The sequence below is a fragment of the Crinia signifera genome, chromosome 9, assembly GCF_055691185.1.
Source record: "Crinia signifera chromosome 9, ASM5569118v1, whole genome shotgun sequence".
In the NCBI taxonomy this organism is placed as follows: domain Eukaryota; kingdom Metazoa; phylum Chordata; class Amphibia; order Anura; family Myobatrachidae; genus Crinia; species Crinia signifera.
The window spans coordinates 38,347,114-38,419,202 of record NC_139225.1 but is presented as its reverse complement, the minus strand read 5'-3'; the positions used below and the strand labels follow the sequence as shown (position 1 = coordinate 38,419,202).

General features: G+C 45.3%; 3 protein-coding genes across 3 annotated transcripts in view; all 3 read left to right on the top strand.

Annotated features, from left to right (window-relative positions):
• The window catches only part of LOC146035437 (red-sensitive opsin), a 13,253-nt gene extending 3,816 nt beyond the window's left edge, over positions 1 to 9,437 (top strand). Inside the window, exons 3-6 of the mRNA XM_083158871.1 lie at positions 2,897 to 3,065; positions 5,040 to 5,205; positions 7,476 to 7,715; positions 8,276 to 9,437. Coding sequence (XP_083014997.1) covers positions 2,897 to 3,065; positions 5,040 to 5,205; positions 7,476 to 7,715; positions 8,276 to 8,392 — 692 coding nt within the window. The 3' untranslated portion in view covers positions 8,393 to 9,437. The remainder of the gene's footprint in view (positions 1 to 2,896; positions 3,066 to 5,039; positions 5,206 to 7,475; positions 7,716 to 8,275) is intronic.
• Positions 9,438 to 26,864: 17,427 nt separating this feature from the next.
• LOC146035436 (uncharacterized) lies at positions 26,865 to 37,571 on the top strand. The gene is made up of 3 exons (XM_083158870.1): positions 26,865 to 27,067; positions 33,976 to 34,124; positions 35,394 to 37,571. Exons 2-3 carry the CDS (start codon positions 33,986 to 33,988, stop codon positions 35,855 to 35,857), a joined length of 603 nt encoding a protein of 200 aa, XP_083014996.1. The 5' UTR covers positions 26,865 to 27,067; positions 33,976 to 33,985; the 3' UTR covers positions 35,858 to 37,571.
• Positions 37,572 to 44,124: 6,553 nt separating this feature from the next.
• On the top strand, positions 44,125 to 55,970 carry TKTL1 (transketolase like 1). The gene is made up of 14 exons (XM_083158869.1): positions 44,125 to 44,356; positions 46,545 to 46,662; positions 47,598 to 47,711; positions 48,116 to 48,213; positions 49,761 to 49,952; positions 51,241 to 51,368; positions 51,451 to 51,644; positions 51,763 to 51,927; positions 52,691 to 52,847; positions 53,618 to 53,748; positions 53,856 to 53,939; positions 54,131 to 54,227; positions 54,747 to 54,866; positions 55,573 to 55,970. Exons 1-14 carry the CDS (start codon positions 44,250 to 44,252, stop codon positions 55,743 to 55,745), a joined length of 1,878 nt encoding a protein of 625 aa, XP_083014995.1. The 5' UTR covers positions 44,125 to 44,249; the 3' UTR covers positions 55,746 to 55,970.
• Positions 55,971 to 72,089: the final 16,119 nt, after the last annotated feature.

The following is a 72,089-nucleotide window of genomic DNA, read 5'->3' as shown; positions in this document are numbered from 1 at the left end:
ATTCAAGCGCAGTTTGACACACATTTTTTACATTATTAACCCTTTGAGTGACAACAACTCTGTGAGAGATGTTCAAAATATCCACTTAAAATGCCAGCGTTGCTCACGTTTGTTATATAAATTCAAATAAAAAATTTGTGTAAAAAAAAAGATATTTAATATTTAAAAAATGTCATTATGATGAATAAAAATGTTTGCTTGGCATTTTTCACACCTATTTTGATAATTTCACTTGGCAGCCATACCGCAGATGATGGATGATACTGTAGAAGAATTTCATGTGCCCAGGAAAAAAAATGGCACCAGTACTGCTACTGTTTTATACCTTCCGACAAAAACACTGGTGATCACTAGTAGCCAATAGAGGTGTAATTTGGTTCCAGGGGGTTTCAACAGGTGACCAAATCTTACAGCAAATCCGGAAGGTCAGGACCTAAAATGAAAAGGAAGAACCCATATGTTGCGCAACATCCAATACTACAATGCCGATGTGCGGCCTGGTGGCATCAAAATCCAATAGAAAAATAGAATGTGTAGGCGGAACTATGGGGGTGTGTTCAGTGCGGGGGATTTTATGGAGAGGATGGCTTGTTTTCAGTGAGGATTGCCGAAAACAAGCCATCCTCGCCGTTTAACCCCCTCTATGTTCCAGAGGAACGGCATACGGAGGACGGCAAGAATTCCCCTGAAGGACGGCGAGGATTCCCCCGAACGGGGAGGTTTGTGGCTAATGTACCGAGCCTTCTGCTAATAGCCACAAACCTCCCTGTTTTGGTGGCTGCACTCGCCGATTCCCCCTCGTTTTTTAGATATAGCAAAGAGGAAACGATGAGTGCGTGAGTGTCGGCTCGCAATAGGCACTGTTTGTTGTCATAGCTCACCTAATTGGCATTGAATATACCCCTATACAGTACAGATCTGTACTATTTAGTCCAAATCTAATGTGTTTGCCTTGCCATGCGATTCGATACAGATGGAATCGGGATCGATTACCAATGCAATCACACAGTTGTGTCCACACCTTTAGGAGGTTGTCATGATGGTGTTTAAAAAAAAATTACAGTTACATAAAATAAGAAAAATGCAGCAATAAGTGAACCCTAAACACATTTTACTTCCAAACCAACCCCAATGTTAAATCAATACCCATGTTTAAAAAAAAATAGGCCTATATATCTACATCCATAACATACATTACATTAATAGTTTTGTCCTATTTCCCCCCAACCTGCCCTGGCATTAGATTAATGGTATTCCTGTTTAATAAATAAACATTTTTATTATCTACCGCTCACATTTAAAAGACCAGCCCTCACCCTTATCATTAAATGAATAACCCATGCAGGCGCTCAAATATTACATAGCATTACCTATTTTTTTGCACCACTACTCATCTGCTGTAAGTAATATAAAGATGTAATAAATGAATAAATTAAGCAAATGGAGTGTTCTCTGGTTTTGATTATTCAAAGCCCTCATTTAAATATGATTTGCACATTTTGTTCTGTGTTTGACACTTACAATGCAAGACATCACAGAGCGCTTGGCTATTACATGTAGGGGTTTATTTAATAAGATGCAAGTTCTATTGAAGATGGGATGTCGCTATGGGCAACCAATCTCAGAGTTTATCTATTATCTTCTAGAAGGTGCTAAATAAATATTAAGTACATTCTGATTGGTTGCTATGGGCAACATCCCATCTTCAATAAAACTCCCATATTAGTAAATACACCCCCTAGTGTCCGGTAAATGCACAAGAAATGTTGGCCATTGAATAGTTCTGCCATTGATGGGGAGAACCAAATGGTTTCCCACCATCAATGTCGTTTTTTTTCCCCTAAGGTGCCGGGACACGGACCATAGCTTCACCCAAGACACCCGATAAGCCCCGCATCCAGGCTCTGATTGGCCAAGAGGGCAGTCAGTCAGAGAAAATAGATGACCATTCATAGTTTGAAACATCGATGGTCATCTATTACATGTTATGCTACAACAATGACCATATGTAATTTTACCAACAATGCTAACCATAGATAGCGAACACAATGATGGCCATCCCTAGTTGGCAGTGCAGAAAACAACCCCTTCCACCCAGTGCAAAATTCTCTGCTCTTGGACTTCCCACTTTATTTAAGATTACAGTCATACCTTTTTCAACAATTATTTCAAAAGAGGTGACTGCAATAATTAAATAAGGGGCCATGTTGAGGAGTCTGCCATTTTATTTACATGTTCCGGCTTATACCTGTGTGTTTCCAAGAAGAAGATCATAGAGAGATGCTTGGTTGTCAACGTTTTCTATTAATCCTAGTCTCTATTTTAGTCCATAACAGATCCAATAAAGACTAATAATATTGGTTACATACAATTTATATATCTCCTATGTATCTATAAAACCATGGTGTTCTATCTGCAGAGATCAGCCCATGGCACCAGACCCTATGATTGGACCCTAAAGGCCCCCACACACTATAAGATTTTTTGGCCGATTGTCCGATTTCCGCTAATCGGCAATTATCGTCCGATTGTTGCCGATTATCGGTAAAAATCTGCCAATATTTCGGACGATCAGTCGGAAATCGGACAATCGACCAAAAAATTCGTTCTAGTGTGTGGGGGCCTTCAGGTTATCATTGATATACTGTGTCTTGCCACCGTATTTACATTGCTGTTTTAGAAAGTATGCACTGGAACTGCAATTCCAGAGATCATTTTCAATCTCAAGAAAAATATATACATCATTTCATATTGTCACAGGAAGGCTGTAGTGATTGGCTGGCCTAGGGACCCCGTCAAATTTCACATGTGCTCCAACACAAGTCTGTATGGAGTTTACATTCTAGTGTAGGTCCTTCTTAATACATTTTTTTTATTAAATGTGTCCTTTTTCCAGGAATCACTGGACTCTGGTCTTTAACAGTTATTGCCTGGGAACGATGGTTTGTGGTGTGCAAACCTTTTGGAAACATAAAATTTGATGGGAAACTGGCTGCTGGTGGCATAATATTCTCCTGGACCTGGGCAGCAGTTTGGTGTGCACCTCCAATGTTTGGCTGGAGCAGGTAAATTCAGCATCTGTTATTTTGCACCATGGAATTAAAAAGTATCTCGGTTAAATGCAATAAAGGCCTGTTGGAGTTTACCATGCAAAGGCTGGTTGTGCAATGTATGTAATGTATATAATGCAATGAATATAGCAATGCAGCATTGAAAAACATATTCTGTGAATTTACATTTTTTATTATAACCATAGCAAACCATATTGATATATACAGCAAGCCAACTTTTCCTAATTGAATGCAATAAATATAAACAGTAGAAGGCTTGATACATCTCCCTCCAGGCATGTCCAACGTTGGCCCTCCAGATGTTTTGAAACTACACATCCCAGCATGCTTTGCAGTAGTTTTAGCATTCTCTAATAGCAAAACTGTGGCAAAGCATGCTGGGATGTGTAGTTTCACAACATCTGGAGGGCCAACGTTGGACATGCCTGCTTGAACCAGTGGTTCCCGAACATTTTTGAATGATGGCTCCCCCGAGTATCAGAATTTTTTTTGACGGCACCATAGGCCAGAAGCTTCTAGGAAGGAAGTTGTGTTTATAGCTCATCCTTATGGGCAGTTACAGTATGTGGCAATGGACAGGATTCACTTTTGTTTGTCCACAATATTACATTGTTCATACAGTACATCATTGTGAATTGGTCATGGACCACCAATCCAGGGCACTCCTGCAAGTCCCCCAAGTGCCACGGCATGCCGGGTATGGGTCATAGGGTCGACAAAATTTAGGTCAACCACTAATGGTCAACAAGCCATAGGTCTACACCTGGAAAAGGTCTACATGCTTAAGGTTGACAGGAGCAAAAGGTCGACACAAGCAAATGGTCGACATTGGAAAGGTTGACATGATAAAGGTCAACAAGATTTTGACTTTTTTTTTTTTAATAATGCATTGATCGCGAGGCGAATTTGTTCTCGAAATGGACAAAACCATGCTGCACTGTAGCATGTTACATCTGCCCCACCTGCAGTGCAGCATGGTTTTGTGCATTTTGAGAACAAATTTGTCCTGCGATCAGGTCTGAATTAGGCCTAATATCGCTAGCGATGCACGCTTCTTCGGGTCACTGGTGACGTCCTCTGTACATACAGCACAATCTGAGGATATCGCCGATGACAGCTATACTCCTGAATGTGGCCAATGATGATATCTTTTGCAAGATTGCACAGTGTGTACGCACTATATCATTTGTCCGCTACTTCCAGTGTGTTCAAGGGAAACCGTGAGCGACACTGTATCATTTGCATGTTGTCTAGTGTGTAGGCACTGGACACAGTTTTGCATCATAGATATTTTCATGATAATGGAGCTGAGGGCCATCAAGGGTTCTGTCTATTGACTAAGCCTTTGAGAGTGATATAGTGGAGAGAGATAAAGCACCGACCAATCAGCTCCTAGCTGCCATGTTACACACTGTCTTGGAAAAATTATAGTTGGGAGCTGGTTGGTTGTTTGTTTATCTCTTTCCATTTCACGTCTCTTCAAGGAATAGTACATACAGAGGCATAACTCCCAGAGACAATGGAGTCACCTGCCTCTGGGCTCCAAGCCCTAAAGGGGCACCTGCTGGATCACAGCAGGATCCAAGTATGACTGCAGCTCTTCCAATGGAGATTTGTGGCCCACCTGCTGCTGCTGCTGCTGCAGCAGAGATAATTGTCTCTTTCCCAGGAGCCCTACAGTTGGGGACAAGTGGACTCCTGCCTGGTACAGCTCAGCTTGTGCTGCAGCAAGTGACATTGCACCCACCGCTTCTGCTGGACTGTGAGATGGGATTCTGATTCATGCAGGAGGCCGTTGAATCTTGAGAGTCTGACCCAGACCTACCCGCCATTGTAACACCTTTTTTAAGGGGAGGGTACACCAAACTTGCCTTCGGGCGACTGGGATGAACTCACACTTCTGAGTACATAGACCCCCTAAGTATTGGTTTAACAAACTCACACAAATATTCTAATGTCTACCTGCAGGTACTGGCCCCATGGCCTGAAGACCTCTTGTGGTCCAGATGTATTCAGCGGTAACACTGACCCTGGAATTCAGTCTTACATGATAGTGCTCATGACTACATGTTGCATTCTTCCTCTGTCCGTCATCATCCTTTGTTACATTGCCGTTTGGTTGGCCATTCGTAAGGTGAGTGTGTGATTTGATGAACAATCTGTTTTCATACTCACAGACAAAAAAAAGTTTAAAATCTAGAACAGGGTCCTCAACTTCATTCCACAAGTGCCGCCAACATGTCATGCACAGGTGGGGTCAATTTATTTTGTTGCCTCAGTAATTATCCCACCTGCTTCTGCAGATAGAAATCCACAAAACATGACCTGCTGGGAAAACGTGACGGTGGAGGTTGAAAACCACTGATTTAGAGTATATGTATACTGGGCGATTTTATCCAGCATGTATGGACAGCGATGATGAAAACATTTTCTGGAGTGAAAATTGCTCAGTGCATACACAATAAGCGATTTTCACGGGGGTGGACGACTTTCCATAGCAGGGTTGGTGCTGTAAGGGTCAGGATAGGGTGACCAACTCATCCCTTTAATACAGGACACATATTAATTACACAGGTTCTGTGGTTGGCTTTCACCTGGTTTTAAACTGCCACAGAACCTGTGTAATTAATATGTGTCCCGGATTAAAGGGATGAGTTGGTCACCCTAGGTTAGGATCATTTGGTCTACAGCATGTTGGTCGACAAGCAGTAGGTCGACACCATTAGGTCGACATGGGGAAAGGTTGATATGGTTCTAGGTCGACAGTTCATTAGGTCGACACAAGCATTAGTTCGACATGGTCTGGGTTGACAGTCAAAAGGTTGACATGGGTTTTTTCAGTGTTTTTTGACCCGAATGTTGACACAGTCGACATGTACACAGTTTCAAGTGCACCGCATCCCCTCGTATCGCTCGCTGTGCTCGGCACACTATTCTATTCTCCCACCACGCTCTAGTGGATAGTAGGGCATGAAATACCACCTGTCGGCACATATCGGCTAAAAAAACAGTGAAAAACCCCATGTGGATCTTTTGACTGTTGACCTAGACCATGTTGAACTAGTGACCTGTCAACCTAAAGCCATGTTGACCTAGAACCATGTCGACCTTAACCCATGTTGACCTAGAACCATTTTGACCTATCTCCATGTCGACCTAATGGTGTCGACCCAATGCTTGTCGACCAATATGCTGTAGACCAAATGACCATATCCCTGATGTAATACCCCAAGATTTATGGACATTTTGACTATGTATCTATGAGATTGTGATTCTTTTTAAAGCAAAATCATGTTGGGTAAGCCTTAAAACAAATTGTCAATTTAGATCCAGCATCGGTATTGTCTAAATCAAGGATGGCCAAACCGGTCCTCGAGATCTACCAACGTCCACGTTTTCCAAATCCCCTAGCTGGTGCACAGCTGTAGTCATTACTAACTGTCACATTTTCATCAATGCTGCATTCATTACTACTATAGATCCACAGGTTGCCTGACAAAACATGAACTGGTGGTACTGTAGATCTTGAGGACAGGTTTGGCCAACGCTGGTCTAAATCACACCAGTGGCTGCAACAAGTCATTGTCTTTTAAATTTGTATCTATAGACTATATCACTAAAATAATTTTGTCCATCCCCAGAACTCCAGTGGGGTTGCTAGTTTGGGGCATTAGATTTCATTTAACAGTGTAAAAAAAATTAATGGTATACTGCTCTAAGGACTTTATCAAATATATTACATGAGGTGGCAATGTAAGATTATACCATATCTAACTATAACATCTCCTACACAAATTATTTTATACAGTAGTGGCATATTGGGCTGCTCCCTCCCCATTCTGTCTGCCCTCACCCTCCTATTCCCATGAAACTAAACACCCCCCCCCCCCCCCCCGATAGTGCTTGAGTTGCTTATCCTATCCTCTGAAGCTGGCTACCAATTAGCTTCTACTACCTATAATTTTAGATACTTGATACATAGTCGCCAAAGGCTGAATGGTTTCTATGGGTAAAGGTATTTGTCCTTTTCTTCTTATACCTCCCAACATGACACATTCCAGGAGGGTCAAAATGCTCTGCTCCTGGATTTCCTTGCCAGTAGCAGTTGTAGAGTTGGGACTGCACCACTGTCCAAAATTCATATAGGCGAGTCACTCCTGCCAGTGAGTCCCGGACTGTGGTGTTTGGGATGGCAGTTGGTGGGGCTCCCCAATCTGAATTTTGGACTGCTGCAGCCCCACATCTGCAACTGCCAATTGCATGGAAGTCCAAGAACAGAGCATCTTGCCCCTCCTGGAATGGGTCATGTTGAGAGGTATGTTTTTATGAAGTTTTATAAAACTCCTTTGCATTGGTGGTGAGCATTTCTGTTTAACAATTTTTTTTACCTATCCAACCCAACAGGTTGCTCAGCAACAGAAAGAGTCAGAATCCACTCAGAAAGCCGAGAGGGAGGTCTCCCGGATGGTGGTGGTCATGATCATGGCTTATTGCTTTTGCTGGGGACCGTATACAATTTTTGCTTGCTTTGCTGCTGCTAACCCAGGCTACAGTTTCCACCCTTTGGCTGCCTCGATGCCTGCATACTTTGCCAAGAGTGCCACCATTTACAACCCTGTTATCTATGTCTTCATGAACAGACAGGTTGGTGTAGCTTTAAACTAACTGCAAATACATGTGTTCCAAGCATAGTTTGTTTGTCACTACAGAGAATATTTATCTTACTTCCTGGATCTTTATCCTCCTCATTCTGGATGTACAGCTCTAACGCGTACAATATGGGAGTGGTCTATGAAAAACTGGGTGTGGCTTTATGGGAAAGGTCATACAATAAACTGGGTTGGGTTTCAGGAGGAATCGAGAGTTTAGATTGGCGTGTTATGAGTGGGCATTATTTTGTTCTAACTTTGCTTCCTAAAATATTAGGGGTTTATTCATGAAGCAAAGAAAAGAGTGGAGAAATGTGTCAATGGAGAAGTTGCCTATGGCAACCACAGTCAGATGCCACATGCAATTGTATAGAATTGTATAGAAATTTTCCTTCAACTCTGATTGGTTGTTATGGCCAAATTCTGCAGGAGATTACTTAGGTGAAGATACAACTCTGTGGATCAAATATTTGGAAAAAAGAAAGTATTCTATAGATCCAGAAAAGTTTGCGTAAATGGTTCATGTGCTTTGACATTTTATTTTCCTTTTTCTAGTTCCGGAACTGCATTTACCAGCTATTTGGCAAAAAGGTTGAGGATGGGTCCGAACTGTCCACTTCTTCTCGGACAGAAGTTTCATCGGTCTCCAACTCCTCGGTGTCACCTTCATAGATATCCTGGGACAACTCTCCCACATTCCTTCCCATCCTCTGCACATTTTGTATATACTTGGTTGCAGGAGCAGCTTATGCTTTTCTTCTTCTATATACAAATGCTTTATTCTTTGCATTGGTACACCCATGTTAATTGTGTATTGTCACAGTATATCGGGACTCCATTACTTTTGCATTTTAAACACATTAAATCTCATAAAATGTTGTAACTGGCCTGTATGTTATCAATGAAAAGATAAGATGCGGACAGCAGGACTGTCCAGCTGTAATAAGTATAATGTTAGTCCACCCAGGGCTGTCCAGCAATAGATCATGTTCCTCGTTCTCCTGTAGCACAACTATGCAATTAGGGTAGGGAAGGGGATACCGTGAGAAAATGCTTGCCGAAATGTCAGTAGAGAGGTTTATTCAAGTATGCAGGGGTGAAACTAGATATACAGGGTATTGGAGGGCCATAGCAATATTTTGTTAGTACCCTGAAAAGAAGACCCCACAGGTACATATGGAGTTATTACCAGGGAGACCGGGATCACTAGTAGTAGTTACACCTCATACTAGCAGGGCCCATATCAGGGACGAACTGATGGGACTCCAGTCCTGGGCCCAGACAGTCAGGGGTCCTGGTCATGGAGTGGTACTGGGCTGACAGCTGATTGCAGTCTGCATTTTTAAACTGGTACCAGCCACAAGCCAATTGAGGCTTGCTGACTGGCAGCCAATCAGGAGCCGCCATGACAGGTGTGTAAGGGACCCACGATTTCCGATGGCAGCCCTGCCTGCAAGTATGATGTTTTTGGATTACTTAAAAAAAATACTGAGTGCATGATGCTTTTTTTTCGCATAAAATACATATTCCTGCACTGCAAATGCTCATGTAAATATGAATACAAATATGGCGACTTCTTTTGATTGAAAGGGCGATACAGGAGGAGGGAATGGTCAGGTAATACGAAAATGATGCAATTGCTATACAGTTGGGATCAATCAGTGTCGGCTCCAGAGGTGTGCACTGGTTGCGGCAGAGTTCAGAGTTCAAAATTCAAATAGGGGAGGAATACCAACTGCCAGTGAGTCAGTTTGGCGGCAGTGGGTGTGGCTCCCCTAGTTGAACTTTGAACTGCGCTGCAGCCCCACCTCTAGAGCCTCCCCTGAGGGCAGTACAAGGTGGTTGTGGCTTTGGCAGGCTATGATACACTGGGCTGGTGACACATTAATGGTAATCCGCAGTGTGGGGTTCCACTATCATACTAATGTGACACAGCTTTAGCCTGTGCAGCATTGGGCTGAATTCCAAGCACAAAGAGAAAAGACTTAAGCCCCATACACATATGGGGCAGCCTCTCTTGCTGAGCGATGTGCTGTCTATCTAGTGGTGCATGGGACTACACATCGCCTGGGGTTATACATACATGGAGTGATCTGTGCTTAATATCTAAGCGATCTAATAAAAATTCTTAGAAATGGGTTGAAAATCGCCCTGAGGAGGTGCTCCATCTAATGCAAGCATCTCATACACATGGGCGTCCCAATCAGCACGGTGGCGGGGAGCAGTTTCCCTGCCTGTCTCCAGTTCAGGGAGACAGCCAGGGAGTGCTCCTTTATAAAGGGCACGCTGATTTATTTATTTGTTTTATTTTTTAAAAATGTTATATCTAAATTGAAATATTATGATAAAAGTTATCCCTTGGTGTTCTGCAGCATTGTAATACAATTACAGGATATCACACACTTTGAACATTCTGCGCTGAGTTGCATATACCTTAAAGACCATGGGGCAAATGTATTAAGCCTTAACGAGTGATAATGTGGAGATTGATAAAGAGTTATATAGTACCAGGCGGGTGGGCGACACATGACGTGGGTGCTGGCGTCACATGACAACAGTGCCCACCCCCCCTTCGGCGAACTTTGATGGAAATAAAAGTTGGGGGATGTGAGGGGATGTGTTTGTGTACATCCCCTCGCATGGTATCAAGGGGATGGGTGTGTTCGGCCGGGAGGCGTTTATTGGCTCGCTAAGCAGCAAATGACCACTGCTTAGCAAGCCTTTCTGAATCGGGCCCTATATGTGGACCCATAACCAGGACCCAGGACCTCTGCAGCTTTACTAGACAACTAACTAGACAATAGATTGGACTATTTACAGTATGTAAGTATATCTCATTGGGGACAATCCCTGTGTGTTTGAAGTTAAGATTTAATATGAAAATGTTTTACTTTACAGACAGTTATTATCACTTCTGCAGTCTCAATGCTGGCTATGGACATCAAAGGCTCCTTAGTATGTTAATTATAATTGTAAATTAAATTGTATTCACATATGTATCTATAATCTACAATTAATGTATTTCAAGATACTAATTCAATGGATCAACTTTCTGTAATCTTTGAATGCCGCCTGGGTAATAATAATTAAAATTGCACTGCTGACAGCATAAAGGGATCCATTGCTTACTGTGCTGTGATACCATATCCGGCCCTTTGAGGACTTCTGGCTATGTTCTGCCGCAGAATGTTAAACTTTTAGAACCAATACTTCTGATGTAATATATAGCTGTAGTCCATGGAAACAGTCCAGGTCTAACAATACTTTCTAATACTTTTAGTGCCAACATCTCTGTGAGAGATGGGCAAAATATCCGCTATAAATGCCAGCATCGCTCACATTTGTTATATAAATTCAAATAAAAAAATGTTGTGAAAAAAAAAAACATTATGGGAGAAATGTAATTGGATGAGAGATTGAGAAAGTGAGAGATTTGGTAAGAAATCTCCAGTTTTTTTAAAGCGGCAATCATTTACAATTTAAAATCAAACTGGTTTTGCAGTGTAAATGATTGCCGTTTTAAAAAAAAACGGAAGATTTCTTACCAAATCTCTCACTTTCTGAATCTCTCATCCAATTACTATTACAGGTCATTATGATGAATAAAAAATATTTGCTTGGCAATTTTCACAACACTTTTGACAAATTCACTTGGCAATCAAAGGGTTAATATACTTTTGTATAATACATTGCTGTAATACGTAACCCTCAGTCTGTGTATAGTTCTAAACTAAAGGGCTGACAGTATTTTTTAGACTAAAGACATGTTGGTGTGCAGGTCACATCAGATCAACAGGTAACTGACAGTACTGTTTGTCCTCCATTCCTTCATCACACTATACTGTAGCTGAGATTTGTTCCTGTCCTTTATGTTCTTTTGTGAGTTATATCAGTATGTAGCAACTGTGTGACCTGGAATTCTGGTAGCTAGTTGAGGCTTAAATCAGCAACTAAAATAAAGTGATTTCACAACTGTCTTAAAAAAACCGTAAATATGTAATCGGCTGTGCGATTTTTTGTGTGTGTGTGAGAGCAATTACTCCGCAATGACACTGATGTTGATGGTTCGGAAGTCATTCTATAAAGTGTGTGATGTAGATGTAAAATAAAGCCGAATTCTGGTAAGGGGTCAGGCTGTTGAGGAATAACGCCTCAAAGTTGTGATAGAAGTTTCATAGAAAAAGCATTGAGTGGGGGTGACCAATTTTTCCCATTGGCTTGTCAATTTTTTTTTCTGACCGAAATTCAGGTGATATAATGAGCTCTTTCTAAGTCTGGGTACACACAGCGATATGACGTCTGATCTGCTGGATCAGAGGAGCATTTCGCTCAACTTGGAGCATATCGGTCCAAATATGCCCATTTTTCGGGTGCCCATGATCACTAGCGATGTGCTGCACACATAGGGCCTTATTCAGATCTGATTGCAGTACACATTTGTTCTCAAAATTGGCAAAACCATGCTGCACTGCATGTGGGGCAGATGTAACATGTGCAGAGAGAGTTAAATTTGGGTGGGGTGTGTTAAAACTGAAATCTAAATTGCAGTGTAAAAATAATGAAGCCAGTATTTACCCTGCACAGAAACAAACTAACTCACACAAATCTAACTCTCTCTGCACATGTTACATCTGCCCCATCTGCAGTGCACATGGTTTTGCCCATTTTAAGAACAAATTTTTACTGCGATCAGATCTAAATAAGGGTCATAGTCAGATTAAGGTGGTGGTGGTGGTGAAAGGGGAACACAAGGGAATATTGTACCCTGGCCCTGCCTCTGTTAGGCGGCCCCTGGCTGGAGCACACTGACTTTACTAGCACTCCCTTTTCTGCAGCAGATACAGCCAGCTAGAGTGCGAGAAGGACAATATGCAGTGCTGGCTTAGGCACAGGTGTATCAGGCCCTCCTGTCCAATTTTACATAAGGTTGTGTGTAGGTCCTCTTCTATCCTTTGACAAGGGTGTGACGTTAGGTGAGGGTGGAAGTTGTAGTTTCCGTCGGTCTCGTTTATTTCATTTTATTGCAGCTAGATTGTACGCTTGCCAAGCTACAGACATGGTAGCTTACACTTTTATATTCCCCCTCAAGGGGATACGTGGACCCAGGGCATGATGGGAAATGTCAGAAGACAGAAGAGGTTCTAGCGGCAACCATTTACATACCTCCTGACTGTCCTGCAGTTCTGTTTATCTAGGACAGCTTTTCTAGGACATATGCAGTTTTTGTGTGCTGGTGTACTTCTAGTAATATATGCCCAACTCCCTGCATCAGCCCCTGTACGTGTAGCTGGGGGAGCTGCAACGTTTTCTGCAGCCATGCTGCACAACCATAATGTGTATCAGAAGTTTGATGATTGATTATTTGTGCGACCGATGCTTTTTGGTACCATATGTGTGAACAGGTGGCGGTGGTATGGCAGAGTGAGTGCACACATCAGCAGATGCCCTGAGACAAGGTACAGCCCGATACTTAACCAGTGGAGCGATTTATTCAGTAGCAATGTGATTGCACAGGTGCACTCACACTTATTCCTACACAGACTTGTTACATGGAGCTGTGTTTGCCCGGAGCACACAGGTCACCAGCCGGTGACTGTACCTGGGTATAAGTGCAGGATGCAGGCAGTCCAGGCTCGCTAGCACCAGTAGCAGCTCTCTGGCATTGTGGAATGGTGGCAATCGTAGGTTTCTCTACAGTTGGAACACATAATAAGATGGTGCTGTGTCAAAAGGGTCAGTAGCCATCTTGGAAATGGATTTGAAGCCTCCCTTGAAATTCCTAAGTATGGAGTATGCACAGTAGCACTCTCCAAATCCCACAGTTGCCCCAGGGATTTGCAAAGCTACCGGCGAATGGCTCATTACAAATCCTGGTGACTACAGCATTTGCATATCTTTGCACAGTCACGTAAACATTTGCACTGGTGACAGCATTAGCGTACATCTTTGGACCAGTCCTTATATCAGTGGTGTAACCCCTAGAGGCAATGGAGCCGCCGGTCTTCATGCTCCAAGCCCTAGAGGGGCACCTGCATGTATAGCAGCACCTTTGAGGTTCTTAGAGGGATCCAAGTGTGTGTGCTGATCTTCCAGCAGAAACCTGATGCTGTTGCAGTTCCACCGAGCGTATAATCCCCTGGCAACAAGCATGCAACCCCCTGGCAATGAGCAATAAATCCCTGGCAATGAGCATGTTACCCCTGGCAACAAGCAAAAAACACCTGGCAGTAATCAATTAACCCCTGGAAACAAGCAAAAAACACCCTGCAACAAGCATGTAACTGTGGCAACGAGCATGAAAACCCTGGCTATGAACACGTAGGTAAAACTAATGTATGGGGAAGTGGGAGGGGGGGGGCTAGAAGTTTTTTTTGGGATGGGGGCCCGGGGGCTTAAAATTTCTATTAAGGCCACAGCTGAGAGTGCTATGTAATTCTGTAAGTTGTGTATGTGTTTTATATCACTCCTCCGGGCAAACGCGAGATCTATTCTGGAGAGATCTTCTGTGCAGCCTGGAGCCAACAGGTTCCACAGCTGTGGACAGAACTTTCCCTGCTGTGGTGAATGGGCACACCTGTCAAAACAGATAGCTGCAGGTGTCAGATCCGTCAGTGCCACTGACCATTCATACATTGTCCTGAATAACGGCATACCATCATATAGATAGCAGCACCAATATAGACAGGGGGGTGAAACGCCCAAGTCACACTCATGCATTGGAGAAAAATATCAGCGCTGACACCACTTTTACCCCATGACAACTAATATTACATCTACCCTATTGTTATTGACACCCAGGCCATGGGGCCAGGTTCCCAATTATAATTATATTGTGCCCTCTTATTCCATTCCTAGGGGTAGATGCACCAAGTAGTGAAGAGAGTGGAGAAGCCGGCAGTAGTAAACACTACACTTCAACCTATCAATATGTAGAATGTATGTGATAAAAGGGTCCGGATTAAAGGGTCGACAGTGCTAAGATAGAGAGTCAATAGGTCAACATGAACAGTGACAAAAGGTCAACACAAGCAAAATACATGAAATGCTTGCCATGAGTTTGTCATGTTTTTTGGTGTCAATGCCGACACCTGAGAACGTGGAGCCACATTTAGTGTAGCATGTACCCCTGCGTAGCTTGCTTCATTTACCATGCTTGGGGCCAGGTGATGAGCTACCGCTGCACGTGGAAACATTTTTAAATATTAAGAAAAAAAATCATAAAAATCTGATGTCGACTCCCCCCCACGTGTTGACCATTGTCATGTTAACATTTGCCATGTCAGCATTTTGTTTGGGTCAACCTTTTTGTTAATTTCAACCTAGTGCAAGTTGCCTTTTGTTAATGTTGACCTATTGACTGTTTATCTAGACACTGTCTACCTATCATTTGGATACCGATAAAGGCTACTGTACCTAAAAGCTGGTCGAGTGCCATGGGCCACTTCTCTACTGGGCCACTTCTCTACAGTTTTCACTGATTAGAAATAAACCCCCAAATTCCTGTAGCACTTGGGTAACAGACAAGTGAATACAGATATGTATGGTACCAAACTGTATTCATATATCCAGTTACATAGTCAAACGCAGGGGGGTTCTGGTTGCCTGGAAACCCCCCTCCTCTTGGCAAGTGCCTTAAATTTTGTCAACAATAGCACTGGTATATAATATGATCAACAGAGCTGCAGCCACATCATGCAGTGTAAGGGACAGAGCAGAGCTGCTGCACATGCCCAGTGTACCAGCTTCTTCTACCACATTTACTGTATGTGTGGATCTGAGCCCTTAAATATCACAATGGACCAGAGAGCAGCTACCAGGAGGAATAGACAGGAGCCTTAGCATGCTGGGATGCGTAGTTTCACAACATCTGGAGGGCCAACGTTGGACATGCATGCTATAGACCATCTGTACTGTTACATATTAATATGGTTTTCCATACAGAATCCTCTGTATAAAAAGACCAATTTTCAGGGCTGTTACCAATCCCCCAGACGATTGTACTTACTCCAATGCGCTGGAGAGTGGAAGATTTTGGATTACATTTGGAAACCCCCCTCTAAAAATCCTACGATTGCCACTGCAGGGCCGTAACTAGGGGGGGGGGGGGGGGCTAGGGGGTCACGCGCACCGGGCGCTGGAGGGTGGGGGCGCTAGTTTGGTGTCCCGCAGCGTGGTCCCTGGGATGAGCAGCGGGGGTCCAGGGACTGGTGGGTTAACGCCAGGTCCGGGCGGGGTCCCTGGGACTGGTGGGTTAACTGCGGCTCCTAGCGCTGCCGGACGGTGGGCGGGAGGCAGGTTTTGAAAATACTTGCCGGACGCTGATTGGCTGAATTCTTTTCAAAGTCATCAGCGCTTCCCGCCGCCAGGCAGATAGCGCTAGGAGACGGAGTGAGTGAAGGCTGCCGCTACACTAGTCCCTGGACCCCTGGACGCTACACACAGGTATGTTGGCAGCTGGGGTCCAGGGACTGGTGTAGCGGCAGCTTTCACATACACAGCCGCTCGCTATTTGCCTGGCGGTGGGAAGTGCTGATGATTTTGAAAAGACTTGCCGGACGCTGCTTGGCTGAATTCAGCCAATCAGCGTCCGGCAAGTCTTTTCAAAATCTGCCTCCCGCCCACCGCCCGGAAGCGCTAGGAGCCGGAGTTAACCTTCTCCAGTCCCCGGACCCCCGCTGCCTGACCCCAAGGCAGTGATTTTTTTTGGGGGGGGGGGCGTCCAAATGACTGCCGACTCGGGCGCCGAAACACCTAGTTTCGGCCCTGGCCACTGAGTTATAGTACTTAAGTTCCCAAAACTTCTATACAGTTTGGCAAAACAGCAACATTGTAACATGCAATCCTAAAGGTTCCCAGGAGTCCACGCATTTCCGTGCACTTGTCTAGTTGAGACAATTCTCCTGTAGATGCTTCAATGGCTGGATAAAGAAGAGTGTCAGGTGAAATGATCTACAGTGATAATTCCCCTGCCATGATCCTCCTCAAATCCCACTTGTCTAAACCAATAATACATATCTCTTTCCATCAACAGTGATGCTACTGCAGAGTCATCCAGCTACCAAATAAAACTCCTTTCAGACAACGTCTTCAGACAGAGGAAGTCAACGAGAAGCTACAAAGAGTCCACGAGAAGAAGACACTGCTGTCGCCAATACATAAGGTACTATATACCATACAATTGTATTTCAAATTCAGTGCATTATGGAATCACAATCAATAATCAATCAATAAGGGTTCTCCAATTTAAATCAAGCTTTCTTTATAAGATAATGGGGAAAATACATTTGAACTGTGCTGGGATATTGGTTTGTTATAAGAGGAACGGGAACAACGTCTTTAATGCTTTTAATTGCAATTAGGTTTTATAATTAAATCTTGGGGCTGATTCGGATGTACAAGCATGAGATGATCTAATAAATATGAATGGATACAATTCTGGGGCATATTTTCTACATATGTTCTGAAGTTTTAATTATGAATAAATTATTCAGACAAAAAATGAAAGAGCTGTTATCTGCAAAAAGTGTCACATTTAGGAATTGAAAGAGAAAGAAAAATAAATCACTTTTTAACACCTGTGAGAAAAAGTCACAATTATCAATTTGACAAAATTGAGTATTTTCTGACAATAATACAACATTCCAATGTACAGTATTAGCATCACTGATAGTAATGAATTGAATGAATGAATTTATTGACTTACGGACTATTTGTTATATAATCTTTATTATAGACTTAATTATATATTTTTAGTAAGTATATAACAATAATATAATTATCATTATTATTATTTCTATATTTGTCAATGTGCTTTTCAGAAATGTCATGTCCATTGCTAAAGTATAAACAATTTAAAAAAACATTGATATTATACTCAAGCTAATAATAAAACCTTTTTACTAATAAGTAAACAACAAACAAACAAACAAACTGGGGTTTGCCTTATACTAAAGAGATTATGTTAACCTGTATAAACTAATATTTATAAATGAGCAGTTGCCCACCTTTTGCCAATCCACAAAGCATTAAGCCAAGACTATGGGCATGCGTACCCGGTGCTGTTATTATATTTTTCATGCAATAATTAGATTCATTTACATTAATATACATTCAGGGTTTCACCGTTCCCTAAAGAAATGAGGACTGCAGAACGGGTGTAAAACTTTGTATGTATTCCTTTTATTGACTTGTACTTGTTTTGCTATATTTTTTTACAGAATATATATATATACATATACATATACAGGTTGAGTATCCCGTATCCAAAATGCTCGGGACCAGGAGAATTTTGGATAACGGATTATTCCGTATTTCGGAATATTTTAATATTTCAATGATGTATTTTGAAGTATCTTGCATTTATGCTGTATAAACACATAATATACACACAAATATATTTTATTACCACATAAAATACACACAAACATATTTTAATTGTTCAAAAAACAAGGTTTCAAAACGTGAAACAAAATGTGTGTACTATCTCAGCACTGAATTTGAATGCCAAGCAATCATTGTCTTGGACATATATAGTGCCAGTTACATATCATGTCCCCAGTGATGCTGTTACATATGTCCCCAGTGAGTTTTTAGCAAAAAAAATTTTTTTTTTTCACTTTCTGGAATGTCCGTATTTCGGAATAATTCGGATAACGGATATTCGGATACGGGATACTCGACCTGTATATATACAGAATATATATATATAGAGAGAGAGAGAGAGAGTGAGAGTGAGAGAGAGAGAGAGAGTGTGAGAGAGAGAGAGAGAGAGAGAGAGAGAGAGAGAGAGAGAGAGAGAGAGAGAGAGAGAGAAAGAGAGTATGTCCTGCATTTGCCTGCCACTCCTCTGTAAATAAGTATCTTGCCCGGGTGCCTCCTCAAGCAAGGTTGTAAGTCCTGCAGTATATATATGGCAAAATAAATGAGCGTCACTCCAAATACATCAAAAGTGGCTGTGCTTTACTCTACGGCCGAAACGCCAAAGAGTAATGCACAGTATATATATATATATATATATATATATATATATATATATATATATATATATATACACACACACACACACATATATATATATATATATGGCAAAATAAATGCCCGTCACTCCGGGACTCCAAATAAATCAAAAGTGGCAATCACACATGCTTAAACACAGAGGTAATTACACGTACAGAAACACAGAGGCAATCACAAGGTAGCAGACTAGCTTGCAAAGCTTTTTGCTTCAAGCATGCTTAGCTACTAATATATACATACAGTTTTGGTCAACCGACGTTTCAAAGCCACAAGGCTCCTTTAATAAGGTGCGAAAAGTCAGTTGACAAAAATTGCCTGCTGTGTATTTTGTTTGAGTGCCACCACCTCTGCCACGCTGCATATTGAAAGTCAGTGGTACACTGACGAATACGGAGGGCACCACTTTGTTACCATTATTTGGAATAGCTGTCACATAACTTGGATTGCCGCCAGAGGAATTCTCTCTCTCTCTCTCTCTCTAATATTTTATTTTTTTCCCTTTGAGCCTCCATTTTTCAGCCACCTGTTTATCTCAGTAGACAAAGTTCTTTATTATCGCTCTTTTGAGATGCACCACTACTACCTGTATACAATTTTGTTCTATCCGGGGACAATGAGCATGAACAGCTCTGCCTAGTTATATAAGACATTGACTCTAGAACGATAAGAAAATTCATATAAATGAGTTGTCCACAGTGCGGCGGATTATTGGCCCATACTTTCCCTCCTGCAGAATATGCGATTAGTTGTTTATTTATATCAGCTCAGTTAAATCTTCATTGACAACAACTTAGCTACAATCTACTGAAAATACAGAAATACAGAAACAAGCAATGTTTTTAGGGCACGGTTCATCAGTTCCGGTATTCTAGTACCACCAAGAAGCAATTTTATTGCAAGAAGTAAACCCATTATATATCCATCGTATGCCTTGCATTTATACTGTACCTTGGCTCTCTTAACCTCGTTCTGCCACCTTGATTTGTTTTAAAACAAGTTTTATTGAACCGATAAGTGTTTTTATTACACCATCAATTGCCATCTAAGCAGACAACACAATGAGCAATGATACAAGTAATTATGCTATACGGGGGGTTAGGTTTAGGCACTAAGGGTAAGGCTGCAGGTGTGGGGTCGGTAGGACAATAGGGTTAGGGTGTGGTAGTAAGGGTTAGGTACTTAGAAAGAGAAGTCAGCGTTAGGTTGGTGGGCAGGGTGCTTAGGTTAGGTCGCAGGGTATGGGGGATAGGGTTAGGCACAAACTCAAAGGGCTAGGGTTAGACAAGGGGGCTAAGGCTGGAGAGAGGGAGTGTTATGATTATGGGGTGAAGGGGAAGGTAGGTATACTTACCTGACCCTTATCGGGATTTCCTGCATCAGGATCCCAGTGTTTGTATTCTGACCAATGACATTCCCCCTACCAATGGTCATCGGTATATTTTCCAATTTGCAAACTCCAAAAAGAATAAGTTACAGATTGGACTGAAAAGCTTGCTTTTGGGCAGAAATATGATGAGGGCAGTGCCAGGGACATTTGCATTAAGAGACCACACACACAGATCCCATACTGGTGGGATCATGACCAGCTGTTAAAGCATGGCCACACCAAAATAAACTTGGTATACCGTAAACTAATGACTGACTTAAATATAGGGCGAAATGTAATAGGGTGCGATTTTTTAGACATGTGCGATTTTTGGTCAAAAACGGCCGAAATCGCACATTTTCCGAAAATCGCACATTTAATAGGTTGAAAATCGCGGTAAAAATCGCACTTTTGAAAGTGGCGATTTTTAGTCACATTTCAAATCGCATCCAGATGTTTTCCCATTATAAAGTATACAACTCGCAAATGTGCGATTTTTGGTAAATGTTACCAAAAACCGCAAAAAAAATAGACCAGGTTCTGACAGGCGAATTTGACAGAACCATGCACAGATCATTGAGATCTGTGCATGGTCCTGTTAATAAAAATGTGTAAAAGTGTTTTTATAAAAAAAAAAACGGTGTGGGGTCTCCCCTCCTAAGCATAACCAGCCCCGGGCTCATTGAGCCAGACCTGGTTCCAAAAATACGGGGGACAAAAAGCATAGGGGTCCCCCGTATTTCTGAAACGAGCCCCGGGCTCCAACAGCCCGCTGTGTCATGCCACAGCCGGGGGACACTTTTTATACAAGGTCCCCCGGCCAAAACATGAGCACCGTGGCTGGTCAGCCTTGGACGGGGTACCTGTCACCGGCGTCCGTGGCCAGTGGACGCCGGCCTGATAGGGTTAAATCGATCAAACGTTACATTGCTTTATACCGGAGAACTACAAGTGCCAGCAGACCTCCCCCGCATGCTGGGACTTGGAGAACCACAAGTCCCAGCATGCGGGGCATTAATGGGCCCGCTGGGACTTGTAGTCCACCTGTAAAAAGAATGTTTATAAAAAACACACAGAGAAGTAAAAGTTTATTGGAACCAGGACCTTTACAAGAGTCCGGGGCTGGTTTCAGAAATACGGGGGACCCCTATGCTTTTTGTCCCCTGTATTTTTGGAACCAGGTCCGGCTCAATGAGCCCGGGGCTGGTTATGCTTAGGAGGGGGGACCCCACGCCATTTTTTTTGTAAACTTTTTTTTTTTAGCACAAAATCGCATTTATGAAAATGACTAAAGATCGCCCGAAATCGCGGCAAATCGCATTTTTTCGCCGCAAATTCGCATCTCATTACATATGCGAATTTGCGGCAAAAAATGCGATTTTTAAAGGTGCGATTTGGTGCGAGTTTTTTTTAGTCTAAAAAATCGCACCCTATTACATTTCCTTGGCCCTCACATACCTTGGCGGATGTGTACGCCCTATATCTATATAAGGTTGTTCACCAACATAGAGTATCATGAGGATGGCCCTGCAGGGCAGCCGATATTCATTTGGTTTCGTGTACTATTGATGTGCCGACCATGTCAGCCATAAAATATGACGTCACAATTGAGGGGAGCTGTCAGACATAGTGGAAAGTGTGTATGCACAAGATAGTTGTGCTTAACCCTTTGTCAAAATTGTTGAGAAAATTACCAAGCAAACATTTTTATTCATTCATAATGACCTGTAACATTCACCTTACATAGGAAATATAATTTTTGTTTTGTATGTATATAACAAATGCGAGTGACGCTGGCATTTTCAGCCGATATTGTGAACATCTCTCACAGAGATGTTGGCACTCAAAGGGTTAAACCTTACCAACTTGCCGACAGATCGGCCGGGTGGCTAAGGTGTCGGTTAAGTATGTACCCAGTTCTTTATAAAGAAACCAGAGAATGTATATTTACTTTGTCTATGCAAGGACCCATTTCTTAGAAAACATTAGTTTTCTGCTAAATCAAGTTCACATCTCTGACAGACAATAACATCAGAAGTAACGTGAATTTTAAAATTACTTTTTGAACAGTCTTTATAACAGTTAGTTCAGGAATTAGATGTTTTCCCAAAGTATCTACCTTCCAGCCAATAAAAATGCAGCACCACAGAGCACCACCAATGAGTTTTTTGAAGATGTAGATCAAATGTAGAATTGATATGGTCCAAAATTAATAATCTTATCCCATGAACTGATTTTTTCCCCACTCCCATCTGTTCTCAGTGCTGCTGCCCATATCTTGCTTTGTCTCTTGGGACTGGGAGAGACATCATGACATCTTTCACCATCCATTCCCACAGTGCTCTGGGTCCGTTCAGACCTGCTCATTGGGTCCGTTCAGACCTGCACCTGCTGCCCCCCCCTCCCTTACGAAGGGATTTGCAGGGCAGAGAACGGATGTGTACTTGTACACACCCATTCGCAATCGGCTGCACAGAAAATAAATAATTTGCTGTCTACTTACCATCAAATACCGTAGAATGATTTTTCCTCCTGTCCGTGCCACTGGCAGCTGCCAATTAGCCCAGGACTCACTCTGTGACTTTCGAGTAGGGGCTGATGTCATGCGCCCATCTCCATCGTTGCCAGGCACTGTTTTGCCAGGCACTCTCAGCGTGTCATTGGGTGTGGCCACCATTTTTGTAGGTATCCGAATAAAACTCCTGGGGTCCACAACGACACGCCCATTGTGTAAAATGTGCATGCGCAGTGGTCAACAATCGGAAAGGGGACGAATTTGGACCTGGAGGAACAGGTGTGAATTGGCCTCTCAACATAAGCACAAGGTCAATGTGAAAAAGGCTGACACATGAAAGTCGGCATGAATATTTCACTTTTATTTGTACCAATGTCAACACCTGAGCATGTTTACCCCTTTTCGCTCGCCATTTTTTGGATCAGGTTTACCGTTTCCAATTGAAGTATGTAGGCGGTATTCAATGCCGCCGGCAAGGGGGTTTGTGCAGCGAGAATAGCTTGTTTTTGGCAAGGATTGCTTAAAACAAGCTGTATTCTATGTTCCGGGAAAATCCTCGCCATCAGAGGACGGCGAGGATTCCCTTAAACAGTGAGGTTCACCATAAATGCAGGGAGCCCACTGCATATAGTGGGGAGCCTTGCCGTTCTGATGGCCACACTCGCAGTTTCCACCTTGCTGAAAAGAACCAACGAGGTGGAAACGACGAGTGACGGAGGGCAGTTGAATACTGACGGCTAGACAAATGGCGGGATGTAACCAAAGTCGCCAATCATTTCCATGATACGGCTGTGCCTTGTAAATCACTGCCCTTTAACCATTAATTACAACAGTTTTCAGACATGTATCACAATGGATTGCTAGTTTTGTATTAAGCTGGCCACACCCCTGAGCAATGTGCACACAATCCGCACAATTTCGACGGGTTGTGAGATGCACAATGTGCGGTGCCGCTTGACGTAAGGATGGCCCTCAGGTCAGACGTGCTGCCCGTCTGATCAGTTGGCTCTCATTCGTAAGTCGTAAGTGGATCGTATGTACTTTTAAAGCACATACAAATGCTTGTTCGACCACACTTACGACCAGGCAGGACGTTCTGATGTATGGGGGCCTTTAAAGATCCTATAAATGGTATATCTCAGTGCTGTGTGCAAATGTTTTCATCTGAGGAAGATATGATTTGAGTACCAGCTATGAGCAGGATAATGGAATAATGAAATCACATCATATTATTCCAGGTGAATGAGCACGAGATATATTTTTATGCATTAGCAAGAAATCCCAGGGTTCTGTCACATTATCATCCTATCAACTGCATTTGCTGTCATATTCATGGAACTCATTTATCTGCCTCCTCCATCTCTTATGCCATGTTCACTGCCTATCCATAGTGCCAGCAGGGTCATGCTGCACTTTCACGACTCACCCGGAATCTCACTTTATGTTGCTTGGGGATAAAAAGTAATTGACACATACTACTCTATCATACCACTTAACCCCTCCTCCATTTTTTATTATTCTTATTGAAATTCAACAGAAAAAGTGTGAGTGTGTGTTTGTGTGGGGGGTAGGGTACAGTAAGGTAAAAAAAGAAGAAGGGCAGAGTACAATAATTCAAAATCAATCTTACATTGATTATGCTGTCTGCTTCTACCATCTAGATTTATTACCATTAATGGTATGTATCATTGATGGTGTGCAACCATCCATTTGGGAAATATCAATGGTTTTAACTATCAATGGTCACCCCCTGCTTTCCTATACACATGGCTGTTGGCCAATTAATGCCCAGGGGCAGGGCTTTGCTGCAGCATTGGGGGTGGGCCTAAGCCCGGTGCCCCATTCCTTAAAGATGGGGGGGGGAACCATCCGAAGGATGGACTGAACAATATTGAACCATCCGAGGGATGGACTGAACAATATTGTTTACCAATATTGTTCACTGTGTATGCTCAATTTTGTGACCTGGTGCGGGTCTTCTGTATGGATCTTTAGATTTGGGTGGGTTATATTTTTTTTGTGCAGGGTAAATACTGGCTGCTTTAGTTTTACACTGCAATATAGATTTCAATTTGAACACAACTCACCCAAATCTAACTCTCTCTGCACGTTACCGTGTCCACCTGGTCTCATTTGGTGGGTACCTTAATTTTACTGTTATATTGTGGAGTTTATTAAAATGATGCTGATTGGCAATGCTTAGTACTGCATTTTTTTATTCAGTGTAGAACTACAAGTCTCAGAATGGTAGCACCGCTCTTTATGTTTAGAATTAGGGTTTGCCGTTCAAGCTTCAGGGAAATAAGTGTTGGCAGAGTGTTGTGGTGTTTCACAGTGATGTTAATCGACACAATGATAGTTGGGATGCAGTCAATTTGCCGGCGGTCAGGATCCCACCGGTCGGAATCCCGACCGCCGAAATCCCGAAACTTTCTCCCTCCGTGGGTGTCGACAACACCCATAGAGGGAGAATAAAATAGCGTGCCGAGCGTAGCGAGGCACCGGGCCCACTGCGTGGCGAGCGCAGCGAGCCCGCAAGGGGGGGCGCTCCACGTCCCCCCCATGTCGGGATTTCGGCGGTCGGGATTCCAGTGTCGGGATTCCGACCGCCGGGATTCTGACTGCCGGCATTACATATCGGATCCTGATAGTTAACCAGAACATTAGTTTATTTGATATAAAAGGTCAAGGTAGTTAATGTGGAAGATGTTCTGCAGCAGCAGTAACTCACACTTATAGATGACAGACTGGTAGAGTGAATGTGTGGTACTTATCGCTATACGTCATGTGGCAGTTGTGAGGTAGCGGCTCTCACAGTATGGGAGATAGAAGGCTGCACATCCCTCAGGGCCGAAACTAGGTGTTTCGGCGCCCGGGTCGACAGTCACTTGGTCGCCCCCCCCACCCCCCAAAAAAACACCAAATTACTGCCTTGGGGACAGGCAGCGGGGGTCCGGGGACTGGAGTAGGTTAACTCCGGCTCCTAGCGCTGCCGGGCGGTGGGCGGGAAGCAGATTTTGAAAAGACTTGCCGGACGCTGATTGGCTGAATTCAACCAATCAACGTCCGGCAAGTCTTTTCAAAATCATCAGCGCTTCCCGCCGCCTCGATCGAGGCTCGATGCGATCGCCACACTTTATAAAATCAACTCCACGCCAATGTGGGTAGTGGGGGTACGAACAGGTCGGGAGGATGCGTACCGTGTCCCTTCGCAGGGCTTGCTGTGCTCGCCATGCTTCAGGGTGACGTGGATAGTGGGGGGTGTGCTAAATCGCATTGCACCGCATCGCATGCGATTTGCGTGCGATGCAATGCAATCTGCGGGCAGGGGTGCAGTGAAACTGAACATCGCAAGTACCAAAACACACCAAAAAAACAATGTTGACTGTTTCATATGTCAACTTTATTCATGCCGACCTTGTGTATGTCGACCTATTGACTGTCAACCTAGGCATTGTCTGTCAGCTAAACCGAAAAAACCTGGCATGGGGGTTTGTGTGCTTCTGTGCTGAAGGGAATCAATGAGCCCGATTCAGACCTGATCACTGCTGTGCAATCCGCACAGTGGCTGATTATCGATAGACTGCGCATGCAATGAAATCCTGCTACTTATTTCTTCTCTAGCCGTTTGCAAGGTGATTTACAGGAAGCAAACACAGGCGTGCCCATGTGTTTTAGGGGAGGGTGTGTGACGTCAGCTCCAGACTCGATCAGGCTGATTCCATCACAGCCGATGGGTAAGTCCCTGGCTACGCGGTGCTTGCGATCAGCAGTGACCAGTGCGGAAATCATTCTATAGTGTGATCCATTCGATGGATTTGGACATATTCGCTTGGCTGCAACTAGATTAGCAGCCGTACACATCTGTTAGCAAAGTGATTACATTAATTCGCAGGGCGGGATTTCACTCGAGCGGGTGTGGTATGGGGCTCCGACAGTCATTAGCCCGACATCGGGATCCCGACTGCCCGGACTCAGACAGCATGGCGAGCGCAAAAAAGCCCCTTGCGGGCACGGTCTATTCTCCCTCTATGGGGGTCATGGATCCCCATGAGGGTATATAGCGGGTGACCATCGGGCACCCGGCTGTCTGCGTTTTGACAGTCCCAATGTTTGGTAAACGTCCGGCACCCACTGGAGCGGGGTGGCGTTTACCTGATCACTGGCCGCTGCTAATTAGCACAGCAGTGATCAGGCCTGCATCGGGCACAATAAGCATGAGAAGGAATGAATAATTTACAGAGCAGGAACAGCAGGGTCAGTGTGTTATACTTTGCATATACAGGTTATGTATTAGGCCAGATGCCAGAAAAGAACACTGTAATTTCACTTATAGCCACTGGGTGATAACAAGCCGCAGCAGCAGCAGCAGCAGCAGTAGTCTGGTACTATTAGCCAAATCCCAAGGGGAGATCCTAGCACCAGCTCCGACAGAAGCATTTATACACAGGTAAGACAAAGACTACATGCATATCTGTGTGAGCACAGCGTAGTATAGGTGGTGTGCAGCATACAGGGGCACATGTGAGATCCATGACTGCTTGACCCTTCTTGCAATGTAGTATAATAGTATGTGAAAGGGGGGTAATGGAGGACAAGGAGGGGGGAACAAAGCACTCACCCCGATGTCTGCGGTGAATGGTGAGATGCGTGACCGTGTGCTATTTTCAGGTTTCGTAAAGCAGCCCCATCTAGTTGCAGGAGAAAGTCTTTCCTGCAAATCTGGTCCACTGCAGAGCATACAGCTGACAGCAACCCCCCATAGAGGAGATCTATGTAGAAGGTGCAATGTAATGATTTTTTTCACCCTCTTATTTGTGTTTGTACGTAATGCCGATGTTCACACAGCTGAGCGATCAATCACACTCCACCACCAAGGTATCTCTGCGATGCTATTAACAGTGAGGATGTCATCGTAGAGTGATGGGGGGGGGGGGGGGGGGTTGTGGGGGTTATTCAGACATCAATTGTGCATGCCTACGGTTTGTAGCGCACATGAGCAAAGCCATCCTGCTATAATATCCAGGGTTTTGTGGGCTCGCTATGCTTGCCACGCTGCGGGCACGGTGTCTCGCTACGCTCGCCACCTATTCTATTCTCCCTCTATGGGGGTCGTGGACCCCCATGAGGGAGAATAGCCGACGGACGTCGGGAACCCGGCCGTTGGTGTTTTAACAGTCGGATCCCGACGTCGGGTTAATGACTATCAGGACCCCGTCCGGCACCCACAGGAAGCCGGCATTTGGGGTTGGCAACCAGAGATTTTCTGGGAGTGTCAGGTAAAACACAGGTGCACGGTCCTGGCGCTTTCAGGGAGGACGTGTGACATTAGCTGCGGCCTCGACCAGCCTGATTCTATTGCAATGAACAAGGATGTTCTGGGTTACACACACACTACACACACTGGGAAATCATTAGATGGTGGGTGAGTGAGCCGTAAATGGATTTGCAGCAAATGTCTGACTGTCCGACAGTCGGAATCCCACATTGAATACCCACCGAAGTCTCTCCCTACAGAAGCTGGGGGAGGCCACTGCGGAGGTCATTGCAGAACTTTAGTGAAATAGCTGGGTGCACCGCATCAAGCGTGTGGTATGGTGCTCCGACAGGGGGGATCCCGGTGCTCCGACAGGGGGGGGCGAACACAAAGTAGCCCCTTGTGGGCTCGCTGCGCTCACCATGCTGCGGGTTCGGTGGCTCGCTACACTCGCCACAGGCTCTATTCTCCCTCTATGAGGGTTGTGGTCCCCCCAAGGGAGAATAGCCCCTGTGAGTCGGTATCCTCCCTGTCAGAGCACCGGCAGTCGTGATCCCGATGTCAGAATACTGACTGTTGGGATCCTCCTTGTTGGAGCGCCATCCGGCACCGCTTCAAGCAGACATACTGTAGCAGCAGGTGCCCAGCACTTTCTGCATTATCCTGCCATGTCTGCCTGTACGCAAGCCTGGTGTTAGAAGAATGGTACTGCGGCACTGCACATGAAGCCCGATAGGCTGCAGTATGACTGATATGCTGAGAGCGTGGAGGGATCATTTTTCACGCTAGAAAAGGTGGTGAGTCTTTAGACTGCCATTAGCTACTGTATACGTAAGTACTTTGCAGGCATGTCACAGCTGCTAATGCAGTAGCGCACACCTCAAATTCCCCCTTTCACATGCAAAGCACCTCTTTCCAGACATTGGGCCCATTTTGATCGGGTTGGGATCATTTGGTCTACAGCATGATGTTCGACAGTCATTAGGTTGACACCATTGGAAAAGGTTGACATGGTTCTAGGTCGAAAGGCCATTAGTTTGACAGTGTTTAAGTCGACAGTCAAAAGGTCGACATAGGGTTTTTCAGTTTTTCGACCCGAATGTCAACACAGTCGACATGGACACAGTTTAAAGGGCACCACATCCCTCGCATCGGGCACGGTGCCTTGCTACTCTCGGCACACTATTTTATTCTCCCACCAAGCCCTAGTGGATGGTAGGGCATGAAATACCGCCTGTTGGCACATGTTGGCTCAAAAAACAGTGAAAAACCCCATGTCGACCTTTTGACTGTCGACCTAGTCACTGTCGAACTAATGACCAGTTGAACTAATGATCTTTCGACCTAGAACCATGTTGACCCTTTCCCATGTCAACCTTTTCCCATGTTAACCTAACGGTATTGACCTAAGGACCATCATGCTGTAGACCAAATGACCGCATCCCTTGTGATCGCTGTTGTTTGAATTTGCAAGGCGTTCCATTATCGAATGACAGAGCAGGCATATGGGTCGCAGTACGTATGTGCGTTTCCAAACAGCGACAAAAAAACAATCAATTTATTTGCAACTCTGCTATTTGACTGACAGAAAGCTGCCATTTCTGGGTGTGCCAGAAAGACACAGACATTCCCAGTCATTTTAAGAGAGGGTGTGTGACGTCAGCCGGTCTGTCGCAGAGTGGTTGAAGGGTCATAGTTACGCACACTTGCACCAACTGGAAAAATCATTTGATGGTGATTGACTTGCGAAGTGATCCATTCGCAAACTTGCACAGGGTGGGTTTTGAAACTTTGTGGGTGGCAGCTATCTAATTACAGACTTATGCTAAACTGCACAGCAGCGATCAGGTCTGAATGAGGCCCATTTATAGTAAACTACTGTAGCTCAGATAGGAATCCTTTTTGAGGCACAATACCACTTTTCTCTAAACACCCCCCCCCCCCCCCCCCCTCTGTTTGCTCCTCGAACCAGTGGGCAGCTAGACAGCCTACCAGTCTTCTCTTTAGGGGTGATCTCCAGCCCCCGGCACAGTGTGGCTGCAATCAAATGCAGTGGCGTGTCTGTGATCACCCTATTCCCCCCCACACATTTCATAGTTGTGCCTACTGGGACACGGACATTAAGTATGACATGTAGGGGGGGGGGGGGGTGATTCAGGTTGGTTTGCAAAAACAAACCACTACTTTAGTGGACAAAACCATGTTGCACTGCAGGTGGGGCAGATGTAACATGTGCAGAGAGAGTTAGATTTGGGTGGGGTGTGTTCAAACTGAAATCTAAGTTGTGGTGTAAAAATAAAGCAGCCAGAATTTACTCACAGAAAACAAAATAACTCACCCAAATTGAAAGGTGCTCATACACAATGCGATGCGCGCTCCCGCAGGCATCCCATCGCGAAGCACATAAAGTCTGCAGCCTGTGGGTCCCGATCACACTGCATGCAAAACGCATGCAAATCTAGTTCAAAACGCATTGGTATATTGTACCGTTTATGGGCACCTTAACTCTCTGCACATGTTACATCTGCCCCACCAGTAGTACACATATTCTAATCAGTTCACATCCCCTGTCCGTTCGTACGGGTGACCGATGTTGGGGCGTATGCGCAGGGGTATTTCTGCGCATGTGCATACGCCAGGTGCGTGCCGCCACGGTGAGTGCACCTGGGGGGCGTGGGTGACAGCGAATAATCGCGCCCATGGGAACACCCAGCGTTTCCCATGAAAAACACTGGGCATTCCCTTGGTAATCAGCCCGGTGCTGGGGGCAACGCATACCTGAGAGTAACCTTAGATATGCGTGGACCTTTCACATCATTCGATGGTCGGCGACCATTGAATGATTTGGGTGTTCCCCCACAGCCTGTGAAAGGACGTTTATGTTAAACATCCATTCCAGGCCGTGTAAACGAACGTGGCAGGCGAGGGGAGGGGGCGTACCGGCATTCGGCAGGTGGGGTCTGGTGGACTCACAAGGCGCGAGTTTGCAACCTTGCAAATCAACCAGAATAATGCCCATGGTTTTATCCATAAAATAGGGAGTTTGCAACTTATAAAGAATTATTGCATCCCCCTCCTCATCCTGCTAAGGGTATGGGGACCGTTTCGACCCCTGCTCCCTTTGGCTTGGGAATTCTTACAGATTTACCCTGATTGTCCTATCTTTGGGTCTCTGTTTCTAGCAACCCTCCACGGGACTTTTTATTTTTTTGTTTGTCTGTTTGTTTTTATTATCCAAATGGGTTTCTATGCATTTAAATGACTTCTTGCAATTTTGTCATGTACACCTAATGATAGCGGTTTGCTATAACGTTATAAGTATTTTGCTTAAAACGTCCTGTACTGTTTACCTATATACTTTATGATAACAATAAAAACTATTTTGCACTAAAAGAAGGAGTTTGCTTTTGCTAACCAACCTGAATCACCCCCTAGGTAGGTATGGTCAAAAAACGAATTTAAAGAACCAAAATATTCTCTTGTAAGCAGTTCCCAAAAGGGAACCAGAAACTTCCCCTTTAGAATGCAGTGTACGTAGAAGGTTATTCTAGTCCACACGTAGCGCTGAAAATTTTGCAGTGCTCCGTTTGGTTTTAACGCTGCCCGCCGCTCGCAATGCCGACCCCCCCCTCGATCGGCCAGGTCCACACAGGGCTGCAAATGGATGTTTTACATAAAAATAATTGGAGCATACATACAAACCTAAGCCACTCTCAGGTGCCTTAGCTGTGCTGCGCTCTGTACGAGAACAGGTCAGCTGCTCGCCCCCAGCAGCCACGTCACTGCCGAATCTCCATGGGAACACCCAGCTGCCGCCCCATGCCTGCACTGGTTCAAACGCGATGGGAAGCGAGCGGACCTGAATCTTAGGCTGTTTAGGCAGTAACACATAATGGGGCAGATGTATTAAACCTGGTGAAGAGATAAAGTGGAGATAAAGTAGAAGGTGATAACGCACCAGCCAATCTGCTGTGTTTGAAAAATGGGTACTTGTTTAGTTTCACGGCGGTCGATATATCGGATGCGATATCGGCCGATATATCTGATGCGATATCAGCCGATATATCTGATGCGATATTGGCCGATATATCGGCCGATCCGATGCCACCGAGCCCGAAGCGTGGTGAGCGGAAATCGGATCGCATCGGGTATCGGCCGCCGTGAAACTAAACAAGTACCGAAAAATTGCATTTAGTATTTTCACTTTATCTATACTTTGGGGGTGATTCAGACCTGTTCACTAGGCTGCGTGGTGTACTCGCAGCCCAGCGAGGAGGTGAACACCGCTCATCCAAGCCAGACGTCCATCTCATCCCCTGTCTGCCGATCCATTTGCATACACATCTGCTCGCATGCACCCGAACAGGAGAGAAATCATGTCACTGACTTTTCCAGCACCCACCATCCTCCAAATTTGGGGTGGGCGCTGATGTCATGTGACGCCAACCACCGGCCCCAAACAGGCATAGACACGTCTGCATTAGTAGGTGTCCGTCCAGCATTTTCATGGGCACATCTATAAAACGCTGGCAGATTACCTGCGTCCGCTCCCTGCCCATCCCCCCAGTGTGAAACTCGCTGAAGGCATTCGCTCCAGGGGTTTGTGCATATACACGCATGTGCAAAAATAATGAAATAATGCCCAAGGGAGCGAATTCGGCCCACTATGAGTGGGTCTAAGTTAGAGATTTGCAGGCTCTGATTTACTCTGATTTCAAAGCAGGATCTTATTGGCTATCCCAAATCACATGACAGTTGTTGACAGTTGATAGCCAATAATATCCTGCTTTGAAATCAGAGTAAATCAGAGCCTGCACATCTCTAGTCTAAATAACCCCAATGACACCAGACTAAGGAAATGTTTGGCTTCTTATTGTAATGGGCATAATGAGGACATCATGCTGCATAGGTTAAACAAAACAAATTAGCATTTATTTAGACCAACCCCTTTGCGACGACCACACAAATCACAGGGTTTTGGGGGTGGGGCCTAGTGATGTGCAGCCCGGTCCCAACAGTGGAAAGCAGTGTCTCCACTGCAGGCTTCTTCCAGTGGACCAGATGCACAAGCTTTGAAAAGTGATAAGTGGAGAATGATAAACAAACAGCCAATTCGCCCCCAAATGCCATTTTCAAACCTGGTCTGAAACATTACAGTTATGGGGCTGATTGGGTGGTTGTTTAATCACACGTTAGGAAGTGTAGGCAAGTATACACTGGATATTGCATTTTGTACTGCTACAGTATTGGAGGTTCACATATAAGGTAGTAACCAAAACAAGTTTGTATTACATTTCAATTAGAATTTGTATTTGATTAAATTTTATATTGAAAATGACTATTTATTAGCTGTGAAGACACTGTGCACTCAACACTTGCCTACTGACCAGGAATGTGCGGGAGACTCCTGATTTTTTGGGTAGTCCCCTGCAGGCCCAGAAGAATAGTTTAAGACAGGACTGAAAATGTTGTGTCTATATGGACTGGAAGGGGCTAATATGACAGTTGGCATCATTTTAGTCCCGCCTCTTCCTTCCAGACTCATTGCATTTTTGCTGTGACAGAGACAGGGTCTAATATGACGAAAGAAACTTTAATTCCCTCCATACAGGATAGGCGACCTAAGGGGTTTGTGTTATACCGTGTCCATGTCTCAGGGCTTTTTATTCATCTATAAGAATTTGGGGACCCATTTATCAATAAGTGTTAGCTATATAAAACTCATTGGCCAAAATTTGCTAAGATGGGAGTTCTATTTCACATGGGATGTTGCTATGGGCAACCAATCAGATACTATCTATTATCTTTAAGAAAGTGCCCATAGCAACATCCCATGTTAAATAGAACTCCCATCTTAGTCAATTTTGGCCATTGTGTATGATAAATGGTAACCAAGCCAATCAGTTCCCACTTGTTTTTTTTTCTTTTTCAAACACATGACAGTTGGGAGCTGATTGGCTGGAGCACCATTTATCATACACAATGAGTTTTAAATAGCTAAAACTTGTTGATAGATGGGTCCCTTCATTTAAATGTATTATTTGGTGATGATCCGCCCTTTATGGCGCCATGTTGTGTTGAAACATTGTCTTGTCATGCAGATATACAAAGATGAGGGGCTCAATACTGATGCTCACCATCACACTCTGCGGGACACATTTCTCGCTGGGTGCAAATGTCCTGGAGGATGCTGCTCAGAACTCAGATCGCTTAATTCTTCAACGACGGGATGAAGAGCCACAATATCCAGGTAAGACGCCAATTACTGTCGTTATCGGTTATATGGGTTATAATGGCATGTATGTCATATTTCGTGTTCTTCATTTTAAATAAAAATAATAAAAGGTATATTTTATGACTCCATTCTCTATAAATGGTGCACCACCATACGACAACCCGTTTTCTTTCTTCCTATTAAAGTCTTAATTAAGTTGTCGGTGGTAGCACACCCCTAGATATATCTCCAACAAAAGTTTGTACTAGAGGGGGCCGTGTCTCATATCCACTTACAATCTATCTCCCCTCCTGTGCAACAGGTCAAACCAACCCTTAAAATACTTATAATGGCATGGGAAGGCTTCCTGCAGGGGGATTTTTAGTAATTCCACTCCATTTCCATCTGCCTTTCTGACTACCCATCCCCTCTCTGTTCATAGTCTAAGCCAGGCTTGTCCAACATTGGCCCTCCAGATGTTGTGAAACTACACATCCCAGCATGCTTTGCCACAGTTTTGCTATTAGAGAATGCTAAAACTATTGCAAAGCATGCTGGGATGTGTAGTTTAACAACATCTGGAGGGCCAACGTTGGACATGCCTGGTCTAAGCTATTATTGAACGTCCACACATGCGCATAGTCCGCAGTGTTCATGCGCAACCTATTCTTGCGATCACATTCAGCGATGGCTACCGTTCGCATGTTCGCAGGTGCTGGGCATTTAGGGTGGAACGCTAGAGTTTTCTGGGAGTGCCCAAGAAAACAAAGGCATTGCCCGGCCATTGGGAATGAGAGCCGCTGATGTCAGCAGTGGCTTCCTTCTCCCCACTGCCATCAAAACGACAAATAAGCCTTGGCTTATTCGGCACTGCGAACAGGGGGGAAACTATTCAATGGTGAGTGAGGGAGAGCAGTTTTCCCCCAATGTGCACTGCTGCAAATGTATTCGCAGCCGTGCACATGGGTGGGACTTCAATTGTTCCGGGCAGTGAGTGTTGTACAAGTTAGGGTTTGGAAAGTGGATACTGAGGGGTAAATTTACTAAGATGGTAGTTCTATTGAAGATGGGATGTTGCCCATAGCAACCAATCAGAGTCTACTTATTTATTTAGCACCTTCTAGAAGATAATAGATATCACCTGATTGGTTGCTATGGGCAACACCCCATCTACAATAGAACTCATGGTCTGAGTGCAGAACTATATTTAGATATGCTATAAACATACGTTTGACGACTCCTTGATGTCTGTCTGAGGGTTAATTGACTCAAGTACATTTTATAACCGTGTCACTTTTGTCTTAGATGATTATGATTCAGGTGAGCAGGACCGGTGGCCAACACTTGAGGAGTTGACGAAGTATTCAAGCAAGAGGCAACTGTCTCACAAAAGAGGGCAAAGTCCTTACCCCGAACAAGAAGAAAGTCTTGGTGGAAGCGAGGGAAAGATGACATACGGAAAACATCCATTAACAATAAAGAAACTACTGAGCGGTCAGTTTGGCCCTGAAGAAGAGAAGGAACACATTATGAGAAGGCAAAGCTTGGAAAACAGCCTGTATGACCTCCTCTCATCAAAACCCAGGCCCGCGCCAGACAGGAGAAGCATGGATAACCTTAGGGATCTGTATGCCTCTGACCTTCTGAAAAGACATCGCATGCCCAGAAGTCCAGACTACACCTTACTCAAGAACGAACCGAGCAAAGATCAACGCATACCAGACCAGCTCATGCAGGACAAACCCAACCAGGAACTGGTGATAGGCTGACCTTACCAGAAAATATACAGGCCCTTAACTAAAAGTCATAGAGGCCTGCAATATATTGCATGGCAGTTTAGAAGTTTGCAACCATTTCCATATAAGGACAGATATTGCAGTAGAATATTATGTTCCCCAGCTGAGTATGAAATATCGTCCTTTATCATTTTACATTTTAGGCTTAAGTACTGTAGGTTCCTGCAGTCCACAGGAGAAATTTCTGAAGATCACAGAACAAAATTACTTCTCCCATTACAGGGTTATACAATCCTGGGACCGTTGCATGTGATGTCACTACCAGCTGCTTTAAGGGTATTGTTTAGAATAGCTTGTAAAACCAGTTTTCAACATAAATTATTATATTTGGTACCAGAAGTGGGGCTGCAAAAGTGACCAACATTCAAAATGGGAAGCCACACCAACCACTGCCTGGCATCAATGTCTGGGACCCACTGGCAGTTGGTGTGGTTCCCACTATTTGAATTTTGGACTGCTCTGCAGCCCCAACTGTGGAGCTGCCATTGCTTGGTACCACATAATGGGGTAGATGCACTAACGTTCCTAAAAGTTGGTGGTCTACCTCATTGTGGTACGGGCAACACCAGCACTTGTCTGTTTTAGAAGCTTCAGCAAATCTACCCCATTAATTTTTGTAGAATACAGCATAAAGCCGGGGATTGTGCAATGGACAACTGTAAATTATGAAGATTAAAACAAAAACTTACCATGTCCACATACTTGCCGATATTCTGGCCACTCAGAGTGTAGATTATTAGGTAAACAGTGCCTACTTCTACAGTCAATAAAGTCAACCACTATTGGTGGACACGCAGTTGGTCGACGCATGAAAATGGTCAACATGGTCTAGATCGACAGTATCAAAAGGTTGACACAAGCAAAAGGTTGATATGCAAATGTTGACCTAGGCACTGTTGACCCATCGACTGGATCTCTCCGCAAAATCACATCATCACGGACTGGCCAACCTACACAATACTGAGATTACAGGTATTTTGTGGCATAGGATGGGGCCACGATGATCCCATTCACTGCAGGGAGGTGACGGTTGGATAGGGTACTTGCCCCCTCTTCTGGGGCCCAGGATCGGCACTGGATTTTCAGGATACTGTGGTTTTCTAAAACATCAGTGTTTCATTGAACGGGTTTCACTTTATTTGTTTTCTCCCTTTCTCAATACCTTAAGGTGCATACACACTGGGCGATTTTGCCCAGCGAGTACACACTGAGTGATTTTTGCCCAGCTAAGTGATTTTCCCGGGGATGGACTATCAAAAGCCATCCACCCCGACGCTCATCTGCTGGTAATGATGAGCGGCGGTGGCCAGCAAAGATGCGGTAGCCAGTCTCAGCGCTCACCACCGGCCCGTACACACTGGGCGGCTTTTGAGCTGAAGCAGCTCAAATGAGAAAACGGAATGGCTTTCAGCTCAATGTCAGCCAGCGTGTAGGGGCCTTTAGTGATAGCTTGTGATCTGCATCAGTCATGTGCCATATGCTCAGCTACACAGTATTATATGCCTAATTAAAACCTGAGCCACAGTTTGTTATGAGGGATTTTTTTACTGAACTTATTCACTTTTTTGCTTGCAAACGGTTGTCTTGAAAAGTCCACACTGTTCTACAATAGCATGCAGTCAGAGGTCGATTAAATATCTGTAGTCACTACGCTTATATCCTAATCTCCAATAAAGATGCAAAGTCATTTTTTTTCAATAATCTTTATTTCTAATGAACGCTATCACAGATAGTTAAAAACCATAATATAGAGATAAACTAAATATTGCGCATACTGCAACATGACATGTCTGACATTATACAAGATCAAGTGTTACAATGTGGAGGGATTTCTTTGAAAAGCTGATATGTTGGTGGTACATCCTGCATGGAACCTGGTTGCTGTGCAAAAGGTACTTCTACAGATGATGAACCAGGTCTGCTCACAGGAAGACTACAAGTATGAAGAGTGAAAGGGGGAAATTTACTACAGGCTTCAGTGATCCGCTTGCTGTGTCTGAGGCGCTGACAGGTCTAATGAAGAATGTAGCCACCGGCTCCGGTCTACGTAGAAAATGGGGCCTGTTTTATCAAATGCTCCCCATCGCCAGCCCAGCAACATGTCAAACATGCTGTGGCTTTTGGGGCATCGCAACTGAGGTCTCAGGACCAGTTCTAGAAATCCTATATAATACAAGGCTGGAACACCTCCTCACCTCTATAGGGGGAATTCAAGTGTCTTGCATGCAGGCAGCCACTATTCAATGGGGCAATTTAAGTGTTGAATCCCTTTGGCAGCACATGGGACCTAATTCAGACCTGATCGCAGGCACATTCTGTTTGCAAATGGGCATGCGAGGGCTTGTGTATGCTAACACATCGGCTAGCATGCAGCAGCAGTGAGGAGAAATCATACGATGGTTGATTTCTCCAGCCTTCGCTGGAGGTCGGCAGTAAGTCTATACTTACTTTTCAGATGACCACTATTGGTGGTGGGCACGCCTGTGTTCCCCGGTGTACGACCATTGTTTCCATGGGTTCACCCACCATTTTTGTGGGCACGTCCATAAAACAGTTTTAGGAATGCCCCAGCAAGTGTGAAACTCACCGACGGCGTTCGCTCCCAGAGTTTGCACGTATGCATATTCACACATGCGCAAATCCCGACCATCAGGACTAGGGGCCAATTCAGACCTAAGCAATCATATCTGAATCGCCCCCACAATGTGCCCTGCAATCAGGTCTGAATTAGGCCCATAGTCATCCCATGTGTTCCGCTGTTTTGCTAGTTAGTAGTTAGTGCTGAATAATCCCAGTGGTGAAGAATAGGGAACTGCACTCACTTTGGTATAGTCACTAGGTCGACCACTAAAGGTGGACGGGCCTTAGGTTGACACCCTCAAAAGGTCAACATAATCATTAGGTCTACAAGGGGTTTTTCATGGTTTCATTTGAGCCAATGTGCCAACAAACAGTATTTCATACCCTACCATCCAGTAGGGCGTAGAGGGAGAATAGTGTGCCAAGCATAGCGAGGCACCATGCCCAAAGCATGGCGAGCACAGCAAACCATGCGAGGGGACATGGTGAACAGATACAACGTCCATTTCAACAGTGTCGACATTCGAGACAAAAAAAACGTGAAAAGCCAATGACGGCCTTTTGACTGTTGACCTTCCCCATGTCAACCTAATGCTTGTGTTGACCTAATGACCCTGTCAACCTAAACCCATGTCGAAAGTTTGAGGGTGTCGACCTAAGGCCAGGTCGACCTTTAGTGGTCGACCTATTGACCTTCCTGTGGTCTACCTGATGATCACAACCCCTCACTTTTAAGTTGCAAACATGTGGATGTTTATTGTAACGTGGAAACAACTCATGTTTTCACGCTTGATGCCCGTCTCAATCACAGGTGATTTTCTTCAAGAGTCTCTTATGCTGTGTACACACGGGGGCAATTATGTATGAAATCGCTGGCAAAATGGTCGCTCAGTGACCATATTGCCAGTGATTTCATGTTCAGCCGGCGATAAATGGCTGGGTGCGCGCTCCCACGGCCAGCCCTTCATGGTCGCTGGTCGCAGGAGCTTGAACCTCCGATTCTTGCTAAAAATCCCTGGTCGCTGGTGCACAAATCACTGTGCACCAGCTACCAGCGATATCTAGCCTCCAGCGCCGGACAGGACCCGCCCACCCGCCGCGTCATAGTGTGTCACACGGCCCCCCCCTGCTTCCTCCTCCATCCCTGCCGGCTCATACAGCACAGAAGCTGCTGCGCAAATCTCCCCCCCACTGTGCAAGCACCCACACCTCCTGCGCGCCCCACAGCCGCACTAGCCAGTAAGTGCATAGGCTGTCTTTAGAGGGCATTGGTGTTGGGCAGCATGATTATGTTCATGCTGCCCATCGATGGTGATTTGCACCATCGGTGGGCAGCATGAGCATTACCATGCTGCCCCACACCAATAGTATGTGGGCTCAATATAAATGAAGGGGGCATTGGTGTCGGGGTGGCAGGGGCCGCACGGCCGTCTTGTGCCCCCACACCCCTGGCAGGAGCGGGGCACTAGCGGCTGCTGCCGCTAGATTATCCTGCCCCTACAAAGATGACCCCTGCTACATCTGTATATACACCATATACACTTTTATTCCCTTCCAGAAGGACTTCCCACAACCCATGTCAATCATGAATGAATTTAAATAGAGGGTAAAAAAAATCTAGTCAAAATTCCTCTGAAAAACTGGACACTGAGCAATATATTGCTGAGAAATATATTGCTGAGATATATTGCAAGTACACTGAGCAATATATTACTCAGCAATATATTGCTAGCAATATATCTCCCCTGTGTGTACACAGCATTAGTAAAGAATGTCATGGTGGCAACACAAGTACTTTCCACGTGGTACAATAAATATGTACTATACATTGTTGCAATTTAATAGTGCATGCAGTTCCCTAGTCTATGCCAATGTGATTATTTATGGTTTATGCATTTTTTTTTATGGATCATGCACTTGAAATAATTAATACGACCTTCCCAAGAATAAATATAAAGATAAAATATATTTTTCAAAGCCAAATTGCCCTAAAGGTGCCCATACACCACACAATTATTGTATGCAATTTAGACTAGATCGCAATGCGATGCAATCTAGTCCAAATTGCATACAATAATGTGTATGGACACCTTAAGGTCGATTTCTGTAACCCATAAGTACATGGTTACTGTTTCCCCTGCTTTGTTTTCCATCGTTACCCATGATGCATCTGTGTCTGTGCTGAATGTTACTCTGCTGGAGGGACCAGCTCCACCACTAGGATCATAAAACTCAGAGCAAATCTTTCCATAGTAAACTATGCTACAACCAGTTTAATATAATACTTAAACTATCCGGTGCAACTCAGGGCCATCTTAACAACATTGAAGACCGTGCTCACCCATTCACGGGTATATATATCCTAAATATATATCTAGCCTAAACTACACCTCCTGTGGTCCTGCTCCATCTCTCCTCATGCTGCCATACAGTGAATGGATTTAAGCACTCTGATTAGTGGACAGCTCCAGCCATCAACCAATCAGGAAGCTGACAGCCATTCACTGTCTGTTTGCAGGCTGGTAGTAAATGATGCACTCCGATTGGTGGAAAGCTCCAGCTATTGCTGCAGCATGGTAAGCATGTGGGGAATGTTTCTGGCTGATCGGATTAGGTGTAATTCACAATCAGAGCAGCTGTTAATTATTCTCTACATGCCAAACAAGAAGCTGCGGAGGCACCAACTGCAGAGGCACCTAGAATGGGGTCCTGGGTATCTGCACAGTAAACGTTAAGATTGCCCTGTTCAACCGGTATTGGTATCGGGGCTTTTAAGACTGCCGCCTCTCTCTGTCTTATCTTGACTCACTTCTGATCAATTCCTTTTAAAATACATTTAGTATTAGTGCAAACTTTATTAGCCAGAACCTCATGTGGACAACATGACAGTTACAGTATAAACCGAACACACGACAGGAGCTGATTGGCTGGAGCACCATTAATCAATCGCAATGAGTTTTATCATCACCACATCAAAGGGCCGATTTAGACCCGATTGCACGGATGTAAATTCGCAGTGGCAAGCAATCAGTTAACTGCCACTCTGCTAGAGTTAAATCCCGCCTGCAAATGAATGTGCTCACTGTCGCTGACCCCTATTTTGCCCCCAGGGATGATAGCGATCATCGCTGTCCATACACGCTGGGCTTAGTCGCCCAGGGTATATGGACCTTTAGACATAACCAGGGATTTAGTACAAAGACTACAGCCAAAGTCCGTGAATTAGTATAAAACATCTTGATGGATCTGCTTTTGTATCCACCCAATCATATTAGGAAATATTAAAAGAAAAATTGCGTGTGTTGTGTCTTTTATATTACCATCATTGTGAAGCAGTCACAGTGTCAATGAACCACCCCAAACTGCTCACTTTGGAGGGAGGCGTGAAGAGGAGGTGGGCCCCCAGACTGTGGGGTTCCTGTAAGATACACTAACCTCGATACTGTAACAGACCCATGTGAGTCAGTTCAACCCAGACTGTAGTTGTAGTGTAGGGGCAACACGGATGGTGTAATGGTTAGATTCCCACCATGGCCCTAACTGTGTGGAGTTTGTATGGTCTCCCCTTGCTTGCGTGGGTTTACTCCGGGTGCTCCAGATTCCTCCCACAATCCAAAAATATACTGGTAGGTTATTTGGCTCCCCCCAAAAATTAACCCTAGAATGTCTGTGTGTGCATTTACATGTGGTAGGGAATATAGATTGGAGGCATGAACCAATGTTACTGCTCAAATATTCTCTGCATAGCGCTGCGGAATATGTGTGCGCTATATAAGAAACTGTTAATAAATAAATAGTGCAATTACACTTCATCTCAATGCTGAATATGTACAATGCAGTCTGTGCCAAGGTCTCAGTTGTAACCACAGGAATGCACAACAACTGCTGTGCCAACTATGCTGGGCACTCCCATACCCCACATAGTGACAGCTTTGGCACGGAATGAATGAATCCTAATATTGGATGCAGAAGCACACTTCCAACATGGCACTATCAAATGCCTGAAGCGTGAATGGATATGTGTCACGCTTACATTCCCGATAACATGCCAAGCCGCAGCGCCAACGTGACTTAATGCCAATGACACTTCATTTGTAGTTTACATAACTAAATATTATAAGCGGCTAGTTTACTCTGAGCACGTAGTAAGGTGTCGCGTTTAGCTGTGACATATACAGCACACACAGGGTCACAACACACGGTTGTGAAAACTGATTCTATTTACATTACAGTACAGATGTCAGTGTTATGTTTTGGTGTCTGCTATGGAAAACGTATCCTCTGTAATTCTGACGTTGCTTGTTTAATCTATGCATCCACTAATAAAGCTTTTCCACTAGCAAAAAAAACCTGGGATTTTGCGCAGGGACACGCATCAACCTGGGTATTTTGGTAGTGGAAACGGGTCCCCAGGAAAAATCCTAGATCAAGTATTCTGGCAATCCAACCCGGGTAACATGGGTCGATGTGTCCCGGGTCCTGTTCACTGCAATGTAAAAGCCGCCGCTGGGAGATACTCTCATCTCCCAGTGCCGTCCCAGCCCCGCCTCCCGATGAGGTCACCCGCCCGGCATTATGCCAGGTCGGGACGCTAGTGGGAAAGGGTTTGCAAGCTGGGTCGCCGGGTACAAAATCCCGGGTGCGACCCGGCTTCTATAGTGTAAAATGGGTATTAGTTGACCTATGCAATGTCGACAGTTATGATGGTTAAAATGTCGACATCATAAAAGTCTAAAGCAGGGAAAATATCGACATGGACAATGTCAACAATAGCATCAGGGTAGGGATGGCCATTGACCATCAATGATTTATAAATCAAAGGGGAGAACCATTTGGTTTCGCACCATCGATGATACATAGCTATTGAATATTTTTTTTCCTAGGGGGGCGGGCGTTGGAACATCTGCACTGACACCTATGAGACCACGTCTCTTGACCCTTTTTGGCCCACAATTCACTGAGCATTAAAGTAGTGGTGACCATCGACAGGTGAAACCATCAATGGTTCCCTTACAAATGGTTTTACACCATCAAGGTTATCCATCAATGGAATCATCGTTGGGTAAATAAACTGATGACCATAGGGTTAGAGTTAGGGCAGGGGTAGCCAACTCCAGTCCTCGAGAACTACCCACAGTTAATGTTTTCCAGGTATCCTCACAGAATCGCAAGTGAAGTAATTAGCTCCACCTGTGGATCTTTTAAAATGTGTCTGTGAGTAATGAGTGCACCTGTGCAGCAGCTAGGTTGTCTGGAAAATGTGAACTGTTGGTAGCTCTCTAGGACCGGAGTTGGCTACCACTGAGTTAGGGGATAGGCTTACCTTAAACCAGGGATGGGGAACCTTTGTCCCGCAAACTGTTGTTGAACTACACATCCCAGCATGCCCTGTAACAGTTTTAGCATGGCCAAATAGCAAAACTGTAGCAGGGCATCCTGGGATGTGTAGTTGTTTCAATGACAGCTGGAAGGCCGAAGATCACAAAACATTTTTTTTTAAATAAATAATCTCTCTCTATATATACATACATAAACACACACACAATGTATATCAATGAGTGATACTGGAATCTGATGATGGGGTGATCACCACATGTCTCCCTATTGAGCACTGCCCCCCTCCCCCTCCTCATGCAGCCAGTGTGTGTGAGATCATTTCCTCCTGCAGGGGGCGGGCGGCGGCAGAGTATAAGGCCGGCGGCCCAGCAGTCAGAGCCGCAGCTGCACGCACTGTATAGAATAGAACGCAGGACCGGTGGGAAAAGACCCTCAGCCACATCGCAGCATGGACACCTACCAGAAACCGGAGGACAAGGACCTGCAGGCCCTCAGGGACCTTGCCAACCGGCTTAGGATCCACTCCATCAAGGCAACGTGTGCATCAAACTCGGGGTAAGTGGGGTTTACCTGCAGGGGATAAGGGGTGACTGGTGCCCCCCACGTGGTGCTAGCCATGGGCAGCCCGGATCCGTGTCACCGGTGCAGTATCACACCCTGTGACTGCTCTCTTGTACCCCTGCGTCTGCCAGACTGGCTCCTTCCCGTGTGTGCACGGCATACAGGTGCTGCTGGTTTAAAGCCCCCTCCTCCACGTGACTCCCTCGTGTAGTGCCCTGTCTCTGTCTCCGATCATGCCGCCCCCTCCCCGCCATTCTCACCGTCTCCCATCAGCCACCATCCCTTTACAGCTACAAAGAAGGAACTCTCAAATAAAACTTTTTGTATGGAAATTTCCTTTGTCCTATTCAATGAGGTTCAGGAACTGAGTGCCTGTTAAATAATGTATCTATAGGCTCAATGACCTGTGACTGCTGTGTAATGTATGAGAGTGTGGCTCTGTCTCTGCAGCTCTCATTCATGCCTCCTAGTAAATGGCTACATCGCATCTTGCTGGAGCAGTTGTCCTCATTGTCCCCCTTTATATGGGTATGGGTCATTGGATTGAATTTATTTAGGTCGACATGCATTTGATTGACAGCTGAAATCGGTTGGAAGGTTGACCCAAGCAATAATATGGTTGACGGGAGCCTCCCCCCTCCCACTTTTTTTTTTTTTTTTTTTCTTTAAGTCCTGAATGTTAGCATAGTCGGCATGGACACTTTTTTGAAGTGTGCCGCGTAGTGATTGTATCCCTCTGAGGAGAGTTGCCGCAAATCTCCCTTAACCTTCCCAGCAGCTTCATGGGATGCAGGACTGCATACTGTATATTATGTGGTCCAAGGCAAATCTGATTATTCTATAGAGCTGTCCAAGGCAAATCTGATTATTCTATAGAGCAGTCCTGCTGGCTCCACTCTCATGTGCCTGGGAATGCGCATCGGTTTGCATGTCACAGGTGAATTAACACTTTATCTGATTTCTCTGCCCGATCTGTCAGAATCCGCTGACATGGGCCTAAATCGCACTAGCGTGTGGCCAGCTGAGGGTTGAATACAGAAATCAGAAGATGCATATCATACATTGGGCACTGTGACCAGTGAAACGAATTCTGTGCTTGCAGGCAGCTGCTAGATCACTATATTTAACAGTAATGACAAATTTTAATTGGTCAGCTATAATATTGCTTTGACCGTTCCTCAGATCAGTTTCCCATAGTCTGCGGCAAACCTCAATGTGTATATATAATCTGTTTGCATGCTGTGTTTCCTGAAATAGTAGCATACATTAGATGCTAGGCTGGTCACTGCTTGGTACATGGCCAGCTTTCCATGCATACCATTATATTCATGGATCATCAGTAGTCAGCCCATACCCCCTGGCTGCCAGTCATTATCCTAATCTCTGTATGTGTCTAGGAAGAGATGATCCCCGCAGCAGAAGGACTTTAGTAGTAGGTGCATATAACCTTGAGATCCATACTGTCCTCCTGGCAAACAACCAGTTTTGGGAGTTCTTTTGCAAGTCCAAGTGAGAATTAACCTTGAAAAGTGCATCGCACTCCTGGCAGAAAGTTAAATATTGGCAGCATGCTTTGTTGTGAAGGCCCATGGGGTGACAGCTTCGTTTGTAGGGGGGGGGGGAGACAATGTTCCAGGGTAAAATATTGATTTTACAGAAGTGAAACTGGGCCTGCCGCTGCTGATGGGTCTCAAACGGTTGACAGGGCATTGAATTAATACAAAAAAAGGGGGTTTAGAACAGGGTCAGAAGAGTGGCACAAGCATTAGGTCGGCAGTCAAAAGTTCGACATGAGTTTTTCACAATGTTCTTTATTTTGTGCTGGACACCGTATCGGTGTACCACTTCCCTACGCAAGTTCTACCATGCTTCGGGCATGGTGCCACCTAGTGGTGGGTAGGATATGAAATGCTGCCTGTTTTGGGGGGGGGAGACTGGGGGACTTGCAAGGCTGCGAATTTTGCAGCCTTGTGAGCCAACCACAATAAGGGCCCATGTGTGTGCCCCAGCTTAGCGATGTGAAAGGGGTATTACTCTTTACTTCTGCCCTCAGCGTTACTGTCTGTAATACAGTTGTGTATTGCTGTTCATTCTGCTCTAATACAAGTCTTGCAATGAGATACTAAGCCTACTGTGTAATAACTCCTATTAAATGTGTACTCCGTTCTGCTCCTTGTGACAGGCATCCCACATCCTGCTGCAGTGCTGCCGAAATATTGTCTGTCCTTTTCTTCAACACCATGAAATATGATGCGGCTGACCCCGGCAATGTCAACAATGACCGTTTTGTACTCTCCAAGGTGAGGATGACAACTTATGGTGGTGAGATCTTGGCTTGGTCCTGCATCACTTAGCATTATAAACGGCTAGTACAGTGGTTCTTGCCTGTTCAGTTGTCCACCTCCTGTGTGGCCAATAGCCAGGTGCTGCTGGTAATGGTTATTGGCACTTAAGTGTGGGCAATGCAATGAAGCCAAGTTTGAGTATTAGGGGGGGTGAAAGGGGATGAGAAGTTAACCCTTTGAGGACCAACATCTGTAAGAGATCCGCAAAAAAACCGCCAGCGTTGCTCACATTTGTTATATAAATTAAAATATTTTTTTTAATAAAAATGTTATTTCCGATCGAAGCTAATATTACAGGTCGTTATGGCAAATTAGGAGGTTTGCTTGGCAATTTTCACACCTAGGGTTAATAAGGGATTACCAGAGACGTTACGGAAATATATTGGTCTTCTTCCCTTTGTTAAAGTTCAGAGTTAGAACTCCTCTTCTGCTAATACCAGCTTTGGTGTAACAAGACCTCTATGCTGGGCTTGTTCCCAGTAATTCTGCATGTCTCTTCTATTAAGCTAAAAGACAACTAACGTCTGACTTAGCTTTCAGAAGTATGTATCTGTGAAGGCTAAAAAGACAGTGAGATGTATAAAGACAGGTTGATTATTGTGGAGAAGTTGCCCATGGCAACCATTCAGCTGTTATCTACAGCATATAATCTAGAATGCTCCTGATAAATGGTCATCTTGAAGCTGATCTGTGTGTCGGCAGGATCTGGTACTTTATCTCTGTCCATTTTAAATCTCTTAAGGTTCAGGCCAGGTACACAATGGAGCGATCTCGCCTCGTTATGCTGTTTCCGATGGGAAACAGAACTACATATCTGCTGTGTCGTTCAATGTGTATGCCTGGTCTGAGCTCCCGCTGTTTCTGTGGCTGATGATTCTACCTCCTCCTAGGGTCATGCTGCTCCCATCCTGTATGCTGCATGGACAGAAGCCGGATTTATCAAGGAATCTGAACTTCTCAACTTGAGGAAGATTGACTGTGACTTGGAGGGTCACCCTACTCCGGTAAGCCTACTACACTTGATTTCCAGTTAGCGGGTGTATAGAAGCTGTCCGTCCCACATACTTGGGTGCACCTGTCTCTGAATTTTGGACTGTGCCGCTTGTCCCACCTGCAAATTATGGAACTGCAGGTGGTGGTTAGGGTGGCAATTAGTGTATTTCCAATTACGGGAATTTTGCGCTGTGCTGGCAGGGCCACTAGTCAGCGCAGTGGAAGCAGCAATATTGTGGGCTGAATCTGTATTCCGCAGTGTGTGGCCTATTAATGTAGTAACCAACATCAAGGTGTTTAGCTATTGGTGTACTTGTCAGTCAGCCACACTCTTACAGATTAGAGAACTAAGTAACCTGTGTACTGCACAGTATATATGCCATGAAAGGTTATTAATAGTGGCTTCTGTCTGCAGAAATTGCCCTTTGTGGATGTTGCCACCGGTTCATTAGGACAAGGTCTGGGAGCATCCTGTGGCATGGCTTACACCGGGAAATACTTTGACAAAGCCAGGTAAGAACCTCCAGACTGTTACGTCAGCCCACTGTCAATGCATTTCTGAGCTGCTAACTACAAATGACTGAAATGCTGATAAGTTGGGATACTCTTCTGTGGTCACGATTGCCATTGTTCTGACACGGACTGCTCTGACATTGGGAAGTATTCAATGCCGCTGATTCACCTCTTTTTCACGGCGAATGTGTCCTATTTCCGTGCTCCCTGCCTTTTTTTTTTTTTTTTTTCTGGAAAAATTAATCGCCATATTCAATGCTTACACTTCGCCGTCTGTTAGCCGCCATAATTCGCTGTTGGATTTCAATGTGATTTGCCGTGAATTTATTTTTGTCAAATCAATCAGTAATTTTATTCTGAAGGGGCATGCTATTTTTATTCATGTACTTGCTGTGCATGAATACATATTTAATTTTTTTTTTTACACATACGCTAGTAGGGGGCGGGGATCCGCTCATTATTATTCACTTCACAATGGTCCCGCTCATTACATATACATGAGCAGGACCAGTGCAGCTGTTCCCTGCCAGCTCTCCGGGGGGGGCAGCTTCTGCTGCCTGTGTCCCTGGGAGCCGCCCACACACACACATTCTGGTGCCGGCTGGGAGACTTCAATCTCCCTGCCTGCTTCCGTCCCAAATGCCGCAGGGGTTAAAATTCAGAGTTAGGGGCAGTGAGCCCCTGCAGCGTTGAATAGGGAGACAAGGAGGGCTGGCAGCATATGCTGCCTGTGTGCCTGGAAGCCCTCCTTCTCCGCCAACCACACAGAGCTCTCAGCCAATCAGAACGGGCAGTCATTTGACAGGCTATTTAAAAAATCTAATACCTGCCACTGCAGTGCCCGTTCCGCTGATATCTGCATTCACCACCCGGCCAGGTCAGGACTCGCTGCACGCCCCTGCGTCCCGCAGGTGATAATTACCACCCCTGCTCCTCACAGCCCGCTGCAGCTCCCCATTACATGTGATAAATTGCAAGCGATTTATCACATGTAAAAAATGGCCCATCAAGTGCCAAATTGTACAGTAGGAGCAAGTTTCATCTTTGCTCCTTTGGTCATGGCTATTCTATTGTTCTCAGCTACAATACAATACGTATTGCAGCTGAGAACAATGGAATAGCCATGGCCAAAGGAGCAAAGGTGAAACTTGATCCTACTGTATGTGCCTCCCGGGGAGCTGGCGGGCGACTCACAGGAGAATTGGGTCCGACTTGTCCTAAGGACAAGTCTGCCTAATGTATGGGGGCTCTTGAGGCCCCCCATACACTACACGACTTGTACCCGTGTGTTTTTTTTTTTTTTTTGTGTGTGTGAAATCGCATGTGCAGACATCCCTAACCGACCACACACACACACACACACACCTCTGGTAAAATCTGAAGTTAACATTTCTATAACCATGAGTGAGATCTGGAATGTTTGTTCTGTGGTCCATGTCTACCGTTTAGATGGTCTGGTGGGACATTTGAGGGAAGAGTAATGCATTAGAGTGCTGGTACATCCCTCCTGTCTTGCTCATGCACTGCAATGTTCCGTTTCTTTGTAGTTACCGTGTGTTTTGTCTCCTGGGTGATGGAGAATCCTCTGAAGGGGCAGTGTGGGAAGCCATGGCCTTCGCGTCACACTACAAGTTAGACAATCTTGTTGCTGTGTTTGATGTCAACCGCCTGGGCCAGAGCGAGGCTGCCCCTCTCCAGCATCAGACGGATATATACAAGAAGAGATGTGAAGCATTTGGGTAAATACTGTAACTCTCTCTAACTAGTTGCATGATTAAAGAGCCTGTAAATATTAAATGAAATTGAGTGTGTTTATGTTGCCATTAAAATATCTGTGTTTTGTCTAATTGATGGACCAATCCCAGTTTATTGTGGAGTATAATCTTTTATGTTCCGCATAGAACAGGAGTGTCCAAACTATGGCCCTCCAGCTGGTGCTAAACTACAAGTCCCATCATGCCTTGCCACAGTTTTGCTATTGGGGAATACTAACACTATGTCAAGGTATCCTGGTATGTGTAGTTTCACAATGGCTGACGGGCCACTGTTTGGACATGCCTGCATAGAGAAAAATCTCTCATATTGGCCTGTGTCCCTTGGAGCTTCCACCAGAAAACCTGTACAGCCTAATATCTGCACCAATGCCGGGGTCAGTTTGGGTACCCTACAATACAGCTTGTAGTTAGGACCTAGTGGTCACTCTCAGCACTCAAGCTTTCCAAACAGGTCATGTAAGGAGGGATTTCTGCCTGTGGTAAGATTGCTAATCGGGCAATCTAGAATAACTGGCCTGTGCATTAGACATCATCAAAACCTGACCTGTTGGTTGCACTAGAGTTGAGAACCATTGCTGTACCCTCATCTTACCACATGATGGCGACGTTATCAGTACTGTAGACTTGTTGAACACAGGTTTCCTAAAAGCAGAGCAGTCCTGTGTTTTCTCAATCAGAAATAACTTTACTAAAGATTAACGTTAAACATGAATTCTAGCCACAGGATTAAAAGTAGAAACCGGTGTTAAAAATCCAGGATCTTGACTGAAAAAATGGTTGCTATTGGCATTTTTAATCTAATTGCATTAGTTTTTGGTGCTTCACCTGGCTGAAAATAGTAAATCTAACTGGCTGGGGTCTGCACTTAAATAATACAGTGCATCACCTGGTTCACACCACCCCCCCCCCCCATTTGACAGATGCTATGGCGGAACAGCTCCTCCTGCCATGGTAGAGGTTGGAGTACAGTGGTGGCTAGCAATAGCTGCTTTCCATTTGTAAGGTATCATATGGACCCATGGAAAGACTTACTGGAATGCTGGTGCTTCAGTTTTGTAAACATCCGGCTACTATGGCTGTTGGGTTTCCAGCTGTCCTTGATCATGGTGTGAACCTGTCCTCTTGTCTTATTTCTGTCATTAAACACTATATAATATAACGTTTGCCTGAGACGCAAGTGAGTTGATCTCCATCAGAACAGTGGAAAACCTCCTGTTGCTGCCAGGTGACCAAGATGCTGTATATTTTGCAGGTGGAACACCTATGTCGTCGATGGGCATGATGTGGAAGAGCTGTGCTGTGCACTGTGGCAAGCTGCCACCGTGAAGGACAAACCCACAGCAATCATCGCAAAGACTTACAAAGGAAAAGGCATTTCCGGTGAGTGGCTGGAGTACAGCCGGCACTTCAATTGGAAAGAACCGTTGCAGCGATGCAGAGTCTGAGTTGTTTTCGTTTTTAGGGGTCGAAAACCAGGATAACTGGCATGGGAAACCTATGCCAAAAGACAAAGTAGAATCCATCATTAATGAGATCCAAAATCAGATCCAGACCAACAAGAAGTTGATTCCTGCGGCACCTGTTAGAGATGCCCCCGAGGTCAGCATTGCGGACATTAAGATGCCAACCCCTCCAAGTTACAAAGTTGGCGACAAGGTGAGTAACGCTGGATGAACGTCTACATCGGGCATGGCGGTTCCTGATTGCGTATTTAGAAGGTGCAACACTCTCTGATTCGCAGTAAGAATGCTCAACACAGGCTTTTATCTTCTAGATTGCAACACGTAAAGCTTACGGCTTGGCTCTGGCTAAACTGGGCAATGCCAACAGCAGGGTAATTGCCCTGGATGGCGACACCAAAAATTCAACTTTTTCCGACATCTTCAAGAACGAGCATCCTGACCGTTTCATTGAGTGCTTCATTGCTGAGCAGAACATGGTGAGGATCATTGCATCTTTCATTAATAAGTTGTGTGCCCTGCAGAACAGAAATTATGTTGCTCTTCAGTAAGTTAGTCCACTGACTCGCAGATAATAAGTCTTCCATAATGTGTGGGGGAAGAAAGACATTTCCCTCCCCCTGAGTCTTGTTAAATGCCTACTTGGCAGTGGCTTGCTACTGGTGGTGGTGGTAGTAGAGTGCTGAGATTGCACAGCGGAAATGGGGCAGAGATAGATATTCAGGGTTCGGTAAGGTTGATAGAAACTAGAGTAATTGGCATGGAATAGTTTTGCTCAAGAAAAATTGTGATCTACACTTTCAGGATAGAGCATCTAGTCCTGCAGAGGGGGTGGCAGTGCACATCTGCGGTGGTATACAGAAATATCTACATCTAGCCTCCCTGCATGACCCTGTGGCGGCAGACTTATTCCATTAAAATGTATCTTGATCACAAAGCAATGTGACTACGAAACACAAGCAGTATATGCTGCGTGCCTATAATCTGTGTGACTGGTTGTACCTGCATACGAAACGATACACTTTAGGTGCAGATACAGCCATGGTCCCATACCTAATTTAAGCATGCCACATATCCTTTTAATCAGCAGGGTCTGCTTGTGTGTCATTCCCATGGTGATGCACATAATATGCATTTTATGGTGTAATGAGGTAAGACTTATGACGGCACATCTGTAGCTGTGTGAACTATAAAGTTTTAGGCATGTGAAAACTCCTATCCTGTTTTGACTCCTCCCTACAGGTGAGCGTTGCGATGGGCTGCGCAACCCGTAACCGCACCGTGGCTTTCGCCAGCACGTTTGCTGCCTTCCTATCTAGGGCTTACGATCACATTCGAATGGGGGCTATTTCTCAGTCCAATGTTAACCTTTGTGGTTCCCACTGCGGAGTATCTATTGGTGAGTTGTCCTACTGGAACCCTAAAGCTACATCACCCCCATCCCAGTATAGCCCTATTCTTGTTGCCTTCGTTCACAGTTCTTAAAGCATGAGTATAATGTGGCTCTTTTAAGGTATGAAGCAAATGTAGATCTATAGTTTAGTGTGTTAATTATTGTACTCTTATAGTGGGTACCCTACTGAATTATAGTTATTTTGTTAGAATCCTCTTGTGCATTCAATGCACACCTACTAAATTAACTATGCATGCTCCCACGGATCACTAGCCCCATATCTGCCAATATTGTCAGTGACTGCATGTTTGCTGGGGGTCCCGTGATATCCCTGAACGATATTGTCAACATTCCCGTTCAGTGTTTACCTCGCAGGTCATTCGTTTTGAGGCATTGTAAGGGGCGTTGGGCATCTGCACCATTGGCGCAGCTATAGATTGCACAGGCCCCCTCCTGATAAAACACCCCTGGATTGTATTTGGGGGGGGAAAGGGAGAGTTGGTTGTGTGCTGACTGACCTGCTCTGAAAATAGGAATTACTGCAGTGAATGAGTCAGGCAAAAAATATTCCAGGAGGGGGATATGGGTCGAAATTCGCAACTGCTGTAAAAGACTGAAGCCGGATACACGCTAGGGTAACCATTCTTTAACACTAAGGGCCAGATGTATACAGCTTCAAAAAGTGATAAGCAACCAGCTCCTACCTGTCACTTTTCAAACCCAGCCTGTAACATGATGGGTAGGAGACGATTGAAGCATTGTTTCTCTGGCTTCAGGTGAGGATGGACCCTCTCAGATGGCTCTGGAAGATATTGCCATGTTCCGTGCAGTGCCATCCTCTACCGTCTTCTATCCCAGTGATGGCGTGTCCACAGAACATGCAGTGAGTCTGGCCGCCAACACTCCGGTGAGTCTACACTTCTGAACTGCTAAGGCCGTTGATACATAGAATGTTGCTAAGGCTGTTGATGCATAGAATGTGGCAGTCTTGTGAAAGTTCTTCTTAATTCCTAGGGCATATGCTTCATTCGAACCAGCCGGCCAGACACTGAGATCCTCTATTCTCCTGATGAGAAGTTTGTAATAGGTCAAGCAAAGGTAAAATATAGTGGTGTGGTATGGGGGTCCAACAGACTGGAATTGCTGATACTCTGACAGTGCGGAGCCAAAGAAGCCTGTTGCATGGCTCGTGATTCGCAGTGCTTAGTCCCTGAAAATCAGCCCCCCGGAGTCAGACACTCAGTTTGTAGAAAGCTCAATCTACTCTTACTGGTCCCCCTTCTTTTTAGGTTGTACGTCAGAGTGATTCGGACAGGGTCACCGTCATCGGTGCAGGCGTCACCCTGCATGAGGCACTGGCAGCTGCAGATGAACTTGCCAAACAAGGTAAAATGACTAAACTTTCTATTCTCTGCATGAGTTGGCCACCTTGTCAGCTGCTGTGAGGTGTAACATTAATGTGGTGGGGCCGTATTGCCCCCTTCTAGCAAATAGATAATCTGATGACTGACTAAATACTAGCATCAAAGCTTTCAATAGGAGGGGGTGGTGGGTGTGTGCAGTTCACAGCTGCTGTTGACCTACACCCCAGCGTGTCCTGCAACAATATTAGTAATGCTAAGTGGAAAACTGTCATTGCATGCTGGGATGAATTGGTTCTACAGTAGCTACTTATTGCTCACCCCTGCCTTTGGTTACACAGGAAGCCTTCCCATTTATACCTCATGCTGGCATTCCCTACCAGTTTTGTTATTGTTGCATTCTGTAACTGGAAGGAGCTGCTGGGATTTGTAGCTGCACAGCAAATGGTGCGCCACATGTTTATCGCTCCTGTCTTATTGCTTAATTTTAGTGCTATCCTGTAATGTCTGTCATGGGTGAGCTCACCACTTGTTTCTCCTTCAGGCATCAATATCCGTGTGATTGATCCATTTACCATCAAACCTCTGGATGCAGCGACCATAGTGTCCAGCGGTAGAGCTACTGGAGGGCACATAATTACTGTAGAGGACCACTACAAAGAAGGTGAAACTCCTGTTAAACTAGCAAGCACCACTAGATGGCAGTAATCACTAAAAGATGGGCAGCCTACTACTTGGTCAGCCAGGAAGTAGCTTCACTGTCCACACCAAGAACAACAAAGGACAGAACCCATTGACTGAGGTCCTATTACATTTGCTGTAATCAGTCGCTGATTTCTCCCTCCCCAAATTTTCAAATAAAATGACTAGCCATATTTGTTATAACGGAATGGGATCATTCGTCAGACTGCATTTAGGTTGACGGGGTCATTAGGTCGACAGTGAAAAAGTCGACATGGTTTTTTTCGGGCACATCCTAGTGGATGGTAGGGCATGAAATGTCGACCTAGTGGTGTAGACCTAAATGCTGTAGACAATATGACCTTATCCCGTTACATGGTGAGTGTAATGATGGGGAACACTGCCCTCTCACTCACTCAATGCAAGGTAGAAATTTTGCATGCATGAGTGCTTGATTACTATACAGTAGCTACAAGTGGGGAACATAGTTTGAAAGTGGGGGTTTACTGCTTTAATGGATGTGGGTGCCCACTATCATCTTCATGAAAGTACACTAGAGAGGTGTGGTATTGTCTGAGTTCTGCAGTGAATCCTCCTGATGGGTTGTAGAAGTATAGACCTTTCTGGGTAACAAGGACAGTGGCAAATCTATCATGTTTGATTACAAATGTATGTTCTCTCACCACCAGGTGGCATTGGAGAGGCTGTGGCCTCAGCTGTCGCTGGAGAACCTGGATTTATAGTTCGGAGCCTCGCCGTCCGCGGTGTACCTCGCAGTGGGAAGCCAGGAGAGTTACTGGAAATGTTTGGCATCAGCGCTAAATGCATTGTGGAAGCTGTGAAATCCACATTTGCTAACTAATCTGACCAGTAACATTCTGCCGGAGGGGCAGATCACTCACAGTACTGTCATACAGTTGAATAATGTTGGCACAGTTAATTCCTAATGTTAACCTGTTACGTTGATACCCATGCACTGATTCATTCCTTCTGTTGTGTGACACTAGCTGCCGTCTGTGTCTATTCCATTTGTGTCTTCATGTTCCGTCATTCTCAGCACTTGGCAATAAAATTTAAACTGACTTTCTGTAATTCTGTTTTTTATTTAAAGTATTTGTATATCCTCCTGTTATGCAGGGATGGCAGCTGTGCCATCCCTGCAGGATTGCTATGGTTCTGGACAATATGGGGGTAATACTGAACATGTAACTTTGACGTCCTTTCCAACTGTCTGGCTGTACACCTAAGGGGTGACTCGGGTGTGCATTCAGCGGCTGATTTCAGACCTGATTGGTAAGGTTCAAATTCAGCGATGTCCCCGATGTTTGGGGTTTTGCTCTTGTGCGAATACCTTTTGTGTATTGCATTCACCAAGGTGTGTTCTGTCAGGGGAGGGGATGGGGAACATCCAGCATTTTATGGGAGAGCCCATAAACACTGGGCATTCCCCCTGCGCATACAAGCTGGGGCTGATGTAACATGTGCAGAGTTAGATTTTGGTGGGATTTGTACTTTACTCTTACACTGCAATATAGTTATCAGTTTAAAGTAGCCAGTATTTACCCTGCACAGAAACAAACTCACCCAAATCTATCTCTGTACATGTTACATCTGCCCCACCTGCAGTGCAGCATGGTTTTGTCCATTAGAGATGGCATTTGGTTTTTGCAAGTTAACCAGAATCAGGCCCATAGTCTCCTGCACACTAGTATCTGGGAGGGCTGCAAAAAGCACCTTGTGAGACTACCCAATTTTTGGGGGACAGTAGTAGGAATGTGTAGTGTAAGAAGGGTCACTAGAGCAATTCACGCTTCTGTAAAGGGCAAGATGATGCATTGCAGATTTACCAAATAGCCTTAATCAGTTTTAATGGCATCACATTGACTGAAAGGTGTGTGTGTGATCTATCTAATACAAAGGAAATGTGTGCAAATTTGAAAAAACCTTTAACCGTGAATGTTGCTGTGATCATCCACACACAAGGTTTTTTTGTAAAAAGTCCCGTTCCAAATTTTTCAAGCACCAAGGATTCTTTGTCTTATCCCAGAAGCTCTCGGTCACCTAAATTCCACAGGTGTGCAAACACTAACAAGAAAGGTGAGCGCTCCATAGTGCAATATCAAACTTTATTTAAAAAAAAAACAAGGTTTTTCCAGTAAAAGCTGGTATAAAGACGTACCACAGCAGGCGGTACAACCACCGCAGGATAATCGCGTATACTCGTGTCTCACACATGAAATGTAGGAGTGGTTACACTCAGTAGTCTCGACACATCTGATGGACAGACTGCAACGCCAGGCCACCTCCAACGCGTTTCGTAATCACGTACTTCATCAGAGGGCTGGCCTGGCGTTGGTCAGATTCCTCTTAAGCCCGTGGCTGTATCAATTGAAATCCATCAGGTATTTAAACCATCTCTGGTATTCTTAACAGCAACGGCCTCTAAAGCTACTCTGTCGACAATAAATTCTAATAATAAACAGTACATTGCTACATAAAATCAATATTACAATACATTCGGGTAGTATAACTTATAACAATGAAGATAAAAAAAGAGAATTGATTTCTCTTTGTAAAATAATCGATGATAAAAACATCGATGTCAGCAACATTATATTTAAAACAGTTTTTTTTATCGACATTTTTTGCATTTAAAGAGGGAAAACACTTTACATGAAAGATACAGTGATATAAAATAGAAATAGTGATATAATACACTTAAAGTTGAGTCACCAGTCAAGGTACAGGTTAAAGCTTTAACCTTGACTGGTGACTTGTTGTTTGTGTAAAGTCCATGGGAGTGCCGTGTGTGTGTGGTGTGTGTGTGTGATTATATATATATATATATATATATATATATATATATATATATATATATAATTATAATTCACATTTTATGACAGGCACTAGTTTTGCCTGTTACATTGACCACTAATTGGAATTGGTCCTAAACCACTAACCAAGACACCCCTGCAAGTGCCATGGCGCACCGTTTGGGAACCACTGATTTAAGGATATCTCCATTCCTCCCAGTGGCGCAGGCATGCTTGCTATGTCACCTGGAGGAGTTGTAAGCTCATTGTGATTTATTCTGGTGGACTGGATGCTGGTGAGGGCTCCTAGAACAGATTGCTGGTTTTTGTAATCTCTGAATCTAATGCCAAAAGTGATCACCACCTTTTATTGTATATGCACTAATGTTAACTTATTGTGGGTAGCCTGATTGGGTAATACACACAACATATGTAGGTTGTACACTGAGTCTTTACTTCCACTCAACAGAACCTTTTTTAAATTGCTAGGTTATGGTGTTTTTCTGGCCATCAACTGCATGAAATTTATTTTTTTTTCTCGACCTGAAGACACCTTTTTTTTTTAATGTACAAAAGCGTGTAGTGGATGTGATGTCTTGTGTTTCAATATTGTATGGCAGAAAAGTGGGGTCTTCATAATTAATGTTACTTACACTTAGAAATAATACATTTCTGGATAAGGAGGTTATCTAATTTAACTGATCTTGATCGTGTTTTGATGCAGAATGACTTGATACCATTTATCACCACCAGAGGGACTCCTATCCCCAAACAATAAAGCAGAGTGGTAAAACTTGGTATATATTACACATACAGTATTAGGTTCAGTGGTGCCAAGACTGTCTGGTCTTCCCTTTGTGCTTCGTTCCTTGACCTCCTGCAATCACCTTTAAACAGCAGCAGCCAGTTAAACTTACCTAAGAACAGCCGAGTGCACCCGGCAACCGCATGCTGTGCTCCCCCGAGCTGCTAGCACACAGGATCTGGATAGCTACCGTCCTGGCCTCTGCTTTTTATGAAGACAGGCATGTGTGCTGTGCTGTGTACCAGCCCCGCTCCCACTGCCGCCGCTGCCTGCGGGTCATACCTTCTGGGGAGGGGGTGTCTGGTGATGAGTGCCCCTGGCTGGTCCCGCTGCTGCAGGCTCTGATCACGGAAGGTAGGGCCGGCTCTGTGAGCAGATACGGGCTGTCAGTGTATGATAGCCTGTATCTGCTGTCCTATCACATCTGTCTCAGTGACAGCCCTGTCATTGAGGCAGATGTGTAGATGCTGCTTCCACGTTTATTTCTAATGGGCTTTTTAGACTCTTTTTGTGCTCATCCTAAGCTCTGCCCCCCGCTGCTGTCAATTTTTAATTGTCAGCAGGAGGCACAGCTCCCGATGCCTCCCAGCCTGCCCACAGTGTCCCACCACATAAATTATTTAAAAAAAATTACAGATAAGATATTTATTGCACACTATATATCTTTGTATTTTTTTTTTTTTAATCATTTATGACAGGTGAGGCACTGCCTCCCCTGACTGCACGTCCCTGCTCTGTATAGCTAAACAAGCAATGACTTCTGACTACCACAAGGGAACGGGTGAAAGTTAGTTTTATACACTAGAAAGGATGAGTGTGACTGTTTGTTGCCCATGGGTTACAATGCTTTCTGCATGTTTTGCAGCTTTCCGGAATGGGCACCTATGAGGTGTCTGTACCTATACTTAATACAACAGATTTTGGAAGTTAACCAGTACATCATGGGCTTTATTACCTGGGCCAGATGTACTAAGCTTTAAAAGTGATAAAATGGACAGTGAAAAATGACTGGTTCTAGCTGGTTAGATGGTAGTTATCAAACACCGCCTGTAAACTGGTAGCAGATTGGTTGGTACTTTATCACTCGCCAGAGCATAGTACATCTGGCCCAAAGTGGGGGACATTCAGGTACAGTTATCAGATAGAAGCAGATGATTGGAATAACCAGTGTATGCGGAAAGTCTTCCCGGCATTTAGTTGGGATTCTGCTAAAAACCGACCCGCGTATGCGCTTAGTAGGATATTTCTCCGAATGTGACTGATCAGTTATGAGCATTATGTGCAGCACGAGTCCTCCGATACCTGAAGATATAAAAGTTATTTAATAACTTGCACATATATGTTGGATATTGATTCCTCAAATTTTTGAATTTCAGGCTGTTTTGTTAACGTCACTTCTTATATGCTCCAATAAAATATTTCCATATATTATAAGGATTACTGAATTTCAGCGTATAAATCCTGACTGACATTCAACACGTGGTGAAGGATTACACTGTTGTACCAGCTCCAGCTGCAACTGGAGCTACGCTGTACGAATTCTCAGAGGAGAGAAGTCTCATCCAATTCCCCCCCCCCCCCCTGTAAACCGCCTGGCAGCTCCCTGATTTTACACTTGAGGTGCCATTTTTTTTACATGTGACAGATTGCATGCAATTTATCACATGTATAGACTCCCAGAAAGCTGCATCGGTGGCGGGGAGGTGGAAGAGTTAATAAAAACCTCAAAAAAAAAAAATGGATGGCCACTGATTGGCTGAGAATTCTCTCAACCAATCAGTCGGCCATTCTTTTTAAAAAATGTAATCTTCCCGCCGCTCAGAGGTCAGACCTGCAGATAGGTGTGTGTCAGTGGTGTTTTTTTTTTTTTTTTTAGCCGACAAGCGGTATATCATACCCTACCATCCACTAGGGCGTCTAGGAAGAATATAATCGTGTACCCAGAGCAAGCGGACGCTGTACACTGATACGTGTCCATGTTGACTTGCGTTGACATTTTGGACGAAAAGACATGAAAAACACGTAGACCTTTTAACTGTCCACCTTCACCATGTATTGATTGTACCAGATCTATATGTAAGATACACACTAAATAATGACCTTCGCACAAGACCTTCGTTTTCCTTTTCACTACAGCCTCTTATGCAACGGGGGTAATTAGTATCAGGTGACTTACACCTGACGCACTGACTCTTCCACCATATGCTACTGGCTCTGAGTGCAGGGAACATAAGGTTTCTGTGTTTGCAGCTACATGTCTTGTAATCTATACACAACTTTCCGAATTGTCCGAAAATAGACCAGGAGAGTGTCTGGTTCAGTTATTCCTGGCAGTGTTCCTGCAAAGGTTTACAAACTTGAGACCACACTCCTTATAATGGAGGGGCACAGCTCTACAAAGTGTGTAAGATAATATTTGGGTAGTGCGAGAAGCTGTAGCAACATATGGAATTAAACTTTATTGGTGCATTATAATACATTAAGAACTTAACACTAATTAGAGGTAATGGATAGACCTCATGGGGCCCTAGGCAAGTAGTAGTAGTAGTGGTTTATTTATAAGGCGCCACAAAGTGTCCACAGCGCCGTACATAGCAAACATAAAAAACAAATTACAAGGTAACGTACAGGGTGCGTTGATATAATACAGCATAAATAGGGGTATAGCTGGTAGAACTAAAATCAGCATCAGTTCTGAAGTAGGCGTCGAGGAGACTGAAGATGAAGTAGAGGAACGGAAGAACCGGGTAGGAGCGCTGGTGAGGTAAAGAGGTAGGGTGAGTATGTGAGGAAGGAGGGCCCTACTCATAAGAGTTAACAGACTTAAAGGAGGTGGGTGGACGAACGAAAAACAATAGGATAAGTAGGAACGGATGGAGGGGTAGGGTAGGCAGGATGGGAAAAGCGAAAGAGGTTAGGAGGAGAAGGGATAGGCTAGTCTGAAGAAGTGGGTTTTGAGGGAGCGCTTGAAGGAGGTAAGGGAATCAGAAAGCCTTATGGGTGGCGGGAGGTTGTTCCAGTGCTGGGGGGCAGCGTGAGAGAAGTCCTGGACACACTAGTGGGAGGAGGTGATAAGATACTAGTTTGGTGCATACTTGCCTACCTTTGAGGAGGACAACCAAATCTGCACTGATGGGGGGGGGGGACAAGGCTGACTCTCAAAGCCCCACCCCCAATCCACACATACTCCACGATTCGTGGGTCCGTGAGGAGGGGGGCAAGGCTATAAGGACACCAAATGACACGATTCCCACGGTGTGGGGCGACAAGGGGCTTTGGCAGGCATGCGGGAGACTTGCCCACTATCTAACCGCCAGGCGCAGTGCGCCTTTGTTGTTTTTTCTTCTATTCCAGTGGTCAGGGAACTCGGTCCTCATTACCGCCCCCCCCCCCCCCCCCGCAGTGCATGTTTTGCAGGTCTCCTCACAGAATCACAAGTGAAATAATTAACGCCACCTGAGGACCTTATAAAATGTGTCTGTGAGTAATTAGTACACCTGTGCACCTGCTGGGTTACCAGCAAAACATGCACTGTGTGGGGTAATGAGGACCGAGTTCCCTGACCACTGTTCTGTTTACCATTGGGATGGCTAATCCCATTGAGCACTTGCAGCGGGGCCAGTGAGAGGATCTTGCACTAATTAGATCCCTACAACAACAAAAAATCCCTATTTGTTCTCATTAATACATAACTGATAATTAACTAACTAAATCAAGTTGAATTGCCCCAGCGCCAGAAGGATAAGTGTCTTTTCACACAACACTACTTCGATATTTCCTTATTTTTGTCAGCAAAGCACTGTTTTTCAATGAAGATAACATTAAATTTATCAGAAATACACGCAACGTCTGGTTTTTAAAGGAATATCTACATAGGTGTATAGAGGCCCATTTCCAGCAACCATCACTCGAGTGTTCTAATGGTACAGTGGGTTTGCTAATCACGTTAGAAGACTAAAGGGCGGTTTGAAAACCCTTGTGCAATTATGTTAGCACAGCTGAAAATGGGTTTGCTCATTTGAGAAACTATTAAACTGACCTTCCTTTGAGCTAGTTCATTATTTGGAGGATCACATTTGTGGGTTCAATTATACTCTCAAAATGGCTAGAAAAAGAGAACTTTCATGTAAAACTCAACAGTCTATGTTTGTTGTTACGAATGAAGGCTATTCCATGCGAGAAATTGCCAAGAAACTGAACATTACCTACAACTATGTGTACTACTCCCTTTAGAGAACAGCACAAACAGGCTCTAACCAGAGTAGAAAGAGAAGTGGGAGGCCCCAGTGGACAACTGAGCAAGAAGACAAGTACAATTAGAGTATTTAGTTTGAGTGGCAAATAAGAAAATATCCATATCCAAGAATGGGCAATAAAAAAAAGGGTACTCTTTACCTAGAAGGGCGCCCACGATTTTGATCTTGGGCATCGCAAGGTAAAAAATCGCGTTGGTCGCATTGCATGCGACCAAAAAATCGCATGCGATGCAACCGACGCGATTACCGCGATTTCCCATAGGGAACAATGTTAAATGTCCCAATTGACCCGATTTTCTATAGGGAACAATGTTTAATGGCCCACAGAGGCCAATTAGGCACCCTGAAGTGTGAAATGGCCCCCCCAATTGTTAACTCCACCCCACGATCAACGTCAACCCGAAGCGTGGTCCCCTCACTATCCACGTCGGCGTGGAGTTGAGAATAGAAAGTGTGGCGAGCGCAGCGAGCCACCGAGCCCGAAGCGTGGTGAGGGGACGCGGACACCTGTGAAGCCCGCAAGGGGACGCGTATACCTGTGAAGGTGTCCGCGTCCCCGCGCGGGGCTCGCTGCACTCGCCACGCTTTGGGCTCGGGGGCTCGCTGCGCTCGCCACACTTTCTATTCTCGACGCCATGCCTACATGGATAGTGGGGGTATGAAAAGGTCGTAGGACGCGTACCGCCGCCGCTCGCCACGCTTCGGGTTGACGTTGATCGTGGGGTGGCGCTAATTTTGGGGGGCCATTTCACACTTCAGGGTGCCTATTTGGCCTCTGTGGGCCATTTAACATTGTTCCCTATGGAAAATCGGGTCAATTGGGATATTTAACATTGTTCCCTATAGGTAATCGCGTCGGTCGCATCGCATGCGATTTTTTGGTCGCATGCGATGCGACCGACGCGATTTACATTTTAACATGTATTTCTATGTAAAATCGAGGGCATCGCATCGGTCGCATCGCATGCCATTATAATGGCATGCGATGTACATGCGTTGGGCGCCCTTCTAGGTAAAGAGTACCAAAAAAAGATTAATATGGGCAAAAGAACACAAATATTGGACAGATGAAGATTGGAAAAAAGTGTTATGGACTGCCTAGAAGGCTACCTCTTTACTGTAGATGTTACCACTGGTGTTTTGGGGTACCATTTTATGAAGCTGCCATTTGAGGATCTATGAAGCATCTATTTCTCAAACGAGAGACTCTAATGTACTTGTGTTCTTGCTCAGTTGTGTACTGGGGCCTCCCACTTCTCTTTCTTCTCTGGTTAAAGCCTGTTTGTGCTGCCCCCGGCCCTCAGTGACATACTGTACTGTATGTGTTGTTTGCCAAGCCCCATAACCTGAGTCCAGCACAAAGGTTGCATAATATGAGGACATTTAAATATTTTTCAATGAAAATTATTCATATAGCAATGTTATTCTCTCTAAAGGCCTGATTCTGGTTCACTTGCAAAAACAAATTCACTCTCTAATGTACCAAACCTACCAACCTTCAGATGTAAAATGTGCAGAGAGAGTTAGATTATGGTGTTATTTTGTTTATGTGCAGATTAAATACTGGCTGCTATGTTTACACTGCAATATAAATTTCTGTTTGAAGTACAAACCCCACCCAAATCTAACTCTCTGCATGTGTTACATCTGCCTAACATGCAGTGCACATGGTTTTGTCCATTAGAGAGAGAATTTACTTTTGCAAGTGAACCAGAATCAGGCCCTAGAATAGCGGTTCCTAAAGGCACCCCAACAGGATTTAGGGATATTCAGATTTTTCCGCAGATGGTATGGTCAAACTGACTGAGGTACCTGTAAGTAAGGTTAAGTAACCTGTCCCTAAAGCACAGATAGCCTTAAAACCTGAACTATCTGGTAATTTATGGGCTCATATGAAAAGTAGCAATTTGCTCCCAAAAGCCAGAAAACTAATGAAAATTGTTGTTTAGACATGTGGGGTGAAATGTAATAGGGTGAGAAAATCAGAAAGTGAGAGATTTGGTAAGACATCTCCAGGTTTTTTTTAAAGTGGCAATCATTTACACTGCAAAACCAGTTTGATTTTGCAGTGTAAATGATTACCGCTTTAAAAAAACTTGAGATTTCTTACCATATCTCTCACTTTCTGATTATCTCACCCTATTGCATTTCACCCATTGGATAAATGAATACACTTGTTTTAGAAGACAATCTGTGCTATGGCAGAATTGGGACACTAGGGGGCACTCCCTCCAAATGTGCAAGGATGTAGCAATACCTGAGCAGCGCCTTCAGCACATCATGCTACATGACTGGGAAAATATCTTGTGTACAGTAGTTTGGGGAATGCAAATAAAATGCGGAAGGTTTACTAAACCCTGCAGCGCTGGGGGTTTTTCCGCAGTCACAGAGTAAAGGCCCATACACACTGGGCGAAGGTCAGTTTTCTCGTCTGAGTGGCTTTCAGCATGAAAGCCGCCCAGTGTGTACAGGGCAGCGATGAGCATCATCGTTGCCGGCCGCCGCTCATCTGCTTGTATTACCAGCTTTGTGGATGGCTTTCCATAGCGCTGCGCGATGGAAAGCCGTCCGCCCCCCACTGACAGCGCCGGGCAGGGGTAAAGCCGCTCAGTGTGCATACCTCCCTCGTGGGACACTGCCGGGGGTGGGAGGGACGCGGGAATGTCCCAAAATATCGGGATGTTCCAGCGATAAGGGGGACAGTTGGGAGGTATGCAGTATGTATGCACTGAGCGGATTTCTCCCCAGCGATGACTACGATCATCGCTGTCCATACACGCTGGGCAATATCGTCCAGTGTGTATGGACCTTAAGTCTGTTTTTTTTTCTAAGTGTTGTGTGACCCCCCCCCCCCCCCGTCAACCCAGCGTGAGAGTGTCCTTTCCCCTGTAGGCAGCAGTTGGGAGGACTACATTTCCCAGCTGCCCCTGATCCCACTGGCAGTGGGAGGATAGAGGAGAGACCACAGGAGGGGTCAGTGTGTTATTTTACCCCATGCACCGTGGGGTTGCAAATCTGAAAACTCTGCGACCATTTTTTTAAATTGGTATTGGTAGCGCGGTAATTCCAAATCAGGCGCTAGGCGTTTAAGCTGGGAAAACATTGCGTCCAATTGAATTAACCCCATAGTGTTAAAGAATATTATTAAAAATACAACCTATTTCTCTCCAAAATGTAATCAATACCAGCAGCTTCATTCTGATTGGTTAGATCATGGGTGAAATGTAATAAGATGAGAGATTCAGAAAGTGAGAGATTTGCTAAGAAATCTCCAGTTTTTTTTAAACAGGCATTCATTTACACGGCAAACTCAAACTGGTTTTGCAGTGTAAATGATTGCTGCTTTAAAAAAAAAAACCTGGAGATTTTTACCAAATCTCTCACTTTCTGAATTTCTCATCCTGTTAATTTTCACCCCGTGTGTGTGTGTTTCTCTGTGTATTTCCTTATAGGTGCAAGGGGGGTAGAGGACATGTGATTTAAGACGCAAAAATGTGCTCAGATCTGGAAATCCACCACAGACAGGTGTATGCCGGGCACACAATAGGCAGGGGAGCAGTTAAGCTTAAAACCAGTACGGATGGTGTAATGCATGGGTGTCACGCTCCTTGAAGCACCAGCTGGAGTGTAACGGAGGCTGGGTGCTTTAATGTAAGGTTGTTGCATCAACGACAGAAGGGAGTGAAGCAATAGGATAAAATAAATCTGATTTAATAAAGATACTGTGATACAAGTTGATATTGTTGGCACAAATAATATACTGTAGGTTATGCAATGATAAAAGTCAATAGTCCAATACTTTATTGTAGAATATGATGATGCTTGATACTTGGAAAGAATATTGGAGGGTTGATTGAAGAGTTGAAGAATAACTGAAAGATTGGAGTTTAGGATTGAATACTTGACTGATTGGTTGAAGGATTGGATATTTGATTGAGGATTGAATGATTGGTTGGACGATTGGATGATTGGTTAGAAGATTGGATGATTGGTTGGAAGATTGGATGATTGGTTGGAAGATTGGTTAGAAGATTGGATGATTGGTTGGAAGATTGGATGAATAATAAATGAAAGAACAATAATGAAGAAGTCTGTCCTTGCTGGATTGGATCGTAGCTGCAATCAGGAGTGACCGTGGATAATAACCGTCGGGAAAGAAAGATAAGATATTACCCCTTTGGAGGGCTAACCTTAACCAGTCCGCATTGGTGGCAGCAGAGTCCGTGGTGCACGAGGAGAGCAGTGAGACGATCAGCAGGAGAAGAACTTCACTTGAAGACGCAGGATTGTAGTAGGAACTACAGAGCCAGACCGGAGCAATGATGCTTAGGGATAGACATCATTGTACTGACTGACGGTCTTCCCGGCCAGTCAGTACTTAAGAGGTGAGTGTGCAGCTATTGGCTAGCCTATTTGACAGGAGAGGCGGAGCCGCACAGGAGAGGCTGAGGTATCCGAAAAGATGGCGCCCGCCAGTGGGGCGACAGGATTCAGCCGGCAGTGAGTGTGCACAGCTGCGTAGATGCCGGCATTCAGTCAGAGACCTAACCAGGCACAAACACACATGGCGGTTCAGGTCTCATGCCGCTCATGCCCAGCATGGCACCGGAGCACACAGCACCACTGTCGCCACACTGTGACAGCGCGGGCACATGTACCCCACCAGGACCAGGAACACGAGCGGAGGTGAGCGCCATGGTATTAGACATGCTGTTAGAGGACCTAGGGCTGGGCACAGCACAGGGGACTTGGGTGAGAGCCATGGTGGATGTGACAATGGGTCTTCAACCTGTGGCCCTCCAGATGTTGTGAAACTACATGTTCCAACATGCATTGCCACATTTTTTCCAATAAGAGCATGCTAAAAACCCTCAGGGCACATCTGGAGGGCCACAGGTTGAAGACCTGTGGTGTAATGGTTAGCATTACTGCCCCACAGAACTGAGGTCATGGGTTCTATTCCCACCATGGCCATGGTGCGGAGTTTGTATGTTCTCCCCGTACTTGCGTGGGTTTCCTCCGGGTACTCCGGTTTCCTCCAACAATCCAAAAATATACTGGTAGGTTAATTGGCTCCCAAAAAATTAACCCTAGAAGGTCTGTGTGCGTGTACATGGGGTTGGGAATATAGATTGTAAGCTCCACTGGGGCAGGGACTGATGTGAATGTTCAAATATTCTCTGTAAAGCGCTGCGTAATATGTGTGCGCTATATAAGAAACTGCTAATAAATAAGGTTAAAGTTCAACAACCAAACCTGAGCAAGGCCGGGTATATATATAGAGAGAGAGAGACACCTTGACACACACACACGAGCCTGGGGCAGCACAGTGACACAAATACAGGGGTTTGAGATTGCTCAAGAACCTGCACACTGGGGCCTGAGAGCAGATATTCACTGGGGCATGGAGAATACTTGCCTACTGTTTAGTGCTCCTCTGGAGAGAAGAAACTGATGTGCTGTTCTGGGGGGGCGGGATGTTATTACGCCCGCCCCTGTTCCACCCAAATGTCGCAATTCACGGATTACGTAAAATGGATTTACGGCATTATAGCATCACCCCCTCCCTGAAGTGTTGTGATTGCTAACATTCATGTCTGTGGGCGGGGGGTGTTTTGGGGAGAGAATGCAAGGGAAACTTGCCCACCTTTCTGAGGGGAGGGAGGCTACATGATTTTCAGGCACTATCTGCCCATTGCCTGTGGGTAGGCAATTAAGGTCTGGTGGTATATGGTGTCCTACCACTTGTAGATTTTACTGGGAAGCAGGACTACAGCCCGATCCACAGTAAAATTCACCATCCAGCTCAGTGTCAGTGAAGCCAAATTCAGTCTATGCCTTCACTGGCTTCACTTGGATTGGCAGTGACTTCCTATTAGACACAGTCCCATTTGGAGGTGTTCCCTCTATCCAGGACTGCCAGTCTCGGCTGCTATAAGTAGAGAGCTGGCCTCCTATAGGAAGTAATTCCCCACCTTATCACGCAGCCCAATCCAGCTTCTATGGGCTGCAGTCAGTGCAGCTGGTGGTTTGGGCATGCTCAGTCACACCAAAGGGTTATTCAGAGCTGATCGCTGCTGTGCAAATTCATACTGCAATCGATTACTGAATGACTCCGACCTACAGTATGCATGTGCAACGCCAAGCAGGGACAAAGTTCAGCTATTTATTTTATCACAATCCGGCTGCAGTTGGATTGACAGGAAGCTAGTGTTTGTGGGTGGTAACCGGACTTTATCTGAGAGTGACAGGGAAAAAGCAGCCATTTTCAGGAAAGTAGCTCCAGTCTCAATCAACCTGTTTGTATCACACAATTGTGGAAGGGTCAGGGCTACGCACAGACTGCACACAGTGAAAAAATTATTAGATGGTGAGTGAGTTGCGAATGGATTTGCAGCTGTTCGTTGATTGGCAAAATTTTCACAAGCCATTCTCAGCCTTGCACAGGGCGGGATTTCAATCAGGTGTGAATTACCCCTAGTAACTGTTAATTATCCCCAGTAACTGAACCAGGGCTGCCAAGAGAAATCCTGGGCCCTGGTACAACAATTTCCCAGGGGCCCCCTGGAGGGCATTTTTCTCATTGCTCTATGTTCACAGTGGTCGAATGGAACTTTTAAAGTGGGAGTATGGAAAAATGAAGGCCTTTATTCTGCACCTGCCAAAGGCGCGAATGCTCCAGAAAAGAGGTGTGACCAAATAAACCCTCTGGGGGTTATTCTTATTCATTTGGTCCCCCGTGCATTTGCATGTGCAGACGTAGGGTGCTTGCACCCATGGCGAACGTTCGGTTTGCCGGGTGCACGCACCCTAGACGGCGTGCGGGGGGCAGAGAAGGGCGGGGGGGGCGCTGGACTGGTCCATTACATATGGGAACGCCCAGCATTCCATGGGCGTCCCCATGAGAACCCTGGGCATTCTCATGGTAATGAGGCGGTGACGCAGGTGGGGGGCTGGCAGCTGCCCGGCCATATCCGACCCAGCATGCACGCATATGAAAGTCACTTTTATATGCGTGTACCTTCCACAACTTTCGATGGTCGGCGACCATCAAAACATGTGGGAGGTTACCCACATCATACAAATGGATGTTTATACTAAACATCCATTCGCAGGATGTGCAGGCGAACCCCCGCTGCGAGGGGGGGTGGGTGGGCGTACATTCGCTGGGTGGGGTTTGGTGGATTTGCAAGGCTGCAAATTTGCAGCCTTGCAAATCAACCAGAATAACCCCCTCTATACACTACAATAGTAGGATCCCTTATACTATCGAGTACTAGTGCTCCTTACACATTATGCCTCACGGAATGAGCCAAAATTCAACATTATGCACAGGACAGCAAAGGACAGCAGGGACATAGGGACACAGAGGGAGAGGGACTGCAGAGGCAGAGAGGGACAGGGACAGAGAGTGATAGGGACAGCAGAGGCAGAGAAAGGGACAGTAGGGACAGAAAGGGGCGGTGGGACATAGAGCGGTATGGCAGGGGGAGAGAGAGGGACGGCAGGGGGAGGTAAAGGGACAGCAGGGGGATGAAGAGGGACAGCAGGGGCAGAGAGAGCTACAAGGACAGAGAGTGACAGCAGGGACAGGGAGAGTGACAGCAAGGACAGGGGGTCAGGGAGAGTGACAGTAAGGACAGAGAGGGACAAAGAGAGTGATGACAGATTAAGTGACGACAGGGAAATACAGGCAGCAGGGTAAGATGACCTTACCTTAGGCTGTGATCGGCAATGGCCTTGCAAAGGAGGAGGCTGGGTTCGGTGGTGATGGTTTGGAGGTGGAGACTCTGGTCAGCAGCAACATTGTGGAGGAGGCTGTGGTCGGTGGTGGTGTGGAGGAGGTGGTTGGCTTCTGCGGCGGTGCAACGGAGGCTGTGGTCGGAACAGTGAGAGTGACAGTAGGGTCAAGGAGAGTGACAGCATGGACAGAGGGAGAGAAAGACAGCAGAGACATAGGGATAGGGACGGAGAGGGACAGCAAGGACACGGAGAAGGACAATAGAGACACGGAGAAGGACAGTAGAGACACAGAGAATGACAGCGGGGACACACAGAGAAGGACCCCGGGGACACAGAGAAGGACACCGGGGACACAGAGAACGACATAGGGGACACAGAAGGACAGCTGGGACACAGAGATGGGCAGGAACAGAGGGACAGCGGGGACACGAAGAGGGACAGCGGGGACACGAAGAGGGACAGCGGGGACACAGAGAGGGACAGCGGGGACACAGAGAGGGACAGCGGGGACACAGAGAGGGACAGCTGGGACATGGAGAGGGACAGCGGGCACACAGAGAGGGACAGGGGGCACACAGAGAGGGACAGGTACAGCGGGATGGAGAATGACAGCAGGGACACAGAGGGGAATGGAGTCCACCCCGTGGGTGGGGAGAGGAGTGCGCAGGGCCTGCCTCTCTGTAGCTGATGGGTAGTGAGTGTGGGGTAGATTAAGGCTGAAAGCTCTGCAGGTGGGGAGAGGGGTATGGAGGTCCACCCTGGTGAGTGGGAAGAGGGTTGTGGAGGGCAGCCCGCTTTGCAGCTGGTGGGTGGGGTGAGGGGTATGGAGGGCTGCTCCGGAGGGGAGGAAGAGGGAAGTGGCATGCTGTCCGCTGTGCAGCAGTCAGTGGGGATGGTGGGAGTGGAGGTCCGCATCCCAGGGGCAGCCATCAGTTTCCATCAGGGGAATGGGTGGGGAGAGGAGATCCGTGTCCCCTGTGCAGCCGCCGGGTGGGGAGAGGAGATCCATACACTGTGCAGCCGCCAGGTGGGACCCGCTGTCCTGCCATAAGGTGAGGAGGCTGGGGCTGCCGCTGGTTGCCTGATCACTGCCATCCACAGTGATCGGGACGCAGCCTCCATGAGCTCCTCCACCTCCCCTCCCTACGTGCATCCGGTCCAGGAGCTGGCTGCTGCAGCTGCAGACACAGAGACTCATGTCTGCAGAGCTCCGCACTCCGAGTCCGCAGCCGCAGGTGGGTTGACTTACTGCTGGCTGCACTGATGTCACGCAGCCGCCACTAGCTGACCCTGCGGCTGCACGGATGTGATGTCACAGCCGCTAGCTGACACTGCGCTCCTTCAGACCTGACACACGGTTGCCCCGCCCGTGCACCAGCCGCCTGCTAAATAAAAAAAAAAAAGTTTGTATGGACCCGGGCCCTGGTAAATTGTACCCCCTCCCCTCTCAGCGGCCCTGAACTGAACACCCACTGGAGAAGGAGCTCAGCACAGCAGCCTATGCACAGGAAGACCCTGGGCCCATTATGGAACTAGACACCGTGGTCATCACATGATGAGGGGGAGGGGGGGGGGTAGATAATGTAGTG

Bases quoted from the DNA above. Each gene is read 5' to 3' on its own strand.
- LOC146035436 (XM_083158870.1), top strand. From the start codon at position 33,986: ATGAGGGGCTCAATACTGATGCTCACCATCACACTCTGCGGGACACAT. The intron at 34,125-35,393 runs GTAAGACGCCAA...CTTTTGTCTTAG, and splicing joins TGAAGAGCCACAATATCCAG to ATGATTATGATTCAGGTGAG.
- TKTL1 (XM_083158869.1), top strand. From the start codon at position 44,250: ATGGACACCTACCAGAAACCGGAGGACAAGGACCTGCAGGCCCTCAGG. The intron at 49,953-51,240 runs GTAAATACTGTA...TATATTTTGCAG, and splicing joins AAGAGATGTGAAGCATTTGG to GTGGAACACCTATGTCGTCG. The intron at 51,928-52,690 runs GTGAGGATCATT...TCCTCCCTACAG, and splicing joins TCATTGCTGAGCAGAACATG to GTGAGCGTTGCGATGGGCTG.